Source organism: Podarcis pityusensis (assembly GCF_964106645.2).
Source record: "Podarcis pityusensis genome assembly, chromosome: 5".
Taxonomy (NCBI): Eukaryota; Metazoa; Chordata; class Lepidosauria; order Squamata; family Lacertidae; genus Podarcis; species Podarcis pityusensis.
In genome coordinates this window covers 4,723,433-4,793,337 of record NC_138032.1, presented here as the reverse complement: position 1 = coordinate 4,793,337, position 69,905 = coordinate 4,723,433, and the positions used below count along the sequence as shown (strand labels likewise).

The window sequence follows — 69,905 nt, the reverse complement described above, 5'->3', positions numbered from 1 at the left end:
ACCATGTTGGATACCCATGCTCTAGTATCAACAACAGCAAGACCAAGACCTACAATATAAAAGCATTACTGTGCTGTAATATAGATAGATGATAGATAGACAGATAGATTAAGCAGCATTAGTTATGATGCAATGAAACCAAACCAAATAATATTAATCAGAAGATGGAACACAGAGAACAGATTCATACACCTTGTTTCAAAGGGAAAGATCCACATCTAGTATTATGCAGGCATGAGGCTTGCTGGATTTTCACTTTAAACTCTGAAAATGCTAATGTGTCCAATGTTAACTTTGATTTATCCTTATATTTGAAACATCTGTTTGTAATCTATCACATGGGAAGGTATTATCAGTCATTGTCAATGGTGTCTCTTTGAAACTTGAGCTGATTCTGTCTTGCCCGAGAGGAACACAAGCATCTTGTTTGGGCAAAGCATTTAGTTATTCAACCTGGGCAAGGGCAACAATTGCATATTATTTATATGTTTTTGGCATTGTTGTGCTAGATATGTAGTGGTCAGTTGTGCTTATGGCTGAGACTTTGTCAATGGAAAAACAGCTGGATTTAAAAAGCCGAGCAATCAAACAGATTTTTCAACCAGTGTCCCATCTTCTGATTAATATCACTTGGTTTGATTTCGTTATATCTCAGTTTATGTAGCTCATGATATAGAGAGACAGAGATAGTACAATACTGTACAGTGGTGCCTCAGGTTACATACGCTTCAGGTTACATACGCTTCAGGTTACAGACTCCGCTAACCCAGAAATATTGCTTCAAGTTAAGAACTTTGCTTCAGGATGAGAACAGAAATCATGCTCCAGCGGCGCAACAGCAGCGGGAGGCCCCATTAGCTAAAGTGGTGCTTCAGGTTAAGAACGGACCTCCAGAACGAATGAAGTACTTAACCTGAGGTACCACTGTATAGGTTTTGTTGCTGTTATTTTTATTTTGTTGTTCCTGTTTCTACCCTGCCTTTTCCCCAGACCAGGACTCAAGGCAGCTGACACAAATTTGCCTGGCTAAAATAAGGAAAGCAAAAAAAAAACCATATAAAGGATATTTGTTAAAAAGCAAACTTAAATATAATCAAAACAATTTTTTTTAAAAAACAAACAAACCCAGATCTATTAAAATACAGATCATACAGACTGTAGTTCCACTTTGATATTCTGGGTCTTGTCTATGCTGTCGCTTCTAGAGGCTGTTGCTGCTTTTTGTTCTGCTCTAGACCATGATCCCTGTAACACAGCCAGTTCTGTTCAACTCTTCCACAGCCTGCAATGAAGTTGTTGTGGGGGGGGGGGGTTACGCAAATTTGTATAGTGCGCCTGGGCCCTAAATCCTTTAGGCACTGGCTTAGCAACATCCTTCTCCCTCCCCTGGATGGCAGCTGCACTGGCTTCACAGCCCATCTCTCCAGACAGGGGGGTCTACTCTGAGGAAGACCCTCCTTGGACACAACCCTTTCCTTGCCCATGGAAATTTGGCGGCAGGGAGGAGCTCATCTGGGTGAGTTAATATGTCTGCCTGAGTCGTAATCAGAATTAATAAAATGGCTATTAAAAAACCCCAGGCTGTCGTTTTGATTTTAAGAGCTGTCTGTTGACTTGTTTGGGTGCCTTGGCTCGCCGAAAGGTTAGCAATCTGTTCTGCTTACCAGAATCTGCAAGTGATGTCAAAAATGGTTACAAAATAGGCTTGGTGATGTCATTTATCGGACACCAATGGAAAATATTCTGTCAAACCTCAACTTTAACCTGCTTTGCATGTCTCAATTCTACATATTTCTTTGTTTCTCCAAGGCAAAGAAATCGACATTTCAGTCAACTGGCTGAATTGATGCCTTTTTAATACATTCTTATAAATGCCAGCGAAAGAGGTCTGCATGGTTTTACATTTACAGTAAATATGAGGTCAGGGACTGAATTTGTTCTGTCTGACGTTTCTCCTTCCAGCCCCCAATGGAGATCTGAGACAGATAGACTCTGCTGGACAGTTCCTGGAGTAAAGTAATCATAGAAGCATCAAAAACTGCCTTATACTTAGTCAGACTATTTCTCCATCTCTAGCCCCAAGACTGAGAGAAAGGTAAATGTTCCCTCAAGTCTTCATAAAGCTCAATTTGACTTCAATTCCAGGGAAGATACAAGATTATAAAGGAGTCGCTTTGGAGGAAGCAGTTTTAATAAGCAGTTTCTATGATATAAGCAGTAGAAACCAGCATGGGTTAGTTGATTGCGAATCCTACCAAACTTGTCTTATCTCGTTTTTTGGTTGGGTTGCTAGCTTAGTGGATCATGGGAATGCTGCAGACATAATTTAACTAGTAAAGGTAAAGGTAAAGGGACCCCTGACCATTGGGTCCAGTCGTGGCCGACTCTGGGGTTGCGGCGCTCATCTCGCTTTATTGGCCGAGGGAGCCGGCGTACAGCTTCCGGGTCATGTGGCCAGCATGACTAAGCCGCTTCTGGCGAACCAGAGCAGCGCACGGAAACGCTGTTTACCTTCCTGCCGGAGCGGTACCTATTTATCTACTTGCACTTTGAGGTGCTTTTGAACTGCTTAGGTAGGCAGGAGCAGGGACTGAGCAATGGGAGGTCACCCCGTCGCGGGGATTCGAACCGCCAACCTTCTGATCAGCAAGTCCTAGACTTTGGTTTAACCCACAGCGCCACCCGCGTCCCATAATTTAACTAGGTTTCAGCAAAGCATTTCACAACATCACCCGTGATGTTTCAGTTAGTAAAACAGGTTGAACGTGGGGTAGATAATTTAAAAAATCTGTAGGATGCAGATTGGTTGGAAAACTGAACAAAAATTTGACATGATGTGACATCATTTTAAAGATACATGGCATGGCATTCCTGGGCAAATGATTCTATTGCCCCACTCTCGTTATTGCTTAAGTCACCTGTCTCAGTCTGCTGGTAGGATCAGCTTTCCTGAGGCACTTTTGCCACCGCCAGCCTCTCACTGTCTTTGGGTGAGATTCAATCACATACCGGGAAATTCAGGTTGTGCAATTAAGTGTCTTGCGCAACAAACCTGCTTCCAGAAAAGATTTTTGTGTGTGTGTGATAAGGAAAGTGAGGGTGAAATGCACTGGAAAGTGTGAAGCAACACCTGCTTAGACACAGCATCATCTAACCTCCCTGCTCACGAATCAGAGTGAACGCTCATTCAATCGCTGGCATGTTCTAAGCTTCCTGCAGACAAAAGAATCTTTCTTTTCTTTTTCTAATAATTTTTAAATTTGATTTTCAGAAAGAAAAAAGAAGAAGAAGGGGGGGGCGAGAAACAAGAATAAATAGTGACGAGGTTACATCCAAATATCTTACACATTCACGTATCGAGATGACTCTGAATCTCCTGACTTCCCTCCATCCCATCCATGGGTCCTCTTAATTCTGTTTTCACCTGCATATCAATACTTCTCCAAAATTTTCATCTTCCTAAATTATCTGTAGTTTCTATTACATTACAAGTGCATTTGAAACCCTGCTAATGTTTTAACCTGTTTGCAATGATTTTGTATATACATTATAAACATTCCCCATTCTTTTTTAAATTTCTTGTCTTCTTGGTTCCTGATCTTCCCAGTTAATTTTGCCGTTTTGGCGTACTCCATCAGCTTGATCTGCCATTCTTCTTTGGTCGGGGTTGACTCTTCCTTCCATCTCTGGGCTAGCAGCATCCGGGCGGCCATTGTAGCATACATAAAGGGTTTCTTCTGCTCTTTTGGGATTTCGGTACCTATAATCCCTAATAAGAAAGCTTCTGGTTTTTTAACAAAAGTTAATTTAAACTTTTTTTTATTTCATTATAGATCATTTCCCAGAATTTTTTAATTACATTACAGTTCCACCACATATGATAAAAGGTACCCTCTTTTTCTTTACATTTCCAGCATATATTGGTGCTTGTTCTATACATTTTTGCTAGTTTTACTGGGGTTAAGTACCACTGATACATCATTTTCATATACAGTCATACCTCGGGTTACAGATGCTTCATGTTGCGTTTTTTCAGGCTACGGACCCGCCGAAACCCGTAAGTACTGGAACGGGTTACTTCCAGGTTTCGGGGGTCGCGCATGCGCAGAAACGCTAAATTGCACTTTGCACATGCGCAGAAGCACCGAATCGCAACCCGTGCATGTGCAGATGCACCGCTGCGGGTTGCGAACACTGTGGGTTGTGAATGTGCTTCCCGCATGGATCACGTTCGCAACCCGAGCGTCCACTGTAGTTTTCTTTCAATGAAGAACATGCCGTAAATTTCAGATCGGTTTTCGATAGCCTCTCCCAATCCGCCATTTGTATGTTATGTCCATAGCTGTCAACTTTTCCCTTTTCTTACGAGGAATCCTATTCGGAATAAGGGAATTTCCCTTAAAAAAAAGGGGAAGCGTTGACAGCTATTGTTATGTCCCACATCTTTCGCCCATTGCCTTCCAGAAAGCTTTCTCTGCCTACCAGGGCTCACTCCAAAACCTGAGAAGCAGGGAGCATGCCTAACCATGTTCACACATCTAGATAAGCCCTGGGTTCCTTTGCCAGGGGCCTCACTGGGGCAGCTATGCTCCCAGCCAATGGTTCTTTCCCACCGCCGGGAGGAAAGAGAGACCCAAGGCATCCACTGCCTAAAATTTAATAGTAGAGGAAGACAGAGAGGAACGACCAGGATGACAAGGAGCAAGCACAAGCAAATGCAGTTTTTGCAGAGGGAGACTTCTATTTCTATTGGAGGGAGGAGAGTCACAACTCACTGGCAAAGGACATGTTTTGCACCCCCAGGTTTAAAATGCCTGGCAGCTGCAGCCGAGAGAGAGAGAGAGAGAGAGAGAGAGAGAGAGAGAGAGAGAGATGAAAAGCAGCAGATCTGTGGAAGACCCTCTGCTGGAGACCTTTGGGAGTCGTTGACAGGGGGAATAACAGGCAGCCCAGGAGTACAGACAGTGGTACAGGGAGGCTGGAATGAAGTCAAAGATTTAATCTCCTGGGACAGTTTCTACCAGTTCTCTGTGTGCCAAATGCACAATCTGAGAGAAAACGCACTAAATGAGCTAAACGGAGAAAGAGCTAGCACATGGTTAAGGCTTCAACTCCAACTTTTGTATTGAAAAAAATTCCCAAAGTCCCTTCCCAACTCAAATGTCACAAAACAGGGAGCAAGTCTTTGAGTCCAGAAAACTTCTTCATCGGCAAAGTAGAAGTAGTAGGGGGCCGAGAAGGGGGTGGGATCTGCCTTGGTATTGATTTCATAGAATCATAGAATTATAAAGTTGGAAGGGACCCAAGGGTCATCTAGTCCAACCACCTGCAATGCAGGAATCTTTCACCCAACGTGGAACTTGAACCCACAGCCCTGAGATGAAGAGTCTCATGCTTTACCAGTTTGAAGCCAGAATGTCTGCAGTGAGCAAAAATGCAAAGCAGTCCTCTTTATTTATTTTATTTGTTTATAAAAATAATTATATACTGCTGTGTCATAAAAAATACATCACAGTGGTTTACAACAACAGTAAAATATAAAACTAGACAGCAAAATCATAAAAAGTTAAAAGCAATAATAAATAAATACATCAGTAGACCATAGTGGGCAATGTACTCTTAATTACCTTTATAGGTCTTTCAGAATAGAAAAGTTTTCAGCGTGTGTTTAAAAGTTGCCACAGAAGGCTCCTGCTGAATCTCTAGTGGCAGAGAGTTCCACAGGACTGGGCCAATGACTCTAGAGGCTTGGTTTAGTGTTATAATAATAATAATAATAATAATAATAATAATAATAATAAATTATTTTATTTATATCCCGCCCTCCCCAGCCAAAGCCAGGCTCTGGGCGGCTAACAACAATCAAATAATCAAACAATCAAATAATCCAACATTCTAAAACATTTCATTATAAAAATTAATTAAAATCAAATTAATGGCAACCGTTAAGCAAAGTTCTGTGCAGGTTGCCAGAGGAGGGAGTCAGGCTGGGCCCTGACCAAAGGCCTGGTGGAACAACTCTGTCTTGCAGGCCCTGCGGAAAGATGTCAAGTCCCGCAGGGCCCTAGTCTCTTGTGACAGAGCGTTCCACCAGATTGGAGCCGCAGCCGAGAAAGCCCTGGCTCTAGTTGAGGCCAGCCTAACCTCTCTGAGGCCTGGGACCTTCAAGATGTTTTTATTTGAAGACTGTAGGTTCCTCCATGGGACATACCAGGAGAGGCGGTCCCGTAGGTACAAGGGTCCTAGGCCGTATAGGGATTTAAAGGTTAAAACCAGCACCTTAAACCTGATCCTGTACTCCACCGGGAGCCAGTGCAGCTGGTATAGTACCGGATGAATGTGATGTCGCAGCGAAGACCCCATAAGGAGTCTCGCCGCGGCATTCTGCACCCGCTGGAGTTTCTGGGTCAGTCTCAAGGGCAGCCCCACGTAGAGCGAGTTACAATAATCCAGTCTGGAGGTGACCGTCGCGTGGATCACAGTGGCTAGGTCAGGGCGAGAGGGATAAGGGGCCAACTGCTTAGCTTGGCGGAGATGAAAAAATGCCGCCTTTGTTATAGCTGTCATCTGCGCCTCCATAGAGAGGGAGGTATCGAAGATTACACCCAAACTCTTAACGGACGGTGCTGGCACTAATTGCACCCCCGCAAGAGATGGGAGTTGCCCCCCCAATCCCATATCGTCCCGTCCCTGTTGTTGAACGAGTCTCACCAGCTCAGAAGCACTCCTACTGAAGATCTCAGTGATCAAGCTGGGATACAAGAGGTCTGGCTGTCATAAAAATAATAAAACACCTGCCGGTCAGGATTTACCATTGCAACGCTGAGGGTTAGTGGGCGGAGGAAGCTCTGTCTCCAGAGCAGGGGGTTGGACTAGATGACCCTTGTGGTCCTTCCTAGTCCACAATTCTATGATTCTAGGAAAGCAACGTCTTATGTTCATGGTTTCATGTGCTTGTTTTTTCTTTTCCTACGAAAATGTCCCATTTTTCTTTCTCTCCACGTGGTCCTGCAAGCACCTTCACTTCTTTGGGGTTCACTTCTAGCTCCACCTTTCTAAAGAGAGATCCCCCAAATTAAGACTTCAGTAGTATTCAAAGGGACTCAGGCTATGTGCCGTCCAAACTTCAGTTTTGTACTGAATGTCAGAGCAGCGCAAACATTTCCCTTTGAGCTCCCCTGTTGAGAGAGAATGAGAGAGAGACCTACAAACGTTTCCCTTTCAAAATGTTTCTGAGCTTCTTGGGATACGCATACCTAAACTCTGCTTTCTGGCTAATATAACCATTTGAGATACATCTGGAGTTCCCTGTTTTGGGGAGAAAGTGTACAGAAAGTGTACAGAAGTTGTCTGTTTCCCTGCCTAATCATCACAACTGTTCATCTTTCAGTAAGGTGGGGCAGGATCTGTCCTTTTTATTCTCATTCTTGGATGAAGACCTTTTAGTAATTTTTGTTCTAATCGGGCTTTATTCTGTGAATTCGGTTTTGAATGACTGACAGGTCTTTTATATATTTGCAAGCTGCCTTTAAAAAAAAGAGTAAGTAATGAATAAACACAAATAGTGATGATTGTGCCCTGGCGTGCTCTGGTCCATGGGGTCACGAAGAGTTGGACACGACTAAACGACTAAACAACAAAACAACAAGTGATGATTGTGCTGGTGGCTTTGTACCAAATTCAAGGGTTCTGGTTCTGAATGAACCTAACATTTTGGTTCCCCTAACATTGACACCCAACTGTCTCATGAGACAATGGAAGAAGACGCCTCTGGAGGCAAAATCAAACTATTTGAGAGTTACAGCGCCTGCTGTGGCTGTAGAGACCGATGTGGGAGAGACATGTTTTGTTGCAGCTGGGGCAGAGGAAGGCGTCCGCTTGTGCTGCTGCAGATGCACCAGGGCTTTTCTTCTCTCTGCGATTCCTCCCAGCGGTCATTCCTCCTCTGGTCACAGCTATGGATGCACAACCTGTTACAGGTAGGTAGCCATGTTGGTCTGCCGTAGTCGAAACAAAATAAAAAATTTCCTTCTAGTAGCACCTTAGACATGCACACGAAAGCTCATACCAATAAGTAACTAGTTGTTGTTTAGTCGTTTAGTCGTGTCCGACTCTTCATGACCCCCTGGACCAGAGCACGCCAGGCACTCCTGTCTTCCACTGCCTCCCGCAGTTTGGTCAAACTCATGCTGGTAGCTTCCAGAACACTGTCCCACCATCTTGTCCTCTGTCGTCCCCTTCTCCTTGTGCCCTCCATCTTTCCCAACATCAGGGTCTTTTCCAGGGAGTCTTCTCTTCTCATGAGGTGGCCAAAGTAATGGAGCCTCAGCTTCAGGATCTGTCCTTCCAGTGAGCACTCAGGGCTGATTTCCTTAAGAATGGAGAGGTTTGATCTTCTTGCAGTCTGTGGGACTCTCAAGAGTCTCCTCCAGCACCATAATTCAAAAGCATCAATTCTTCGGCGATCAGCCTTCTTTATGGTCCAGCTCTCACTTCCATAACTAACTTAGTTGGTCTCTAAGGTGCTACTGGAAGGATTCTTTTTTTATTATTTTGTCTGTCTCTAGGCACTGTGGACACCTGCAAGTTTGCAGACATCTCATGTTTGCAGACATCTTTGTACTGCAGAGTTGGTCTGCCAATGGGTCTTATAGTCATACACCCTAAAAGACACACACAGAGAATCTGCAGTCTTGTTTTGTCAGATAAAGTGGACTCCAAGGTGACAAGGTCCGGCAGAATAAAGGGCGGGGAAATCAGGTATCATTCTAAGTGCAGGTAAAGGGAGGTGAAGAGGTGGGGGAAGATGCCAAAGCAGTGGGTGATTTCAATTGATGAGCAAATGAAATGACAACATTGGTTGCTTGTTTTCCTCTGCCCTCCCCATCCCGTTTTCCTCTAATGTTGCAAATCCACTTTGATTCTGCTGCCCATTTTAGGCGATGGCTAAAGTCTCAAACCAGCTTATAACGGAACCTTTTAAGTGTGTGTTCATTCTGATGGGGAGAGGTGGTGTCTTTATGTGAGGGGCTGGAAGGGGTCCTGCCGGGAGAGCAAAGTGGGGAGTGGAAATCAAGCAGCAGCTCCGTGGCAGCAGCGACTGATCCTCCCCATAGCAGTCATGAAATGGGACAATTCGGATCACGGCCAGAAGAGACCCAGAGGAAGGGGTTGGATCCCCAACCCCCTGCAGCCCTAACCCAAATCTGGGGAGAGTGTAGCAAGAAGAACATGACAATGGGAGTGTCAACCCCAGACATGTAGTTATGCTCTTGTATCTGTGGAGGAGGGAGAGATCCTCTAAACCCCTCTCCCACCACTGGGTGTGGACACACAGGCACAGAAATGCCACAAGACCCTCATACCTCACTCCCCTAAATATAGGAGAGATGATAGAGGATAGAGGATAGATGATAGATAGATAGATAGATAGATAGATAGATAGATAGATAGATATAGATGATAGATAGATATAGCAAGCCATACACGCGTGTGCATGTGTGTATGTACACAATCAGGCGTGGAAATCCAACACCAGCTCCCCGAGCATTGGTACGTGGGCTTGCTTGTTAGATGCACACGGTTGCTGCTTGCCTTCTTGCTTGCTTGCATACCTAACTTTGCATGCTGAGTTTCGGCTGCCAGGTCTTCAAGAACCTGCCCGTCTCCCGCGTCTCCCGCGCGGGAGGCTTTTCGCGGGTGAAGTCCCAGCCTCGCCAGCTCTTTCTCGGTTAGCAGCGGAGGGGGATCTCACCGCCTTCTCTCCCGGATCCCCGAGGGGGCAATCCAAGCTGCCGCCTTCGGAGCCCAAGCGTCCAAAGCGACAGTTCTAGCTGACAAATTACGCCGCCCCGAGACTCCGTTCCAAAATGGTTCACCCGTGGGCTTTCAGACGAAAGTCTGAAGAGAAGAACTTTGTGCACGCTTCAGTCTGATGTGTGTTGGGGTGTGTCCCATCCTCCTAAATCTAAAAATCAAACAACCCTCCCCCCCTCACTTAAATCAACCTCCACCAATGTGTTCTCCGGAGGTAGGAAGCAGCGGTGTTATTTCGGGAGAGACACGTGTACGCGTGTGATTATGACACGTGTCTGTGAGAGAGATTACAAGTTTGCACTAGTCTGCGCGGGGTCTTCGGTGCTGATCTCCCACCCGTTGCAAGCCTACAGGTGCTGGTTGGGGGGGCGGACATAAGGCATCTCTGAAGAGCGCCCCCCCTCACCACGACGCGCCCGCCTGCTCCCTAAAGTGCCCCTCGCGCGTGGCCGTTTCACCTCCACGACTCGTATTCCATGCACACAAACACCCGTCCATTCTATTCACGCGCGGCAGGTTAGTAACCCAAAGGCTTTCCCTCCAGCGAGAATCGCCGTGCGCCCCATCGAGTGAGAAGCGCGAAATCCACCTCCGGGATCGCGGCTTCTCTTTCACCCCCCCCCCCCCCGCGCGCGTGCGAGTGAGGCGGAGGATGACATCACCCCGCAGGTTGGTTATAAAGGGCCGAGGGCCATCCCGGCGCTACAATCGGTTCTGGCCGTCGAAGGAGAGAGAGAGAGGTTGATCTGCAGACGCGCCGCCCTCTGACACAGACTGCAGCCTGCGCGCCTCGCCGGCCGTCGATCCTCCGCCGCTGCGCTCGCCTTGCCGTCGAGGGGACTCCCGTCCCGCCGCCCTCTCCCGAGTCTCCTTCCCGCGCTCTTCTGCTCCTTCCCGTTCTTCCCTTCTCTTCTCCCGACACCCGGTCCAGGATGTACATCTCTCACGTCGTGGCTTGCGGACTCTTCCTCGCCCTGCTCGCCCTGGCGCTGGAGGCGAAGCCGGCTCCCCAGAACCTGCAGAAGGTAAGGCGGCGCGGGGAGATTCGACGGGAAAGGTCCCGGGCTGCCTCTCCGTCGGGGGCGATCCCTGGAAGCTTCGGGACTGGGAGGGAAAGGATAGACGGACGGGTAGATTCGGGATGAGGTGAGGAGAGGTGGCTGGAGAGGAACAGAAGCGAGGTCTGCCGGAGTCCTCACAGAAACCTTAATCCGGATTAAGTTGCCCCGCTTTCTGGGGTGGTTGGCTGAAAGAGTGGCTGTCGTCTCCTGCCTTAAAGCCGGTTGACGGGTAGAGCTGACGTCCGGATAACTTTCTGGAGTCAGCGGGCGCGCTCTTGCCTGGGCTGTAGAAGCGGGATCCCTCTCGCCCGCGTACCCCTGCCTCTTGCATCCCCGACGGGGCGGACGGTCCAGCCCGGGGTGGCTTCTGCTGGGAGTGGGGCAGGAAGGGCTGAATGAGAGGGACGCCCCTCACTCTCTCCGCCATCCTCCTTTCAGGCCGGGTAGGTGGGTCGGCGACTCCAGCTGCCGCCGGCTGCTCTCCATCGCCCCGTGGTGCTGAGAGGGAGAGGGGAGGGCGCCCAGGCAAGCGGCGACGGGGCGGCTTCCGAGCTCCGTGCCCGCGGAGAGGAGCCTCTCCTTGGGGTGAGGCGCTAGGGAAATAGAGCGGAAGATTCGACACCCCCTAGAAGGAGAAGCAGACGGGGCGGGGAGCTGGGAGACCCACGGGCGCCCGCGCGCGCCTTCGGAGGGGAAGCGCTGAAGGGGGACCAAAGGTGGGTGTTTTGTGGAGATCTGAGGGCTGATAGTGGAAATGGTGAGGAGGTCCTTGTCCCTGGCGGAGGAGAGAGAAAAGGAAGGGGGAGCTTTCCTGGAGGAGACCCCCAGTTCTCTTCACCGGCCAAGCAGGCGCTGAGATTCCTGCATCGCTGGGGGTTGGACTGGATGACCCTCGGGGTCCCTTCCAACTCTGCGATTCCATGAATCATTCTCCCAAGTGAAACTCTAGGCTACTTCGGGTCGGGTCGGGGAGGTCTGATCTGGGGAGATCTGATCCCAAGAAAAACCTCTTCTTACCGGCATTTCCTCCTCGCCCCTCCAGCTCCCTCCCACTCCGCGTTGCCGTTTCTCTTTCTTCTCTCCGAATAAACTTGTGACCCGGACAGTCCTCTTGGCCTGTGGCTGAGGTGGCGAGGTGGCCTTGACAAATGGGCAGGACGGCCGGATGCCACCTGCCCAATTCGCCGCCCCCGCCAGTCCTCCCGGTCCCCAGGACGGGGGATATTCCTCGAGGGGACTCCCTGGGGTGGCAGGAATCTCCTCCTGTTGGGGTGTGCAAGTGCGTCCTGATGGGAGCCCCGTTCTCACCCGCACCGACCCGGCCCTCCTCCTCCTGCCATCGCTCTCCCCGCAGCCCGGGGCAATCCGAGGTTCCTCGAGGGGGCGGCCAGGCTGAGCCGAGTGGAGAAACCATCTGGGCTGTTATTTCCTCCTGCTGCAGTGGGGCCGCCCTGCCCCTCCTTCCCTCCACTTGCGCCCCCATCCAGCACCCCGCTAACCCCTCTATCTCGCTTCCTCCGCTCAGGGTCCGTCGGGCAGCTTGGCGGCGCTGGGGCGCGAACTGGCGGAGCTGCTAGAGGCGTCGTCGGGGCCCGCGGCGGGCGGTGCGCGGAGCGGCGGAGGAAAGCAGGGCTCCTCGTCGCAGCAGAAGGGCAAAGGCTCGTCGTCGTCGAGGCTCATGCGGGACCTGCGCACCGACACCAAGCAGTCGCGGGCCACCTGGGCGCGGGGGGCGCACCCGGAGCACCACGCCGGCGGAGGAGGAGGCGGCGGCGGCGGAGGGTCGCGGCGCTTCAAAAGCCCCTCCAAGAAGGGCTCCACCAAGAACTGCTTCGGCCTCAAGCTGGACCGCATCGGCACCATTAGCGGCCTGGGCTGCTGAGCCGTCGAGGGCGGCCTGCGGGCGACACCTAGCGGCGGTGAGTAGACAGCGCGCGCTGCCGTCCATCCCAAGCCCAGACGGCGCTGGTTTTAACGCTAGCGCAAAAGTGAGAGCGCTCTAACCTTCAGCGCTTGAAACCCCCTCCTTGTCTGTCTGTCTGTCTGTCTGTCTGTCTGTCTGTGTGTTTCACTTGTACCCCACCTTTTCCTCCCAGTAGCTCGAGGGGGCGCACGTGGTTCTCCCCTTCCTTCTTCACGCAGCAGCCCGTAGTTAATCTACAGAACTCCTTCCCACAGGAGGCAGTGATATCAGCGGAGAATTTAGAGGAGCGCTCCCAGCTCTGCCACACTGGGCACGGAGCCCTGGTGACATGGGGGTCTTTGCCCCTCCCCTAAAATATTTGAGTGGACCAGGCTGCCCCAAAGTTGAAGGGCATCATCATTCAAATGGTGCGCACACACTGCGTCATGTGATCAGTTCTGCGCAGCGGGGCTTCCCTGTCCCCCCCCCCAATATTTTATTCAAGTTGGCACCCCTGGCACGGAACCTCAGGCATGGCAATGCGCAGGGCGCCGCTGAAATTTGAGAGGTCTGCCATTGGCAATGGCCACCAACTGGGGCAGACTCTTTGGTCATCTTTCCTAATATAGCGCCCTGTGCGAGGCCAACATTTGGCACCCCCAAACTGATCTTCTCAGCTAGGGATCTTCTCAATTGGTTGCCCCCTTCACTCCGTGCCCTGTGCAGCAGAACTGCCCACACAGCCCTCAATCTGGTGCTGGCACCAACCTAAATGTGAGAGAGGGTTGGACAATTTCATGAGGAGAGGGCTATTGAGGGCTACTAGCCACAATGGTTATGTGCTGCCTCCAAGTTCAGAGGCAGAAATGCTACCAAATACCAATTGCTGGAAACCACAGCAAGGGAGCGTTTCCCTTGTGCTTGAATCCAGACAAACTATTCTTTGAAAGCACTGCTGCCTGCAGCTGTGGAGGGAGAGCCTAGTCGCCCTGGCTAGTCGCCCTTGATGGCCCTCTAGTGAGGTAGGAGAGCTGGAAATAATGCCCATCTATTTCACATCTGGCAACCAATGTGCCGCTTTGGTTTCAGACAGCACATGGGTAGAAGAGTCCAAAAAGCCTGGGACACAAATTTTCATAGCCATTTAGCAGCTATGGTGGTTCGTTGACCGGAAGTAATATATTGAAAGTTAATTCTGGGAAAAAATTCCTTCCAGTAGCATCTTGGAGACCAACTAAGTTTGTTATTGGTATGAGCTTTCATGTGCATGCGCAGATACGCAGAACTGTGCATGCACACGAAAGCTCATACCTGAAGAATATGTGTATCTGAAGAAGTGTGCATGCACACGAAAGCTCATACCAATAACAAACTTAGTTGGTCTCTAAGGTGCTACTGGAAGGAATTTTTGTTTCTTTGTTTCGACTACAGCGGACCAACACGGCTACCTACCTGTAACTACCGTAATTCTGGAAGTGTTTACATGATTCTGACCAAACTAAGCCTCTTTGGTTGCCAGATGTGTTTCCCCACCCCCACCCCCAGCTCTCCCACCCCACCCGTCTCTTGCATGAATTTGCCATAAATCAAACATGCAAGTATGTGGCGCTTTTGAGTTCTCAAAGCACTTTTTATGTCCGGATAATACTGAAAACCAGCCTTTAAGTTAGGCCAGGGTTATTGTTCCCACTTTGGAGGCAGGACTGAGGCCGAAAGATAGAAGCTTAGCTAAGGCCACATAGCGGGTTCTTGGTAAATGTGAGATTTGAACAGGAGACTTTTTTTCTTTTTAAAAAGGCTTACACAATGTAGCCCCAACACCATTTCCATAAGACTGGTGCACTGTCCCCAAATCCACCCCTCTGACGTGAGTGTGTATAATAATTTGGGGCATTGAAGGAGAACGTTTGTGCAAATTATTCCTTAAAGGCAAGTGCATAAATTATCTGCAGGGGTCCCAGAGGCAGACCACAAAATAACTAAATATTTTGCTCGGAGGCCGAAACAGTGAGGGTTTGGGGTGTGGAGCAGTCAGAAATGCCTCAGATCCAAAACTGGCCAGCCCCCCACATGTGCGGAGCAGGGCGCTGTTTTTCCTGAAGACAGCCCTCAGATTTGGCTCACACCTGCTTCCTCTCAAATTAGGCGCTGCAAATAATTATAGTTATTCCTATAGTTAGGCCTTCAAACAATCCAAAGGGTATTTTTTTGGGAGGGCTCCTTATTTATTTATACATCCCCCGTGCTGCCTTGCAGAGAGCCTCCTGCCTGCCGCCGGCATAGCAAAGATGGCTAAGGCACCTGCTGAGAGCCGAAAACTAAAATAGGAGGCTGGAGAGGCCCAGTTCCAGACAGCGTATGGGTCAGTGTCAAGGTTGTCATACACAGTGGTGACTGGTGCCCATTGCGACCGGTAGGGCAGAAGGAAGGGAGGCTGCCAGTAGGTGGCGGCAGAGCCAACTCAGTCTGGTTGTAAGAAGGAAGATGGGCAGGTAAGGGCTGTCTGAGGGCAGAGCCCCTGGTACGTTTCCCCAACGTACCAGGCTCCCCATGTCATACAGCCGCTTCCCCAGTGAAGATCCAGCTGGGCAGAGGTTTGGAAAGGTGTCTGACGTGTGCCCACAGCTTCCCTCCGATCCAGCTGCCCATTGAAATTAATCATAGAGTTGGAAGGAACCGTGAGGGTCATCTAGTCCAACCCCCTGAAAGGAATATTTTGCCCAGCATGGGGCTCAAACCCAAGACCCTGAGGTTAAGCAACTCGTGCCCAACCAACTGAGCTAAACTCCGTGTAGAAACTGCCTGCCCTCTCACCCTCTTTTAAAGCTACCTGGGTCGGTGGCTTCCAGTGGCAGGGAGTTCCATTGTTTAACTACACACTCAGAAGATTTGTTTGCACCGAGGATGCTAGAATTCCCTCTGAACTTCTTGCACAGGCTATTTGTGTGGCCTTGGGAATGCTGTTCACGGGGCACAGGAAGCAAAGTTTTAGCAGAGCTGTTTTAAACCGGGGTGTTCACTGTTAGCGGACGGAGCTCTGAAGCCTTGAAGCCATGTGAGGTGGTGGTCTCTGAAGGGGGGGGGGAACCAACTGTAGCGGAGGGGCCCACTACAATTCACTGCAAAGTTTAGTGCAGACACCCTTTGAAACGAGCTGGAGCTGATCTGCAGGAGAGACTAGCAGGTCGTGGGGGACATGTCCAAGTGTCTCTTGAGGTTGCCAGCTGGCCACAGGAACGTGCCAGGTTTGGGCAGATGCTCTGCCCGTAACGCTTGCAGCATCCAATCCCTGTGAAAGGGAGGGTTGCAGAAGGCGAAGGCAGTAGCAGCAGTGGCATCTATGGTGCTGAAAAGGAGGGGAATTCAGGGCCACAGTCACCACGTCTGAGAGTGGGGCTGGCGAGGCCAGGGAGCTGGCTAGTGGGGAACCACAGAATTACAGTGTTGTAAGGGATGTAAGGGATGCGGGTGGCCCTGTGGGTTAAACCACAGAGCCCAGGACTTGCCGATCAGAAGGTCGGCAGTTCGAATCCCCGCGACAGGCTGAGCTCCCGTTGCTCGGTCCCTGCTCCTGCCAACCTAGCAGTTTGAAAGCACGTCAAAGTGCAAGTAGATAAATAGGTACCGCTCCGGCGGGAAGGTAAACGGTGTTTCCGTGCGCTGCTCTGGTTCGCCAGAAGCGGCTTAGTCATGCCGGCCACATGACCCAGAAGCTGTACTCCGGCTCCCTCAGCCAATAAAGTGAGATGAGCGCCGCAACCCCAGAGTTGGCCATGACTGGACCTAATGGTCAGGGGTCCCTTTACCTTTAAGGGATGCAGAGGATCATCTATCCCAACAGGCAAGGCCACAGCCATTGATGCCTTTGGGATAACTGGTTTTGCAGCAGTGGGGTTTTCTCCTCTTGTTACCCCAGGGAGCCTGTGGACCCAACCATCAGTGCCCAGTGCCAAAGGCGTCTCCTCGGGGAAAGCCCAGGTTCCTAGGGGAACCCACCGGGGATGGATCATGGGGAGTGGCTCCACCTCCTCTTCAGAGCTGCAGAGGATTCTCAGCATAAATGGCGAGGCATCCATGCAATGGGATCCGTTGTGTACAGAGTGATCAAGCCACAACTGCTGTGCAGCCAAGAACCCCTCTGTCTGTGCTGCTGGTCCGGGAGAAGGGTGTGCAAGCAACAGGTTCCTTTCCAGCTAGGGCTGTTCGCACGACCCCTTTGAACCCAGGGCCGGGGGCAAATTCCCCTGCTCCTGCTGAGCACTGGCTGCAAACAACACCACATTGATGGTTTCCCCAGAGCTGCCCCTCTCTCCACCAGGAGCTCAGCCTCCCTCCTCCAGCCCTCTTGCGCAGATATGCATTCCCAGGCATCGGCAGCAGGTTTACTAGGAAACCGTGAAAAGCGCCCAGGCCAGGGGCTCATTATGAGGGTTCAGATGGATGGGCGAGTGGCTCTCACTTGCTCATTTCGAGAAGACAAGCGCAGCTGAGGTTGCAGATCGCCCCATGCTGTTTCGGCTGCTCCAAGTCTCTCCCCTTGCTGTGTTTTTCTTATGTAGAAACAGACACATTGAGGGGGGCGCCAGTGCATTGCCAGAGGACACAGAGCTTCAGGATGTGTGCCTACGCCAATTTATATGCTTAGGTGCCAGCTTAGAAACAGTTGCCGTAAGAGCCAGTGTCATCTAGTGGTTAGAGCAGGGGTCAGCAAACTTACCGCACCTCAGGCTGGTGTCTCCAGCGCTGATCATGTGGTGGGCCGGAGGGTGGGGGAGCACGTGCCCATACGCGTGTGCACACACGCTATTTCTGGTGCACTTCCAGGTCAGAGGAGCACCGGAAATAGCTTATGCACATGTGCATGGGCCTCCTCCGACCCGGATGTGCACCGGAAATAATGCTTGTGCGTGTGCAAATAATGCTTGCGCTTGCGCAAATAACACTTGTGCGTGTGCACAAGCTATTTCCGGTGTTCCTCCGACCCGGAAGTGGGCAGCCGTGCAGTGCAGTGCCGGTAAGAGCGGGCGGCGGGGGTCACTGTGGGCCAGATAAACAAGTCCCTCGGGCCTTATCTGGCCCGCAGGCCTTAGTTTGGGGACCGCTGGGTTAGAGCAAAAGAGGCAGTGCCACATAGTGGTTAGAATGTCGGACCGAGACCTGGGAGAGTCTGGGGTTCAAACCCCCACTTGGCCACAAAGCTCACTGGGTGACCTTGGGTGCCAGTCTCATTCTCTCAGCCTGTCCTATGCCACAGGGTTGTTGTGGGGAGAAAATATGGGAGAAGGTGGGGAGACCCATGCACACCACTTTGAGCACATGGGCAAAAGGCTGTGATATACATGTAACAGACAGATAGATAGATCTACTTCTCAGCATAGTTGGGAAGACTGAGCAGATCTTCTGGCTCAGCCTGTATCTTCTCCAACTGGCGACTTGCCCCTGCTCTCCCTTCGCAGGCTTCTTTGAATTTAACCTGGGCTTGGACTGGCCAGCCCTTCCCCAGAGAGGAAGCTTCCAAAAAGTGCAGCAAAGTAGCCGGGCTGCTTCCTTGGCTCAAAGGCAGATGATTAATCAACTTAAAGGAACATCTCTTGCGGGGCAATCCTATGGCAAGATCTGCTGGGTTAAGCAGTTTAAGATGCACTGGATATCTGACTGAGCCAAAGATAAACCAGCATAATTTGCTCATCCCTGCTCAGCAGGGGCTCAGGCTGAGGCTGGTGTTAAGTCCCCCAAAAGTGGGATGGGACCAGTGAGGGGGGAACTTAAACTGGATCTTAAACCTTCCCACTTAGCCCCACAACTTGGCAACCCAACAAAGAACCCTCCGTTTAGATGGTCAAATGTCTTTGCTATGTCTTTTCTTTGCTAAGTGTCTCAACTACTGCGATAGATATGAGTTGGTGTAATTATTGCTAATTATTCTGCTTTTATATGCAGCTGTGGGCATGTGCATGCACAGGATCGTTGTTCAATTTCTAGCCCCTAAGCATGTGAGACGCCACCTTGGTAATGGCAGGTTTAACATCTTTAGCTTGAGGGGACTTTTATTCTTATCCTTCTAATATTGTTATGTCGTGGTCTTGTACTGCTTTGATGAATGATCTATTGGGCTGCTTCCAATGTTCTCTGCCTGCTAGAATTATAATACTGCGCTTCAAAGAAGTCCCAACACAACAGCTGCACTAGCGGAAACTCCTTGCGCAACAGGTTAACACAATCTATTGTGCAGCAACGTTGCCAGCAGCCTGCTGAATGCACTCTCTTGCACTGTGATGTTCTGCTGGTGATAAACATTTCCCCGGTAGAGAAAGCACACCGCTAGACAGAGTTAACTTGGCGCTACCTTTTATACAAGCTCTTGTATTATCCTGCGACCTTTTCTTGATTAATACGCTGTGTCCCGTTTACAGTTACATACAGATACAAAACTAGATACCATATCTTCCTGTATACAGAGAAATGTAAGGCTGTCATCACGCAGCGCCCACTGTGTCGTGCTGCATCAGAAAAGCTGGATTTGCTTTCAGTCAGGGTGGGGGAAGGAAGCCAAAGAGGAGGCAGGTGGGTTCCATTCCCATTCTAAGAGAACAAGGTAGAAGTTCGTGGTGAGCTCCAGCACCTCTTTTTCTAGGAAAATAGCACTTCTATATATATGTATAACTTACTTCTTAACCTATCTACCTAGAGATGACCTGGGAAGTTCCTAACCCATCACCTCTTTTCTCATTCCAGGTCTTTGAACTGACGAGGGTTATTCTGCATTCCATCACCCCATCCCATGGACATTTCTTGGCCATCTCCTCACCGTCATGCAGGGTCAATGTCGATGGCACCCGAAAAAGGCTTGGCTGGGCTTATCCTATTGGTACGAGGACTTGTAGCAGAACCAGCAATTTGGGAGGGGGGTGTTAGTGGTGAGGGTGGGGTGTCTGGGGTGGGTTTGTTTTTGAAATCCAAAAGCTCTTTTCCTATTGTACCCAATATATACACACACACATATATGTATCCTACACACCAACAACCCACCGACGACAAAGGACCGCTCCACGCCCAGAGACTGAGGAAGCTGTTTGTACATTCATGTCACGCATAAATGTATTTATGTTGTAAAGCTATTTATATATTGTTTATAAAGAGATATTTATAAAAATTTTATTTATGTAACTAAATGAAAAGGAGTCTAGCATTGTAACTTCTTTTCCCCATCCTAAATAGTTGGAAAATGTTGAAGGAAAAAAAAAACCACCATTCCATGTACCATTTGTAACCTGTCTTTCTTTTTACTCCTCGAAGAGTTGTTGGTTTTGGGAAAAGACCTCAGCTGCTGTAAATATATTAGAATTGGTAGCTGGTAACTAAGTAAGATATCCAGTTTTCTCAGAAGTGGTGTTGATGGGAAGGGCTTTCGGTCATGGATGATTTGGGGTACTCATTTTGCTTTGGGCCTCGTCCCCGTCTGCAATTTCTACGGGCATGCCGAACATAAATGGCCCTCCAGATGTGGTTGTACTCCGGTTCCCATCATGTTGGCTGGGACTGACATGAGTTGCAGTCCAAGAGCAGTGAGAGAGTCACATGTCCGAAATGCCAGCTGCAGTGGGAGATGCCAGGGGTACGATCTGGGACCTCCTGTGTACATGGCAGGAACCAACCTCAGCCATACCTGTGGCAGGCAGGACGGTATGTTGCTGCCTCTGCTGTGGACCACACGCAGGTGAGGAACCAAAAGCAGCTCTCAATCCATCAATAAACAATATTTGAGAGCTGAAAATTGCCCAAGGAGGTGCCGCTGCCCATAATGCTATCTGCTAGGACGGGGTAGTCAACCTTTTTATACCTACCGCCCACTAATCCATCTTTCTTGATGGTAACATTTCCTTACTGCCCACCAGATGCCACAGAACCCCCTACCGCCCACCTAGAGTCCTGAGACGCCCACTAGTGGGCAGTAGGGACCAGGTTGACAACCCCTCTGCTAGGAGGTTATTGCAGCACTTCAAAATCCTGTGCTACATGTTTTGTGGTGGGACAAAAAGAAAGGAGGTGGGCAGTTTTCAGGCTTGTCAAATCTGTTTTGGGTTTCTTTACCAGAACTCCAGGATCTCCTGACCAAGGTGCTAAGGACAGATGTCAGAGAATTGGTTTTAATTGCACTCACAGTCCTGCCACACACAAAAATCCCCCCCTGCTTTGCTTCCCCCTCCCCATTTCACCAGTTGGGGGGAAGAGCCAATTTGTGGGGTTTGATGTTGTTAAAACAATTCAGTCCAAAACTCTCGCCAGTCTCCGGCAAATCACTCAGAGATCTCACGGGAGAATAACCTGTCAAAGTGAGCCAAGGGGGTGGGAGCTGATAATTTGTCTTCTGGCCGTAAAACCTGCAGTAGGTCCTGACTTGCCTTCGGCCTACCCCTAGCACATGGCAGAACTACAGTCTCCCATTGTCCAACTTCTTCTGTACATCTCTGCCTGGGCAGATGAGGTTGTCAAGAGGGTTCTTCCTTCTCCTCTGTATGAGATCTGTGGTGTTGTGAAGACAGGAGAGGGCCTTTTTGGTGGTGGCCCCCTGTATGTGGAACTCCCTCCCTCCACTGAGGCGCTTCTGGCACTACCTCTTCATAACTTTAAGCGGCTGTTAAGACACATCTTTTTTTCAGCAGGCATTGGGAGAGACCTCGTTGCTCCTGTTAGCAATTTGTTAAGTGTTTTTAATGGAGCCTTTAAAATCTTTTTGCCTGCTGCAAACTGCCCTGTGACTTGAGCAAAGGTGGCATATAAATTATCTAAATAAAACTTGGGCGGCTAGATGAACAGAGAGGACAAGGCCTCCTGCACCTTTAATAGTTGCATAGAAGAGGGAATTTCTGCAAGTCTTGCTTGCAGGAAAGTTTAAAGGTGCATAAGCTCCCTCCTGCTTTGCCCGAGCTGCCAGACACTTTTCATCTGCTGGAAGAATCTCACCTGTTTCCAGCACTGGCCTCTGCAACAGGTGATTCAGCTCTGCCCATGTGATCTGGCTGGGCTGGGGAGGAGGACAGAAGACAAGCTGCGAGGCGGTGCTGGCATGTCCCTCTGTGAAAGCCGAGAAGGGGCAATGAAACAGAGGGCGCCTGGCTCCTTAGCACAGCTGGGCTCTGTCGCAAGGCACCAATGAAGCCACTGGCAGCAGTGTGGCAGAGCAGGCAGCCAGTTAACGGCAGCCGGCCGGCTGCAGCTCAGAGACCTCAATCCTGCCTTCACCAGGATTTCTGACGCCGTGCCTGGCTGCCTGCACAGGATGATGCGCAGCAGGCACCTGCCAGGGACCAAATTGCAGCCCGCTCGTCTCACACAGATCCAGACACCCTGGTCTATTAGCGGGCGCAGTGTGGCTTACAGAGATTGGGAGCCTGAATGTGGGACTCCAATTCCCATCAGCCCCAGCCAGCATGACTGGCTGCCAGGGATGATGGGAGCCGTAGTGCAGCCCACACCTGGAGGACCATAGCTTTCGTGCCCCGGTTTTAAGGGGTGTGCAAAAGGCAGATGATCAACAGGTATGGGTTTCCCTCTCACGCGTCAGAAGGCTCAGTGGCAAGGAAGGCTCCACCTGTGGAGCAACAAATGTCAACTTTGCATTGGGACAGGAGGCTGGTTCCTCTGTTTCCTCCGTCTGGATAAGCAAGAGACACTGGCATGGGTCAAGGCACCTTCCAACCAGGCAAAAATACTGGGTGGGGTGACTACAGGTCAGGAAGAGGTGTGGCCTAGACAGCTCAGAGGACCAGGTGGAGATTTGGAGGGCCATATTTGCTTCCTGGTCATGAGGCACAAGGATGGAGAACTGGTGTCCCTTCAAATGTTGTTGGATTCCCAACTCTAATTGGCTTCAGCATCTTCTGGGGGCCAAGCTCCCCACCCCCGCCACAGTATGGGTGGGATGGGATCAAAGCTGAACCAGGTATTTCATATTTAAAAAGGTAAAGGTAAAGGGACCCCTGACTGTTAGGTCCAGTTGCGGACGACTCTGCGGTTGCGGCGCTCATCTCGCTTTACTGGCCGAGGGAGCCGGCGTACAGCTTCCGGGTCATGACAAAGCCACTTCTGGCGAAACCAGAGCAGCGCACGGAAACGCCGTTTATCTTCCCGCCGGAGCGGTATCTATTTATCTACTTGCACTTTGTGGTGCTTTCGAACTGCTAGGTGGGCAGGAGCAAGGACCAAGCAACAGAAGCTCACCCCGTCATGGGGATTTGAACTGCTGACCTTCTGATCAGCAAGCCCTAGGCTCTGTGGTTTAGACCACAGCGCCACCCGCGTCCCACATTTCATATCTAGGAGGGAGTATTTATTGGATTATTGCGCCATTGGGTTCCTTAGTGGCTAAGGTAGGCAGGAAAGACTGTATAGAAGCAGAGAGCTGGAAGGGACCCCGGGATGATCCAGTCCAACCCCCTGCGATGCAGGAATACGCAGCTGTCCCTTACGGGGATTGAACCTGCAAGCTTGGAGTTACCAGCACCATGCTCTAACCAACAGAGCTCTTGGGTTTTCTTCGCTGCTGATGGGCCCAGGTACTGAAGCAAGGAGGCCACTTGCACGTGCCTTTCGGCGTCACGTGGAAAACGCAACCTCTCCCTTCCTACCCCGCTGGCAATTTAGCTAGCCAACTCCCCATGAGGCACTGGGATCAGGTGGTTTCACAGCAGGGTATGCTGCTGGCATTGAGAGAGGCCAACACCACACGGAAAGCGCCAGTGGTGGAGCTCATTATCGTCTGTGGAGCCCGGATTTCTACCCAAGGCACTTAACGCATCATCCCTGCCGTCTCCACTGTCGAAATCCCCTGCTCCAGCTCGGGAAGCCTGCGGCTCACAGATCTCAAAGCCCACCTGGACCCATTTCTCTGTATTGCCTTAGAGAGCTTGAAGGTGGTTCTTTCATGAGCACAGCCAGCCAGTGTTCTGCCTCCCCATAGGATGTGCAGCAGGTGGGATGTCATTTTTAGCAATAAGGGGTGTGCAAAAGGCAGATGATCAACAGGTAATTTTTGAAAACGTGCAATTGTATGCAAACTACACCGCCATTAACCCCGTGTGTTTCATGGGAGGTGCTCCCGCCCCCCTGCTTGCTGCTACTGCCACCCACGGGGCCCTGCTGCTCTCTGGTGGTGGTCTGCATGACCACAACCACCCCAGCCTGCCCTGGCCCTAAATATACTGCAGCTGCAGTTTGGCCTCTTTTGGATCCCAGAAGGATGGTGCGGCTGCCTCACACAAGCTTGGAGCTCTATCTGACTCTGCTCGCTGGGAATCTCAGAGTCACTCCAACCCCCCTTGATCACTCGCTCTTTTCTGAACCTTTTCCAACTCTACGATGTCCTTTTTTGAGGGGAGGCGACCAGAAGTATACACATGTGATTGTGCTGTAGATTTTTATCGTTTGCTGCCCCTTGAGTGCCTCGCTCTACCTGCCAGAGCTCTCTGAAGTCTAAAACCAACTTAATGAAAAAACACTGAGCCTCCAGCCAGGGTATGAATTTCAACGCTGACTTTTTTTTTTAATAGAAAAGAAAACAATCCTTCTGACAAAGTCACTTTCAATTAAGTTTGTAACAAATATCAAATAAAATACAAAAGGCTGTAAATTCTCAAGCCTCCCAACAAATGTACAAAAACGGGGGCGTGGGGAGGAGGTTGGGTCCATGGGGTTCAAATACAACCAGAAAGCAGTTCAAGTTCTATTAAGTCTGGCAGAGGCTGGCAGAGGTGACCCCTCCTGCTTGCTGCTGCCTCCGCTGGAGCGTCCCCAGGGCTGGGAGACCAAGACGGGAACCTCTTTTCCCAGCGCTCGCTTTCGCCCAGGGAGACTCTAACGCAACACACTTCAGAAAGCTTCGGGAGGAGGGGAGCTATGACCGTGGAACACACACTGAGAGCGCACGACTTCAGCAACAACCCCGTCCCTTGTAAGGATGGTCAGGAAGGGGAGATGTAGGAGGCAGCGGCAGCAGCCGCAGCCGGCGGCTGGAAAAAGCAGCTTCCCCCCCTCGGGCTCCACTCTTCCTGCCCCAACTTCCTCCCCTTCAGAGCTAAAGGGCTTTAAAAAGCCGGCAGGAGAGGGAAGGGGCTTTTACCTGGGCTGAGGAGGTCAGCAGAACAGGTGGCAAGTAAACATAGCCCGACCCCCCTGCAGCGTGAGGTAGAGAGTTGCACCCTAAGACAAAACACCGTTGTAAAGGAGCAAGGGAAGTAAGAAGGTAGCAACGAGAACCAGTGCCTGGGCCAGGGGCACGGCGTCACCTTTGGTATGTGGCAGAGCTGGGGGTTAAGTGAAGAAATCCCTCCCTCCCTCCTGCCACCTCTCCCAGCCTGAAGGCGAATCTCACTGTCCGGGGACCTCTGCTGCGAAGGAATGTGGAGCAGGGCAGCCTGGGGAGGTGGCCGCGGCTAACTGCAGGAGCCCCGCGGGAACTGTGCCCTGCTTCTGCCTCCTGTCCCCAAATCAGAGAGCAAATGGTGCCCTTTTGTTCCTCAAAAATAAAAAGGAGAAAAAGAAGCAGCTACGGTGCTGAAGGGCTGCCCTGAGTGACTGCGAGCTTGGCAGTGTCCCTTGCTGGTTCAAACATGGACCCACCTGGGCCGCCCGCCCCCGCAGCCTGAAAGAACCCAGATCGGCTCACAAGCTGCTGCTGGAAAGAGGAGCCAGAGTCGCTCAGGGGCCCTGGAACGCCCTGCTGCCGCCGTGCAGGCATCAGTGGCGGCTGGAGACCAGCCCTTTGACCTTGGACATCTTCTTGGTGGGCGGCCTCTGCTCTGTGTGCGGGGGGCACTCCCGTTCCGCCAGCTGCTGCTCCATCTCCTGGGCCGAGGAGGAGGCTGTGGCTTTCAGCGTCTTCTTTATGTTTGTGACCTGCAGGGGAGGAGAGAGGCAGAGAGGAGGTTTCTTTGCAAACATGAAACAGCGGGGCACCCCCATTCTTCTGAAGCGCTAGCGGAGGACGGAAGTTTTCTGTCCCAAGTCGAGGTGCAGGAGGGGGCACAGCAAGCCAGAGACCAACGGGGAGGAGCAGGGAGCTCAAAGGAACATCGGAAGCAGCCTCAGACCGGGCTGAACCCATCAGCCATCTACCCTGGTATCAGGGACTGGCTGGACAAAGAGGAGTGGTGGGGGGCAGCAGCCAGGGAACCCCAGAGGAGGAAGTCTCAGAGCCAGGGCATTGGCGGCGGGACACTGAGCAGAGGTTAGAGGAAGAAGAAATGAATTGTCAGTGATGCAATGGAGGAATTTGTCAGACTTTACACTCTTGGCAGAGTTTGAGTCCCAACAGATATTGGGGAAGTTGAAGTCCCCCATGATTACTATTTCTTTCCTTTTTGAATGTTTGGTAATCTACTCTAGTAAGGCATCATCCGAGTCTTCAGTCTGGCTTGCCAGTCTATAGCAGACACCCACAGTAAGGTCACTGCTGTTTCTCTCTCCTACAATTTTTTTCTCCTATACTGTCAATCTGCTTTTCATGCTCCAGGTCATGGATTTCTTCACAAGTATACACATCCTTTATCTATAATGCTGCTCCTTCTCCCTTCCAGTGTGGTCTGTTCCTTTTGAACAGGTTATACCCCTCAATTCCTACATTCCAGTCATGAGTCTCATCCCACCAGGTTTCAGTAATGCCTATTTGCTGTCCTGTATTAAAAGCTCAAGTTCATCTTGTTTGTTTCCCATACTCTGTGCATTTGTGTAGACAACTGAAACCATGAGTTGTTCCCTGCAGCTGCTTCCTTCCTGCAGTTTCTTGCCTTTTAGCAGTTTTCAGGAGCACCAGCTCAGTTTCCTGTGCATCAATGAAGCTATTATCCCCATTTCCAGGTGCTCTTTTGCTGTTCCTATTGTTTTTCCCTCCCCCTCAAGATCTAGTTTAAAGCTCTCCTGATTAGATTCTCCAGACTCTTGGCAAACACACTCTTGGCAAACTGCTGTGAGGTGCAGCCCATCTCTCGCCAGAAGCCCGACCTCAAGGAAGCAGAGACCATGATCCAAGAAGTCAAATTCTTCCTGACGACACCACCTGCGCAGCCAGTGGTTTACTCCAAGTATTTTCCTCTCTCTTCTTGGGCCACAACCTTCAACAGGAAGGAGTGATGTCTCTTCAGCTCCCTGCCCAGTGTCTCATAGTCCCTTCCTGTGTGTGGCAGTATTATTTGTACCCACATGAATCAGAAAGAAGGGGTAGTAGTCAGTGGGCTTTATAAGACTTGGCAACTTCTCTGTCACATCGTGAATCTTTGCACCTGGAAGACAGCACACCTCCTGTGGCATCCTGTTTCCTCCACACACTACTGCCTCTGTTCCCCTCAGTAGTATCACCCTGACTTGTCTCCTCCTCCTCTGGGGAGTAGCAAGAATCATTCCATGGGCTGTGCCTTCCAAAGGCTGCTTGGAGTGTTCTGAGGTCTGCTTCTGCTGTGCTCGAAGTCTTTCCCTCTTGTTTATTGGAGCTTATTTTGATATTGTTGGGACAAGTTACAAAGGCTGGAAACTTATGGTTTGAGTACTTCCTACTCCTTCCTCCCAGCTTGTCATCTCTGGGCTGCAATTCCCTTTCTCTGGTGCCGTCTCCACAGAAGGTAGCAAGTATGTTATCAGCATACTCATCCACAGTCAGTAGCCTTGGATCTGATGGGGTTAGATCAAGAATGGAAAAAGGCTCATCCAAATCCATCTCCTCTGGGGGGTGCGTTGGCAAGAATCGTTCTGTGCACTGTATCTTTCACAGCCACCTTCTGAGTGTCTTCTGAGGTTGGCAACTGCTGTCCTAGCTCCTCTGGCCCAGAATTGGTGTCCACGGTGAGAGTACGGAAGTGATTTTGCAACTCTAATGACAAAGTGTGGTTTGTGATTGTCCTACTTCTGTGTGTCGCATTCCTCCAGGGGTTAGGCCAGGCAGCCCCAAACTCGGCCCTCCAGATGTTTTGGGACTACAATTCCCATCATCCCGGACCACTGGTCCTGTTAGCTAGAGATGATGGGAGTTGTAGCCCCAAAACATCTGGAGAACTAAGTTTGGGGGTGCCTGGGTTAGACTCTTGCAATGGGCAATCTTTCTCTACCCTGGGGGCACCCCATCTACCTTGGTACTCAATCTCAGTCAACTCAGCTCTATCAAGCAACTCTGCATGTTTTCCTGTTGCTTGAGGTGTGGCTAGGCAGGCCTCAAGTTGCTACACCTTCTCTTCCAGCAAGACAACCAGCTTGCACTTGCTACTAGTATGCTGTTGCTTGTCCTCTGGCAGAATGACAAACATGGCACAGGTGTAACAGGTCACTGCAGCAGCTCCCTCACTCTCCAAATGTCTGGTCCTATGCACACCAAGAGACAGAACTCTTGGCCTCCCCTTTAAACTCCCCCGCTAAACGCCCTTGCAAATGCCCCTGTTTGCGAACTCTGGTCGTGAGCTCCCAGGATCTACCCTGAGCTAAGTTTATCAGGCGATAGATGGACTGAATGACCAAATAATGTGAAAAATAAAGTGCTGAGAAAGGTTTGAGAGGAAGAACCTAAGAGGAGTGATTACGAATTGTTCCTTTTTAGGCAGTAGCATGCTGCCCTCTAGAGGCCAGAAGACTCACAGGAGCCATCCTGAGAAGAATGAAAAAACTTCAGGATTGATTTTGAGCATTAGTTCCCACAAAGCTAAAGTACGGACATCCTCTAGGCTGGTTAGACCAACAGGAGAAGATTCCACAGGAATGAGTGAAGGTTGCAGAGGAAAAGTCTCAACGTTCTTGAATTTACTCCAGTCCGCTTGGAAACGAGGGCTGTTGCTTGCTGCTTGCCCTAGAGAATGGAGAAATAAACGGGGGGCCCATTACCTACCTCTGTCTCTACCTGCTGCTGGGTTCGGTTGTGGTTCTCTTTGTATTGGTTGGCTCTAAGCACCTGCTGCTCAATTCCTAACAGAACTGCTTCGCACCCATCACACCTGTAAACACAATACTTGCGCAGTCAATGTCAGAGAGATGGCGGGAGGTGGGGGTCTGCCTAAACCAAAGAGTGCGAAAGTTGGGAAACCCTGTTGGGGGGCAGCTTACCATTCGTGGAGTGTTTTGATGATGTTGCTGATGTCCTTCCTCTGGATGTCCCTGCCAATGCAGAAGTCTACTTCCAGCATCTGGTTGCGCTGGTCCAGCTTCCCCTGGATGATGTCGGTGTAAACGGCTTCGATGATCAGGTCTTCCAGCTCCCGCAGGTTCCGCATCTCCAGGTCATTCAGTAACACCGAGTAAGGAATACACTGGGGGAGAGAAGGGAGCCCAGTTGAGAAGCTGCCATTCGGGGGCAGAGACCAGCAGGAAGACCCTGGAGCCTAGACTAAAACATGCTTTTGTTTCTAGGTGCAGTCTGGGGCGCTGCTCACCGTTTCATAGGATATCTGCCAACTTCACACTTAGAATCATAGAAATGTAGAGTTGGAAGGGACGCTGGGGGTCATCTAGTCAAAGCCCCTGCAATTCAGGAATCTCATCTAAAGCATCCATGACAGATGGCCACCTAACTTCTAGCAGCTGAGAAAAAATCTGTTCTGGAGGGTTAGGGAAAACCCCAAAACAGGTTTAGGGCGTGAAAGGGAGAAATCTTGTTGCGTGCACAGGCATCATTCCTCACGTACAAACCCCCAAGTATGTTGAATTCACCCAGAGTATCTGTAGGACAGGGACGAAGGTCAAAAATGTGGGGACTAAGCCATCAGTGGCTAGCATGCAGTGGGGCTTCCCCAAAGGCAGAGGGCATTTAAGAGGAAGGCCTAAGTTGAAAAGGTTTGAGAGAAACGGAACTAAAAGAATATGGCAGATATTAGATATAACACAGCAAGGACACATCATGCTTTACTGGGGAGCACCAGGGATTCAGAGGCAGTTTCCATTATTACTCATGCGATGCCAACCCGAAGACAAAACGTTACCCAAGCCCCATCCATGAAATGCATGAAGGGTGTGCTGTAATAGCAGTACTTGTGGCACTACAGCCAGGCTTAGCCTGTTATTACTTGTTGTAACCTATCTGCTGAAGTCAATGAAAAAACTGCTCCAGTTCTTGCTTTTTTCCAGAAATACCTAATGGGATAGGTAAAGGTAAAGGGACCCCTGACCATTAGGTCCAGTCGTGACCGACTCTGGGGATGCGGCGCTCATCTCGCTTTATTGGCCGAGGGAGCCGGCGTACAGCTTCCAGGTCATGTGGCCAGCATGACTAAGCTGCCTCTGGCGAACCAGAGCAGCACACGGAAACACCGTTTACCTTCCCGCCAGAGTGGTACCTATTTATCTACTTGCACTTTGACGTGCTTTCGAACTGCTGGGTTGGCAGGAGCAGGGATCCAGCAACGGGAGCTCACCCCATCACGGGGATTTGAACAACCGACCTTCTGACCGGCAAGTCCTAGGCTCTGTGGTTTAACCCACAGCGCCACCCGCATCCCTCTACCTAATGGGATACAGGGCTACTATTATTCCTATTTTTTAGGGAGAATTAAAGTTGACACAGATACCTAGCCGTCCTTGAGTTACACCACGGAGTTATGATTTGGGAGAGATGGCAAAGGATAAACAATCAAGCCATCCGATAACTGATCAAAGGAAGCCAAAGTGATTCAGGCATAAATGTTTCATTTCAGCAGCTGCTCCTTCTGCTTCCCCCATTGCTAAAAAGCTGCCTGAAAGCACCAGGGATTCATGTCCCATAAGTCTATTCTACACCCTTTGGCTCTCAAGATCAACAGGAGATGTCGAAAGTTCCCAAAAATTCATATATGCATGCATGTGTAGACACACATTTACACACTCTGTGTGCGCGCGAACACACATATATGGAGGTTTGCCTTCAAATTGGCTGGTCTTAGTGCCAATACTTTACCTTCATTCTGGAAGCTAAGCTGACAATAGTTAAGTGCTTTAACTTGTTCTTCTGGGCCCCTGTTAGCTCTGGCAGGTTAGTCTTGTTTGCTGTCCAAGAAATTGAATTAAAGAAAAACTTCAGGTTATGTGCTTCAATTGAATTACTCAACACTGCTGACTTCATTCACACAACTTTGAGCCACATTCTCTGCTGCAGAAAAGAATGCTCCCACTTCCCTACAGGCACTGGCAAATGAAGAAGCATGGGGCAGTTTTCAGAATACGCACCTCTAAAAAGCAGAGTCCGCATTTCCCAACCCGTTAAACTTCCTAAATGTTTTGAATTATAACTCCTATCAACTCAAACCAGCATGGCCAATGATCAATGGAGTCCAAAACATCTAAAGGGGACTAAGTTGAGAAAGGCTGACATGGACTGTCACTTCACTGAGTTCATATATCTATAACCAAAAAGAGAAAACCAGAGCAATGCGGCTTTAACTCTCCTTAAGTTGCAAGCAAGTGAAAACCTGCACAAGGCAGAACTTTGTTTCCAGCATCCACACCTTTCTCTCCATTTTTTAAAAAACAAAACAAAGGAGTGGAACAGGCAGTATGCCTTTGGGTATGAATTGCCTGACAGAATACATGGATTTTGCACTGATATCACACAAGGTTTCTGAATAGTTTCTATTCCCTCCATTGTGCTTCACCAATAAATCCATTTTGGATCACCATCCACAGTATCCCAGTGTTTTAATTACAAAATACCATGAGTAGGATACCCACCCTCACAGAACCAATTGCCATAAGCTGGTTTGAGCATGTGAGAACTACGCAAGTGCTGTGTGTTTTGCAAAGATTATCCCTTTAAAAGATTTGATGCAGAATGTATGGCAACTTTAGAATACTCAGGTGGTAAATTTTGGATGAGAATCAAGTTTAGGCACAACTTATTGACAAGGCAGATTTGGTAACAAGAAAGTTTCAAATCTCATTATTCTTAGAATGTCCTTGAAATCTGCAAAATAGGGGAGCTGGAAAACTTTTGGATAGCGAAGCAGCCTGGCACTGGGAACCAGTGCAAGTCACAGCAAATCAGTTCAGCTGGACTGATAAAGTAACTTCCTATGAAACATTTGGAGCCACCCAAGTTCACATGCTCTGCTGGAGGAACTGGACACGAAGGAATGGGTTAATTTCTTTCAAGGGCAGAAATCACCCCAGGTATGAGATAAGTTAAGAGGTACAAGGTCAACCAAGCCAGTTGTTATGGCTATGGCTCATTAGACAGTCAGTGAGCCTTGAGAAGTGAATCGGTGTTATGTCTTGAATTGCTGGAGCGACAGAAATACTTTGTATTTGTATGCATTTATCTGCTGAAGTCAAAAGCCAACAACATCCAGTTAGAAAGATCTCAGGTAACAAGGCTTAGAAAGACCTCTGAGGACTTGGTGAACCCATAGTATGATGCATTAATGCAGTTTCACATGTTGCTACGTCTTTAGTGCAGAGCAGAATAAATTAATACTATTTATAAAGTGCCTGAAATGTTACATGCTGTACAATGAAATACTTCAGAGTCAACAGTGAAACTGGAAGGGTAAAATTAGTAGGAAAGGAAGGTGCAGGGCTCAGAAGAGATCACAGGGGAAGAGCAGAAAGCAGATAGAAAGGGGAGCAGAAATGGAAGTGAAGCAAGAGGAAGGAATTGTGATAGAAACTGAACAGGACAACCAGCTACCTGAAGCGCAGCTCCTGCTCTGCTCTTGGACAATTAAAAGATCTGCAGTGCAGAGTAAGGAGTGCAAAGCCAGGCAACTGATGACCTAATCACCAGCAGTCAGGGAAATGAGATGGGAGGCAATGGGAACAGAACTGCACGATAACAGGAGAAAAAAATGAGGAGAAATGGTATGTTAACCCATGCTATATTTCTACACTGCTTTTCATTCAAATGAATCCCAAAGCGGCTTACAAATAGGGATAGAAATAAAATCAATAAACAGTTTTAGAGATGAGCTCCATCTGAAAAGGACAGAAATTTTGTCTGAAGGAACTAAGGCAGACAGATCTGGCAGATTCTGAGATCTTCCATGAACTTGGCCAAGGAAGAAACTGGAGATGTCAAAAGCCAATGAAGACACAGTAGTGTTAAAATGCGTTCTAGAAGTGCAGCTGCCTCTTACCTACATAGTCCGGGTATGTTCCATAGGCAAAGAGATTCAGTAGCTGAAAATAAGCAGCGTTGGGACCTTCGGCAAGCTGCATAGGAAGAAAAAAGAAAGGAAGAGACCCATTAGAGTGATATTGATCCAATGGCTAATCAAGTATTAAGACTATTCCAAGGGTTATCAAATTACACTATTGCGAGCGTGCTTAAATCAAGGAGACAGCACTGGTCAAGGCCAGATGTTTCAGCAACGGAGCTTCTTGTTTTCCAGGTTCAACCTTAAATGTTGAAAATGGTACTGCTAAAGCAGCATTCACCAAAGTGGGTGCCCTCTAGAGGTTTGCACCACAACTCTCATCATTCCTGACCATTGGCCACGCTGACTGGAACTAATGAATGATGTAGTCCAAAGTGTCTGATGGGTACTGTGCTGCTGAAGTTCGCCCTAAATAAAAGAGATTCCATATTCATTGTTTCACAGAATCTTCTGGCACACAGACTGTGTCGACTTTGCAGGCTGTTGCAGGATCAAGGTCTGTATAAGCCAAAATATGAACCAAGTACTTTGGCCAGGCACCCACAGCACCTTCCAATATGCCACTTCTTGCCATTTCGTCAGGACCAAGAGACTAGGGTTGATGGCTTCAGAACAAGTTAAGATGTTAAGCCACGGTTTGAAGTTGGGTTAATGCCCTGGCTTGTTCTGAAGCCATAAATCATACGGCAGGCTTACATGTAATGCTCAACCATGATTTAGAACAACGAGCATGAGTTATAATGAGCACAAGAGAAAACTTGAGCTCCCACACTCCACTCACCCACCTACCCAGTACAACCTGGAAAATTACCTGAGCAGTTTGCTTTCACTTTCCACAAAACTTGAGATGGCAATTTAAAACAAATTAGTTAAGCAATCCAGCAGCATCATTTATGGTTTGACACTCACCAGTCTCCAGGAAATCGGTCACACTCACCTCTTGCACATTTGTTAATTCCAGCAGCTCACCAAAGACATAAACCCCAGGGGCCTCGAGCACTTGGCTGATGAGGGCAGTCAGAGCTGATCCACTGGTGCCTTTGGCTAATAAAATAAACTGCTCAAGGAGATTACAGGACGGTTTCTGTTCCCCTGCCATTCTAGACGCTTTCACCTTTCAAAGAGAAAAAGGGGATAAATCACTACTCAAGCACTGCTAAGAAAGAATATGAGTGTGGCCAAGGTGGCAAATGTGTCTCAGCTTTGCTTCTTCCTCTAAAAAAGGTAATCCAACGGAAGTGAGAAGTTTGCTAATGCACAAAGCAGCAGCACCTCAACTCCATACACAACTGCATACACACTTGTGGAAGGTTGGGAAACAGTAGCTGAAGAGTATTGCTTTTAAAGTACGGCTGTGAACTTTCCCCTTGATTCTACTGTCCCATCTTTCTTTCATATGCTTTGTTTTTTTTACAATCAAGAAATGTATGAATTTCATTAAAACAAACAAACAAATATCCGTCCGCCCTCAGGCGAAGAGGTGAAAATTTCCTTTTTGGAGCACACAATGGTACTCGGTTTTCAAACATAATCCGTTCTGGAAGTCCGTTTGAGTTCCGAAACGTTCGAAAACTGAAAGCGGAAACCTCAAAACGGAAGCCTCGTTTCCTGCTTGACTTCCGAGGCGTGTTCAAAAACCGAGGCATTTACTTCTGGGTTTTGGGCGTTCGAGTTCCAAAGCGTTCGACTACAGAGGCGTTTGAAAACCGAGGTACCGTTGTATGTATTATAAATATGTGTGTGCGTGTTACATATATGTAACACACACACACACGTTGTTTTTATTATGTACTTTGTGGTTTTATTCTGTATTTTTATCCTGCGAACCACCCTGAGATCTTTGGATGAAAGGCGAAATACACTTAATAAACAACAATGCATATGCCCCCTCCCACTGCATATATATATTATGAAAGGCGGAATTACACAATAAATAACAACAATGCTGCACACGCCCCCTCCCAATGCGTATATATTATAGGTCACACACACAGGAGGGGAAATGGGAGAAAGGCGTTATTGCGAGGCGCTTAACGGGACCGGCGCTGCGGGGCGTTTCCCGGCAACGAATGACGGGCGGAGGGCCGGTGTGCCTGGGGGGCTCCCTCTTCCCACAGCCCCCGCCCGGTGAGGGAGGCCGCCATCACGAGGGGGAAACCCGCCCCCCAGGCCCCCCAAGGGCCACCCTCCGCCCCACCACCAGCCCCACCAGCGCCGCCTCCCCTGCCGCAGCCCCTACCTGGCAGCCCGGCCAGATCTCTTCCCTCCCCCTCGCTCGCTTCCTCCGCCCGTGCCGCACCTCAGGCCGCCATGACAGCGGCAGCGGCGGCGGAGTAGAAGGAGGCGGCGGAGAGGGACCGGCAAGAGCGCCGCGCGCGTGCGCCGCCGCCTCCGCTCCGGCCGGGAACTGCCTCCCCCGCGAACGAAGGTTCCGCCTGGGGAGACTCAGCGCCGCCAAACATCATTTATTATTATTGTTATTATTATTAATTAAATAAATTATATATATATATATATATATATATATATATATATATATATATATATATATAAAATTTATTTAATTAATAATAATAACAATATTATATTGTAATATATTGTAATGTAAATAATACATATTATATTATTTAATTAATAATAATTTATATATATATATATATATATATATATATACACACACACACACAATCAAGAATGTATGAATTTCATTAAAACAAAAAACAAATATCTGTCCGCCCTCAGGGGGAGAGGTGAAAATCCCCTTTTTGGAGCATACAATAAATAATAATATTTAATAATAATAATACAGAACCAAAAAATACAAAACAAGCGCACGAAACAATAAACCTCTCCCCCCCGCCCCCGCCACACCACTATACATAGATACAGATACTGTATAGTTATAGATATATTGTATTTTTATGCTGTGAACCACGCTGAGATCAACAGGCGAAGGCATCCAAATAAGTATAATTATAATTATATCCAGCCCCTCTGGGCTGCTTCCACAATATTCATTATGATTATACATATTGCTAGCACAGCCATCCCCGCCCGGTCCCCCTCCCTTAATACTCTGCTGGAGTTTGCACATCTGAAGGCTGTACTTCAATAAGTAATAATAATGTGGTTTTAATAATAACAATAATAATTGTTATATTTATCATGCCGCCACCAACCCTCATAAAAAAAAAACAGGCGCCAGAGCAGTTCACGGAAATCTGAAACAACATGTAACGACATAAATGTTTGCTTTTTTTTTTTAAAAAAGGAACCCTCCCCATATTACTTTTTAAAGGCTTTTGCACACAATAAAAGCACCTGTAATCTAGCACAGATAAACCCAGCGGAAGCAAAAATAAGGGTGCTCTACATTCGATGGGGCTTATTCACCAGGTAAATAGGTATAGGGTTGCGGCCTAGCAGCCCCATCCCTAACCATGAGTCCTGTTGAATTTCGTGGGGTTTATTTCCAAATTAAGTGGGGTAAGGCGCAGTCCTGTGGGAGGAAGGGCACGTTGAAGCCAATAGTTAACTTCCAAGTAAAGGCATGCAACGAGAATCTTGCTGTGCAAATGCTCTTGGGAGCCCCGTTAGGCCTAAGCCCATTCACACCAGTGGATTTAGGGTATGGTTGTTGTTAGAAGAAAACCTTGAGTTACCAGGTTAACAGCAGCACCAAATTTCTTGACATTCAAAGACGGGCAGCATCCCATTCTCCCCCTAACCCCCGTGGCTCAAATCACGGTCTGGTGATGTCCACAATGTTGCCAGCCTTAAAAGGCAGAGGGCAGGGCACAGCTAGCAGTGAGTGGGAAGGTCCAGAAAGAAGCTAAAATGCTGGTTTCAATGTATTGGGGGGGGGAGGGGGGAAGACCGCTTCCACTTCTTGCAATGGTTCCTTAGAAATTTGGATTATAACAATGATGTGAAGGTGTTTCCCCCACTTTGACTCATGTACTGTACAACCACGTATATGTGAAGCACCGGGAAATAAATCGATTTAAGCTGCAAAGCAGCCCCAAAAGGTAGGAGAACTGCAAAAATCGTGCAAAAAGAGCGGGAAAGCAGCTAGCAATCTCAGGAGCCTTTGCACAGAACTTTCAGGCGTGTAGAGAGTGAGAAAGGAGGGTGGGAGGAAGCGGTTGTGGAGGAATTTGGCTGATTTTTGTGGATATTTGGTGGTGACTGGGAGTGGCCGCTGGGACAATATAACAGTGGTCCTGAAAGATCTATCTACATTGATTCCCAGTATGTTTCCAAGCACAATTCAAAGTGTTGGTGCTGACCTTGAAAGCCCCAAACAGCCTTGGCCCAGTATACCTGAAGGTGCGTCTCCAGCACCATCATTCAGCCCGGACACTGAGGTCCAGCTCCGAGGGCCTTCTGGCGGTTCCCTCACAGGCCCTCCAAGTGCCCCTATTTTCCAGGGACAGTCCCAGATTTACAGAAGCCGTCACAGTTTCTGATTTGCTTAGGACATCCCTATTTTCGTCAGAGAAATATTGCAGGGTATGGTAGGATGTCCCTATTTTTATCAGAGAAATGTTGGAGAATATGGAATTATCTGATCCCTGAGCCATCTGAAGGCAGCCCTGTATTTTTTAATATATTTTTATATATGTTGGAAGCCACCCAGATTGGCTGGGGCAACCCAGATAGATGGGTGGGGTATAAATAGTAAAATTATTTATTATGGAATAGGACATTCCTATTTTCAGCAGAGAAATGTTGGAGCGAGAGGTGAGGTTACAGGGAACCAGGCAGAGGGCCTTCTTGGTAGTGGCACCTGCCCTGTGACACACCCTCTGAACAGATGTCAAGGAGATAAACAGCTGTGTGATTTTTAAAAGACATCTGAAGGCAGCCCTGTTTAGGGAAGTTTTTACTATTTTTTGTTGGAAGCCGTCCAGTGTGGCTGGGGCAACCCAGTCAAATGTTGTTGTTGTTGTTGTTGTTGTTGTTGTGAAGCAACGAAAAAGAGCAGTATCAAACTCTTAAGGACAGTTCGTATCCTATGTTCAGGGAAGATTGGTTGCAGAGCCAACAGGGGGTCGACCTGTTGTGCAGGACAGTATCCCAGCAGGAAGGAAGATTAAGCTGTCAGTTAGTTCATTCTGCACATGGGATTAGGCAGGAGAGAGGGGACCACCTCGTCCTTTTAACTCAAGCAGCAAAGTGTCTTGCCTGGGCCCTGCCCTGCCTTAATCCCTTTAATTTCAGAGAACAGCTTCGGTCCTATCCTATGGATAAGCGCCCTCTGAGGACTTCCGGGGCTCCTAAGGTAACCTCGCTCAGTAAAAAGATGGATGCTCATCGACCAGCAGTTGCAAGACAAAAACAAGCATTGATCGGTCTCTCAGAGATGAAATTGAAGTATCTCTGCTTTGCTAGAGCTCCCTCAGCTCTTGAAGACTGTCTGCTTTTAATGACCTGCTAACAGGGTAAATGGGTAAAAACATCAGGGGGCCAACAAGCCTGTTTTCTATGTGAGAAATGGAATTCTGGCTTGCTTGAAGGGCAAAAGCTCAATATCCTTCCATTTGAATTCTGCCATGACTTTTTTTGGTTAAAAAATATGTATATTATCATAACTCTCAGTCCAAGTACAGTGGTACCTCGGGGTAAGTACTTAATTCGTTCCAGAGGCCCGTTCTTAACCTGAAACTGTTCTTAACCTGAAGCACCACTTTAGCTAATGGGGCCTCCTGCTGCTGCCACACCGCCAGAGCACAATTTCTGTTCTCATCCTGAAGCAAAGTTCTTAACCCGAGGTACTATTTCTGGGTTAGCGGAGTCTGTAACCTGAAGCGTATGTAACCTGAAGCGTATGTAACCTGAGGTACCACTGTAAATATGGGGGGAAAGTTGCTGCCATTTATCTGTATACATCTCAAGAGCAAGAAAAAGCTTTTCCCTCTGGCACTAAAATGTGTGTGTTGGGGCTCACTTTTGTTCTAAGGTTTTATAATCTTGTGATGTTTTTATTATTTTATTGTACACCCTGCTGATATTCTTATCTTAAGTGGCAGTTTATAAATTTCCCTACAAATAAAGATATACAGAAACACGACCCCCCAAATGTATATTATCATTTTTTGTAAAAAAAATCAAGTACAAGCGTTGAATGTACAATCCTATAATTCTGTGAAAGAGCAAATCCAACGGGGTGGGATGTATGGCTTGACCGTATAAAAACGCTGCATGCACCACACTAAAAAATAAAAAGGGATATTTGTTTTTAAGATAGGAAAGATGACCAAACATCATAGAATTGAAGTCCATCATCCGGCCATGCAGGAGTCACAGCTAACAAATCCATGACAGGTGGCTACTCAATCTCTGAAAACCTCAAGTGAAGGCGAGTCCATCCCCTACCAAGGGAATCTGTTCCACTGTCAAACAGCTCTTACCTTCAGAAAGTTCTTCCTAATGTTTAACTGGTATATGCTTTCCTGCAATTTGAATCCATTGCTTCTGGTCCTCCCCTCCGGAGAAGCAGAAAACAAGCTTTCTCCGTCTTCCAAGGGACATCCCTTCATATATTTGAAGGGGGCTATGGTATCACCTCTTGCTTCCTTCCTGGAGGTTTTTAAGTAGAAGTCAGATGGTCTTCTTTAATGGATGCCTTAGCTAAGATTTCTGCATTGCAAGGAGTTGGACTAGATGAACCTTGGGGTCCCTTGCAACTCTAAATTTCTATGATTCCATGCATATTAGGAGAAATTCACCAATGAATTTTCAGAGAATCAGAGAATCGTAGAGTTGGAAGGCTTCTAGTCCAACTTCCTGCAACGCAGGGAAAAAAATAAAAGATTGGTTGTGTTGTGGAAATGTGAAGAGCTGAAACTTAAGATGAGAAAATGAGATGAAAAGATGAAAAATGAGAAACTGAGAGAAACCCAAGTGGATGGATTTTCTCATTCCTAAATTGGGTGTAGAGGAGAAAACTAAGATTAGACCTGAACGCTTATGGGAAGCAAAAAGCACAGCCTGTGATGGTTTCATCAGAACCCAGCTGCGTGGCAACAATTTGTGATGATCATTTCACTCAGGGTTACTAAGACGGCTTGTATTAACACAAATAAGGTAAGAAAGCACTTCTTCATTCTGCCCCAAAGGAATCTTATTGAACTTCTCAATTTGTGGGTTGACATTCAGCTGCTTTGTCCGAGAGTCTCACTCTGAACTCACTTCTAAGGAAGGGAGCTTTAGTCCGCTGAAACCTCTGCTATATATAAAACATAAATTTCCTAGCCTGTTCCAACGCCACAGGACTCTGCTCTTTTTGCTGTCATTGGCCAATATAGCTGACCCCGCAACCCACAAAAAGGTCTAAAAGCATTTAAGAGTAGTATAGTCAAATAGCTCCAAGACTTTGGCCACCTCATGAGAAGAGAAGACTCCCTGGAAAAGACCCTGATGTTGGGAAAGATGGAGGGCACAAGGGGAAGGGGACGACAGAAGACGAGATAGTGGGACAGTGTTCTTGAAGCTACCAGCATGAGTTTGACCAAACTGCGGGAGGCAGTGGAAGACAGGAGTGCCTGGTGTGCTCTGGTCCAGGGGGTCACAAAGAGGCGGACACGACTAAACGACTAAACAACAACGAATAACAACAATAGTTAAATGAAATGTTTTTTATTTGCAAAATATGTGTAGATATTTTTTTCAAAATGAGAGCAAGAGAGCATGAAGCTGTGATATTGAAGACAATCCTAGTTGTGACCCAGATTCGCCGTTCGAGCAAAGTGCTGGAGAAAACTTCTTCATAATTATATTTTGGTAATGAGTCATGTTATTATGTAGCTGCATTGTTTTGTACTTTCTGTATTTCCCACGATCGTATTATAAAACAGTTGTGTTCTGTGTTATAAATCCAGCACAGCTGGGAGCTGTTCCTTTTTGTTTTCCAATCTATTGCTTATCAAAAATATATATATATAGTAAATTTTTATTCTGAGAAGTGTGGGCCCTGGTTTGAAAGAAAAGAGACCCTCACAGGACTGGATCCACAATCTCTCACAACTACCGTAAAGCCACACACGTGTGCGTCAGGCGATGATCGCGTAACGTGTGAAGGGTGCCCGCGTGTCTAGCGCGACCCGCAGGTCCGGCCGCCAGGGGGCCCTCTTCACCAGAGGCGGCCGCTTTCCACGCGGGAGGGACGGCGCGCCCGCCTTCCGCCTAAGATTGTCCTGCGGCGACACCCGTCTTCCCCCGCCGCCAGGGGGGCAGTCAGTCAGTCAGGCGTCCCTGCCTTAGCGACCAGCGGCGAGGGAGGCGGGGGCACCACCGCCGCTAAGTCCGCGGATTGGTCACCGGCGTTGCCAGTCGCGCGCGCGAGGGGGGCGATTGGCTGGCTGGGCGGGGCCAACCGGGACCAAAGCGGGTTGGTTGGTTGGTTGGTGGGTCTGTCTGGGCTCAGCGGCGGGCGCAGCGGGGTCCGGGCCGGCGCGCTCTCGCCTCCTTCCGACGCCCCCGCCCAGGTCCGTGAGGGAGCGAGAGCGGGAGCTCAAGGCCGGGCCGGGGGGCGCCCAGCCCAGCCGCGAGGAGCGGGACCATGTCGGGCCAGGAGGAGGAGCGCGCCAAGGAAATCCTGAGGGGGTTCAAGCTGTATCCGGCCTGGCTTGGCGGGGGGGGGGGGGGCGGGGAAGGGGGGTAATTACGGTAGAGAGATTGTGGGGGGCGCGCCAGACGGGGAAATACGGTAATGGCTAAATATTATTATAGGCGGTTTTAGCGCGGGGAGGGGGAAAGCAATGGATGCACGGGGGCGTGATATTCGGAGGGAGCGTCAAGAGTTGTAACTACGGGGTGTGCAGATTCCTGCATTGGAGGGGGTTGGACTAGATGACCGCCGGGGTCCCAGCCAATTCTGCAGCCCTGTGTCTGGTACGCCTAGCTGGTGGAGAAGAATACCCATAGATGTGCTTGCAGAGATATGCGCTTGCAGGATTTATTTGGCCGGGGCGTGGGGAGCTGGGTGTGTAAATGTTCCCTTGTAGCTGTGTGCAAGTATTTGGATGAATGGGGCATGCCTGTTGGGGGTGTTCAGCGAGTCAGTAGAATATACTTGGGTGTGATTTAAGGTGTTCCTGGCATGGGGAGAGCGCCAGTAGCCGGTTTTGTGTCTTCGGGGGTGTTTGGGAATGGTCTTATGTCTGCAGCAAGCCTTCCTCCTTATGCACTCTCCATGGGAAATAGGAGATGGGGACTTTCCCTCTGTTTCAGATGCTCCTCAGTTTTAGTCTGCTGGAAGGAGGTCTGCGGTAAGCTTCAGAAGCACATTGACGTGTCTGTTTGTGGCTTGGCGCCAGCGGGCCCTGGAGCTTGGCAAGTTTGCAAGGCTTCCATATAGGAGAAGAACTGGAGATCTGGAAAGAGCCAGAAGCTGTGGCTCCGGCCCTATCGCCCTCCATTGCAAGATTCTATAGATGGGAGCCTCTGCGGGATTAACCCACATAATCCAGATCATAGTGTGCCAAGAGCAGGAATGGGTGCATTGCAGGAAAGGGCTTCCAGAGCACTTGAGCAAATGGGCCCAACTCGGCCTGATCTGAGAGGTGGTAATTTGTACTTTCAAATGAGAGCTGTCTCGGGCTGCGGTTCTAGGTATGATTACTTAGGAGTAAGCCCCATCAAACCTACAGAAATGGACTTCTGAGTAAGCATGCCTAGGCTTGACCTATTAGTAGCTATGGCCACTTCTCTCCCTGCCCCTTTGTTTCTTTACCTATGAGAGAGAGAAAAATGCAGAAAGCATGCCTACAACATCCTGCATGACAGTCAGCTGACTGCCAGTGTTTGCAAAGTGCTATGCACTTTGTCACAGGCACATCTTTATCTGCGTGCCACCTAGCACCATATAGATATATAATACGTTTTTATTAAAAGATTTTTCTTGGGCAACAATACACCGCACACAGTCTCTCTTTTCAAGTCATAGAATCATTCAAGCAGATCAGTCGTTTTCAGAGTGAAATTCTAATGCTACGGGCAGCATGGGTCTGAGGGGAAGAAAGAGGGGAAATCCATTCTTTTACATGGTATATGAACAAAGCTTTTGTGTCAGCGTCATGTAAACAGGTACTTTATTTTTGCTGGCGATGCGAAAATCCAGAGGACCCGGGAGGTTACACCCAGTCCTTTTTTGCTGGCAGCACTCAAGGGTATCAGTACCAGCACCTTTCCCCGCAAATGTTAAAAGTGTGGCACTTACTGTAACACCTTCATGATAAGAGCCAGCACCTTTTTTTCCAAAAAACAGGAGCACTGGTTACGCCTAGCGCCAAGTGTGATATTAGGTATCAAGTAGGTGGGTGCAGCCGAAAGGAGAGAACTGGTGGGCCTGGTTAGACCTGCAGGCAAAAGCGTCTCCCTCCCTGCTGTCTTTGGTGCCACTTGTTTTGAATGGTGGTGGTATAAAGCAATCAGACTTCCAGCTCAGGGAGGTGCCATGCATTAGAACTGAGTGTCTGTAGTTGGTAGAAGGAGGCATTTGTGGGGATCAGTACTTCGTCTCCAATGGGAATTCTGGCCAGTATGGTTTGTGTTGCCAAGAATGCAGGAGGTGGACGGCATGCCTCTCTGGTTTGTTTTTGAGTATGAACACAGCACATTTGGGCAGCCTGGGGACTGTTATCACACGCAAAGTGGGCTCAAATGAGCTTACTAAACTGCGGGAAGTTTCAAACACAGGTTTCCTGGCTGAAGCAGAACCTCATCAAGAAAGAAGATTCCACCTAAACATTAGGAAGAACTTCCTGACAGTAAGAGCTGTTTGACAGTGGAATTTGCTGCCAAGGAGTGTGGTGGAGTCTCCTTCTTTGGAGGTCTTTAAGCAGAGGCTTGACAACCATATGTCAGGAGTGCTCTGATGGTGTTTCCTGCTTGGCAGGGGGTTGGACTCGATGGCCCTTGTGGTCTCTTCCAACTCTATGATTCTATGATTCTATGACCCCTGTACTTGATTGGTATGCTTTGCTCAACCTGTGTTCTAGCCCAATTGTGTTTGTGGCGGTCTGTTTTTGTTTGGTGTTCACAATTGGAAAAAGGACAATTGGAGGAGTGGAATGGTTCTTCTCTAGGGCAGAGGTCAGTATCCATAGGGAGTGGCTCAGTAACGCTGGGTAAATAACTTTCCTGAGAAACTCTTGCGGCCTTTCTCTAATGTCTCTAAGAGTTTTTATTCACTCCCAGCTGGCAGAGGCACATTTCATTGCACTGCTCTTGAAATTACCCTGACTTTTCAATAGTTATTTCACTTTGCAGTATATATGGGGTTATTAGTTTTTTCTTTTTTAGGAACTTGGTTGGGTGCATGGTCAGCTAGGCTTCTAAATAGCCACCTGGTCACCTATGATGAGTTAGAATTTCTTCCAGGTGACCAAGAGGTAAAACTTTGCAAAAGATCTTCAGCTGATGGACCAGTATACTGGTCAGTTGGTGGACTAGTATAATGTTAGGGCAATCTAGTAACTGTGAAATTCACCTGCAAGGCCAGACCTCAGTTTTTAGCAGAAGTGGCTCATTATTTTTCTTCTGGTTATGAGAACTAAGAACTAGCTTGTAGAGGAAAAAGCTGTAACTTGCCATGTAGGCCCCAGGATACTACATGAGACTCTGCATCATGGTTACCAATTTATGGAGCCCTTGTTTATGAGCCCTTGTTTCCTGATGTTTTTCAGAGCTAGGGAGGTGTGGAAAAGATAGATTGAGAAGATTCATAGTCAGCAAGAACTGAAGGCTTGATGAAAGTTTAAAGACCACATTTTGAGTTCCTTGCCAGCAAGGTGTCCTTTGAAAATAGTGCCAGGGAACCTTCTTTATCTGGGGACTGAGAGAAGTTTCTCACATCCATCACACACACCCTCCTAACAGTGAGAGCTTGCTAACACCAAAGCCTTACTTTGTAAGTTTCCTGATGTGATTCCTCCTCTGTGATTTTTGTATTTGTGCTGTGGCTTTTCCATGTCAGGATTGGTGTCCTTGCAGTGTGCTCACCTTGGTCCTTTTGGCTTCGGTGGAGCTGTCCAACAAAGCTGTTTCTGATAGGAAGCCTCTTGAGTCTGACGCTGTACTCTTGGAAAGCAAGCCATGCCCTGAGAGAAGAGATAAAGCCACCAGTATATTCTCTGCAGTTCAGCTGTGCTGAAGCATGGGCTGTTCACCGAGCTTTCACATTCTCCCTTGCCTTAGATCAGGGGTGGGCACTTGTGTCCCCGCTGCAGTTGCTGGACATCAACTCCCATCCTCCTTCACCTTTGGCCATGCTAGCTGGGGCAGGAGTTGGTGCCCGGCAACTTTTGGAAGGTCGCGAGTTGCTCACTTCTACCTTAAAACTTTGTGCTTGTCCATCCGTCCTTTTCCATCCTTTCCCCTTTTTGGTGCCAGAGCTCGTTGCTCTGAAATGTGAAATTGCAAGCAGGCAGAGTACTGTACCACTAAACAGCAGCATGCCACACATCTGACATAAGAGCTTCCGTGTCACATGAGGCAAGTTCCAAGCAGTTATGAGCCTTGACAGTTCTCTCTCCCTCCAGAAATTAAGTGGTGTCAACCACCCTTGATTTTTTTCCTCTCTCGCCCAATTTCTTTGGAAGCAAGTGACATTAGCGAGGATTGGATAAGCTTGATTCTTCTCTTTTCCCTCTGCCCCCAGTGGAGGCTTTTTCAAAGCAGGAGGTTTCAGGAATGTTGGGTGGGAGACTCCAGAGAGAGCCTATTATTGTACTACCCTCCCAACTCAGGGATTTCCAGAACTCTTCTTTGTGTAGTTGATGCCACCGTCCTCTAAACTTTCTCGCAGTTGCTGCTATTTACTTCTGCGTCGCTCAGGAAGTTTTCTTTCAAGACATGATGAATATAGACATAGCTGAGGGAATCCACCCTCTGACTCAGTCATGTTGGACAGTGATTTCCTTCCTGTAACAGTAGTAATGCAGCGATGTTCTGTGGGAATAAACCTTGGGCCTGAATAATTTGGCCCAGACTCCATGGATTTAAATATTCACTTAATGGGATTTGTGTATGTGGTATTTTGGATCTGCTTGGTTGGGCTTTGCTCTAAGAGAGAAGATGTGGGTTCAGAAGAGTTGAGGACAGTTTGGTTGTGTGCTTTTGTTCAGTATTCTGAGCCTGACTATGGGAGCCTTTCAGTGGGGTAGGAGATGGGGGCTAAAGGGTGGAGATAAAAATCATGTAAAATAATATAGTTGTGTGGTCATTTGCTTGTTCACCAGCCTGTGGGCAACCACTTATGTCCCACTGCCACATGCACAATTTAACCCACAAAAGTGTGCCTCCTGAGAGCAGATCCGTGCATGGGATGATGCCCTGGTGTGTGTTAGGTCTGAATAAACAGCTGTGTGTGAATCAGAATTTGCTCCTTTTTATAAGGAAGCAGATTGTGGGTTGGTAGCTGTTGAAGTGAGGGTTCCTACAGCCAGCTCATACTTGATTGCTATCTTACTTAGGGTTGCCATATTTCAAAAAGTGAAGATAATCTCAAAAAAGAAAGAAAAGCAAAGCAAAATGTAGACTTCCTACATGGGTTGCCATACGTCTGGATTTTCCCAGACATTTCAGTGATTTCAGCCTGGACGTTGCTTCCGACTGCCGTATTCCGGCTATGTCTGTGCAAGCGAGGTGAGCAGGCTGCCCTGGTCGAGTTCTCTCACCTTGTGGAAACTCAATTCTCCGTATGGTCCTGCCAAGTGACCTGAAGAATCTGATTGTGCACCTGGTTGAGATTTCTGGTAAAATGACTCTGTAGCCATCTTAAATTTCTTCCTGCTGACCAATCTTCCCTGCAAAATGTGGGTCAAGTTGTCACTCCTACATACAGCTGGTGTTCTGTGGATGGTGGTGCTTGGGATGCCTTCTGTAAGATACACAGGTTGTACCTATAGCCATCTGGCCAATGCGCGATCCCCATACTTCTGTTTTCTACTGTGTGTAAATCCTGAATTATTTCTGAAGTATAGCCATGAGCTCTGTGTGCTACAGATGTTAAACAAGACTGACAACTGAATCGGTTCCTAAAAATGAAATTCCTTAGCCAACAGCCTCAGGCAGGCAACCACTTACACATGTGTTTATCTGTGTAACTGTGTGTTTAGCTTCTGACTTGCATGGGGAATTGGTTGGGCATCCTCCAATATCAATACGTCTATTACTATTACTACTACTACTACTACTACTATGTACTAATATTTAGCTCTAATATAGTGCTTTTGAGTGTTTCAAGCGCTTCATGCAGACTATATTATGGTGAGCTTTACAACAGACCAATAAGGTGGGCTGATATTATCCCCATATTGCAATTAGATGGTGAGCCTGACCAAATGTGACTTGCTGATTTGTTCATGGTGTAGTCAAGATTCAAAGTACAGTTTCTGGATCCACAGGTCAGCCTCTTAAGGCCAAAATGGGAGGTGTTGGCAACAGACTCATATAGCAGAATTTGGTTGCTGCTGAGAATCCCTACAAAGGTGGGTTTGAAAGTACAGTGTGAGAAGCTGGGAAGAGGAGTTCTGTGCCTTCCCCTGAAACTGCCTCTCCCCAGCCTCTTTCTCCCAACGCTGGAAGTAGCCCCCGCTGGAAGGAAACCAAAGTGGAAGAAGTCGTGCTGGGAGGGAAATAACATGATTGTGTTTTTAAGTTCCTCAAACACAGTAGAAGGGAGACGGAGGCACCAGTGGGTATGATCCCAATGCTTTCTGGGTGTGAGGGCAAGGGAGAGACATTTATCAAAGGACTGACATATGTGCTTCTTAGACTGCCGATGAGCTGCAAGAAAAGGCACCCTCAATCCAAGCAGTCTCCCAAGGATTCCTTGATGAAGAGACTGAGATTCTCAGAATGCATTTGGGAACATAACCACTCGTACAGCTGTCATCTTTTTAAACATTTGGCTCTTTTCCGCAGCTGTTTTTGATCCGCTTTTATCTCCTTTAACTCCCCCACCACCACCATGGATATTTGTGCACGCACACCTGGAATTTTGGCACAAGCTAATTTGGATTATATGCTCACCAGCTCACATTGAATTCTGTGATAACCCAAAAATAGATATATATTTCAGGCATGTGTTAGTGAGCGCTGATTTTCATGTTTAGCTTGTCTGTCAACTTTCAGCAGTCTAGGTCTTGAATTTTCAGACACAAAATTTGGGATTCAGTATTCACCAAGACTATAACATTCTTATGGATGTAAGGAGCTGACTGATATGATTCCTGGTCTGGTTCTGGATCCAAGGTTCTGGGCAGAGGTCTTTCAGACTAGTACTGAGACCGCGGGATTGAACCTTGAATCATCTGCCTTTGAAGCGTGTGCACCCTTTACCGAGCTATGGTGCTTCCTTGTTTCATCTTCTGTGTCTGTACACTGAACAAAAAGCTTCAGTCTTATACAGTCATACCTTGGTTCTCAAACTTAATCTGTTCCAGGAGTCCGTTTGACTCCTGAAACAGTTCACAAACCAAGGTGCGGCTTCCGATTGGCTGCAGGAGCTTCCATTCAGCTCATGCCATTTGAGCTGTTCCTGAATATATGGGTTATGTGGTAAGTGAACGTTAGTTTGAATAGGGCGCTCTGGCTTGTGACTGCTGTATGTAACAAGCCTGTGAGATGGCAAAAACTAGTTGAAATTTTGGGAAGCTTTTAGGTAGAGCAGGCAGAACCTTGGCACATCCTTCTGGGGAGTGCAGTGAAAAATAATGGGAGTTGCATGGTTCACCACCACCACCCTGATGGGGTGGGGTGGGGGTTGAATCTGTGCAGGATTGGACTTTTTAAGTGAACAGTGCCCCCTCCTTTGAAAAGCAGAGGATTCGGCTATGGTTGAATTTCAAGGCAAGCCCCTGCCAAAGAGCAGCTCATAGGAAAGCTGAGCTTTTAATCTGACATAAGTCTTCCACTAAAGTGCCCGACGGAAATGCTTCTGATGATTGCTATGAGCATACGCCTGGTAAATAAAGCAGATAATGCCCTTTCCCAAAATATTAGCAAAAACTGGATTAAGCAGATTCTGCCGACTCCTTGCTCCCAAGGACACAGAGTTGCTCACTTGAGTTGCCTGAGGAGGTTTAAGGCCATGCAGGGAGTGCCGAAGGCAGGCAAAGAAATGGCTGGATGACCAGTAGTTGCCAGCTTGGACCAGGGACCTTTGAACTTCGTACTTTGGCAGCCAGGGTTGGATATTTGAACGGCATTCCATTTCTACATGTGGCCCATGCAGTGTGGTTCTGTGGCCACCGAGACAGAGGTCCCCACTTTGTGTCTCTTAGCCCTTTCATGCTTCTCACCTGGCCACAGGAGAAATCCCCTTCCTAATGTTTCCAGGATCTTTTGACCTGCCTCTTCCACCCCACATACTGTTGTATTGGGTCCTACAATCACTTCTTTTGCCCCCCCCCCATTCCTGAAAATTAAGCTGCACCCACAGTGGTTGGGAAATGAGACCCGTTTCCTGCTGTGGCTGGTGTGCTGTGTGGAGAGAGGGGAGTGGACAACCCTCTTGCACGAACGCTTTGCAAGGCTGCGTTTGCTTCTTGATGTAGAGCAAAAACTCTGGTGCCCTGAGCAGACAGGCTGCTTCATCCTAAAGCCATCCCTGTGTCTGCTTGGGTGCGGGAGAGACATATGCAGGCTAATAGCTTCGAGGTGCTTCAAACATGTGCACCGTAATGTGTTGATATTGATCGCAGTTATACTAGAAGGTGTAAATAATATTTTCCAAAGTGCACTTCAAACTGAGCATGTTTGCTGTTTGAATGACTACTAAATAGAATCTGTGTTGTGAGGGGAAAGGGGACATGAATAACGCTGAAGGTAAAGCTGAATAGCATTTGCTTGGTTGGAGTACTTTGCAATTCTCTGTGGAATGAAGGTGGACAGATGGCTTGTGTGAGAAGCATAAGTGAGCTCTCCAATTACTCCCACCTGCAATTTTCAAGCTCTTTAAATTGATCTTCCGGGGGTGGGTGAGGGTAGAGTGACAGAGCACTCGGGTGGGGGGCTAAAATGTAATACAGGGATAGAGCACCTGTGGTCCAGCAACATCTACCAAACCTGACCATTCACCATGCTGGCTGGGGCTTATGCGAGTTGTAATCCAACAATATCTGGAGGGCCACAGGGCCCCCACCCTCGTATTTCCATTTGTGGCTAGCATTTGCACACGGCAAGCCTTTTCTCTCGGTGGATGAGACTTGGAGCAAGCCAGCGAGAGCTGGGGCGTGAGATCCTGCCAGCGTCTTAGTCACTCCCCTCTGTGCTCCTTCTCCTGCAGAATGAGGCTTTTCTTTCTCTAGCTCCTGGCTTCTCAAGGGGGTTGTTGGCAGAGGGGGACTCTCCGCGCTCTTGTTTCCTTCACAACTCTCAGTCTGTAGAACGTGGAACAAACGGCCACGCTGTTCAGGAATGTGTAAGGCAGCAGGGTTGGCATGGCACCAGAAACGTCTGATATGGGCTGGTTCATAAATAAGTACCACAGTGCGCAGTCGCTTTCTTGGGAGCCGTCTCGCTCTTGACGTATTGTTTTGCCTCTCGCAAAAATGCTCAACACCTGCAGCATTAGCCTTGCAAGGACTAAATGTCTCTCTGTGTGTGTCGTTAGTTCTAAGGACAGGGTGAGCCTGCCTTGATTGTGAATGGCTTACTACAGCAATGCCCGGGAGATGCCCCATTCCCCCTGGACACTGTAGAAACAGTGTGAGCTTAGCTAAGGCTGACTACAGCGCAAGTGCCGTGTGCCGTTTTGAAGGCAGAGCAGAGAAAATCTTCACTGTCTGTTTCTGAAGTGTCAGTTCAAACTTCTGAATGGCTTGTCCCACAAACAAAGGCTGGAGGAACGCATCTTGCTTTTGAGCCTTCGGTGACCAACAGCATTCTGGCACCGGTTAGTTCCCAGCACATCTTTCTCCCATTTGCTCTGTGCCTGCTCTGCTCAGGGACCATTCTCTCAGTCCCTGACTTCCTCTCTTCCTCCCTTGCAGATGGCTGTTATCACTCTGAATAGGGCAGCAGCAGAAACGATCAGCTTCTTAACTTTCAGAAGCCCCTTTTCAGTATGTTGCCTATGAGCTCAGGCTTAGACCTCAAGGTGTCATTCCAATCCATGGAATTTATTACTCCGTCTAACAGAATATTGACATTTGAGTCTCCTAGGGCTGCTGCTTTGGCCAATAACAAGAAAAAGGAAGTCCGCTTAAATGTTTCACTAGAGCACAGCTGCCAACAGCCGAGGAAAGGATTGGTTAGGCCTTGCTTAACAAAGACTGAGGTGGCTGTGTTGATGAAAAGTCTTTTAAGTTTTCAGGTGGAAATGAAGCACATAGATTCAGCTCCTCCTCCACATGCATACCTCCAGTAGCTGCAAGCAAGACTCTAGTCCAGTGGGAGAGAAGGTGCCATAGTTTTGGTGGGAGAGAAGGTGCCATATGGTGATGTCTGGGAGTGGAAGTTTAAACTGGGGGCAAAACACTGTCAAGGCTTCAGAAAATGAGCTTCAGGTTAGCTGGATATGAGGACTGATGCAGACAGCTGTTTAGTGTGGGCATAAGGTTCAGTGTCTCTGGCACCCACAGTCCAGCTAGTCAGTTCTGGGTTTCTTCTGCCCACTGGAACAGGGCAGCTTGTGCAGGTACTTTCCTCTCCCTGGACTGCTGCTTATGATTCCGTTTCTGAAGTTTGATTCGCATACTGCTGTGCTGGCTGTTGTGCTGGCCACCATTTGGACTTCCTGTTTGCCAGCTGTGTACTTTAGCATGAACAAATCTGGACTCCTAATCACTCCTAACTCATACCTAGGTATCTATAAACACAGAGTATTGATGAGTTAAACCGAAATAGCCTAGGTAAACGAGGCCTGAGACAGGGAAGGGTTTTTTTTTAGTTCAGTTCTGGGGGGCTATGTAGGTTTCCTTTAGTGCCACAAGTATGCTTTTGAAGTTGTATGTAAAATTAAGAGTAGTACAGTGGTACCTCGGGTTACATACACTTCAGGTTACATATGCTTCAGGTTACAGACTCCGTTAACCCAGAAATAGTACCTCGGGTTAAGAACTTTGCTTCAGGATGAGAACAGAAATCATGCTCCGGCGGCGCGGCAGCAGCAGGAGGCCCCATTAGCTAAAGTGCTTCAGGTTAAGAACAGTTTCAGGTTAAGAACGGACCTCCGGAACGAATTAAGTACTTAACCCGAGGTACCACTGTATGCCCTAAGGCAAGCATAGAGCAGCCCTAATAGTGTGCCTTCATCCACCAAATATCCTGCCTTGCAGGAAGAGTTTTCTGTTCCTTTCTCACAAAACACTCAGATACCACTCAGATGATCTGTGCTTACAAAGACCAGGGGTTTCAGCCTAAGGGAGTGAGGGGTTAAATTTCACATAGAATTCACTTTCTAGTTCCCTGCACCCCCAAAATCCTCAGGACTGACTAGACCAGGGGTAGGCAACCTAAGACCTGGGGGCCGGATGTGGCCCAATCGCCTTCTCAATCCGGCCCACGGATGGTCCGGGAATCAGCATGTTTTTACATGAGTTGAATGTGTTCTTTTATTTAAAATGCATCTCTGGGCCATTTGTGGGGCCTGCCTGGTGTTTTTTACATGAGTAGAATGTGTGCTTTTATTTAAAAAGCATCTCTGGGTTATTTGTGGTGTGTAGGAATTCATTCATTCCCCCCCCCCCAAAAAAAATATAGTCCGGCCCACCACATGGTCTGAGGGCCGGTGAATCGGCCCACAGCTGAAAAAGGTTGCTGACCCCTGGACTAGACCCTCTGATACCAGAGCAGTTGAGTCAGTGGCAGCAGGTGGGCCTGCAACATCAGATGCAGAGCCCAGGAGTTGATGCCCTTGTGAGAACTCATGCTCACTGTAACACCACAACAGATCAGGCCATGGCATTGGGGCTTACAGAATGCATCTGCCACTGAACTACAGCCCATAGAAATAAATAAAGTAACTTGGTTACTTTCCCATAGTATTTTAATACTTTTAAGTGCAAAGCACGCACAGCCGTGCTGTACGGTCCAGGTTGATGTTCTTCCTTGGGAATGTTGGGCAGGCAGCCTGTCGTGCCTTGGTGCTTCGTCAGCAAATAGAAGCCCGTTGCAGCATTGGCATAGGTTTCCCAGGGAGTGCTTGCCTCAGTCCTGATCAGAATTTTTATTTTGCTCATTAGATGCTGCAGCAGCCCAGGGCTCAGTGTGAGTCCGCTGTGAAATTTCAATAAGTTTAAATCTGTAAGGACAAGAGGCCCATCTGCATTCTCTGGGCTTGCCTGGAATCCAGATTTATTGTGGGTAATTGATTGAAGGTGCGTGTTAAGTGTGTGTACATTTCATGCTCTTGGAACTATCCTTTTAATACACGGCTTTAGCAGGATAAAGTGTCAAACTTCAACCACTCTGCATTGCTAAATGTGTTCATGTAAATGGCTAGTCTGCTTCTGGGAATGGGGTGTGAGGGGGGAGCGAGCGAGAGGAAACATCAAAGCTGGGCAAAGGAAGTGTGCAACAGTTCGGATTCTGCTCAGTGTGCAAATACCGACCCTCACAGGCTTATTAGCATCCCTGCCGCAGTATCACCACTCCTTTTGACATGTTCCCAGAAGGGTAGCCCTGCTTTTGTGGAGGGGAAAAGCAATTCCAGCTGCCAGGAGCTCACATTTGAAACTGCTTGCTTCAGCATCTGGCTGTGTAAGATAACGCCCATTTCTGCCTGGTGATGCGGTGGCTCTCTGGCTCATGTTTACCCATATTGTTTTTTATGATGCAGAGCCTCCCTCCTCGGGCACCTATTGCCATGGTAGCAGTGTGCCACTTGGCAAGTGACACAAGCAGCTCTCCCTGGTGAGACTGGCATTCTGCCATGCTTTCTCTCCCAGGTGTGCTGAGGATGCTTGGCAGGGAGGGTGCCAATATCCTTGCTTTGCTGTTCAGGAGCAGGGCAGTCGCTGCTTCTGGAGGTGAAGATCCTGCTGAGTGTTTGCCAGCAGATCCAAAGTTGTTCGTGTGTGCCGTGCGATAAGAACAAAAGGATGAGGAATGGCACGACATGGTCTGCCTCTTCCGGGGAAGATTGTCCTTTTAAAAAAGAAAAATATTAGTTTTTTAGCATATCATTTTCAACAATTATTAAACATACTTTTATATCTTATACAATTTTTTTGGCTTCCATCAATCACATCTGAAAATTTTCCAATACTTTTCCTTTAATTTACATTTCTAACTTTCACTATTACATTTAAATAGTAATATCTCTCTTCTTTGCAATATTTCATATATTCCTCCTTACAAAACTTCTACTAGCGTAATTTGTTGATTACAGTTGCTCTTCGAATAGTTCGTACATTTCTTCCAATCTTCTGTGAATCTCTGGTCCCGCAGATTTCGAATCCTTCCTGTCATTTAATCCAATTCTGCGTAGTCCATTAATTTCGTCTGCCATTCTTCTTTCGTCGGGATTTCTTCTTGCTTCCATTTCTGGGCCAACAAAACTCTTGCGGGGAAGATTGTCTTTTGATCCTGGATGTGGAACCTAGGAGGCTTCCTCGGGTTGAGTCAGACCATTGGCCCATCCAGCTCTGTTCTGTCCACACTGACTGGCAGCAGCTCTTCTGGGCTTTGGGCTGGACATCTCCCAGCTCTTCCTGCAGATGCCGGGGATTGAACTGCGATCCTTTTGCATCCAAAGCATGGGCTGCACTATGGAGCCACAACACTTCCTCAAAGGGGCCAGGACCAGCTTGTACTTTCCCTGAGTTGACATAGGACCCAGTCCAGATAAGCGCTGCTGCCAAACGGAAATCTCTTGGTGTTTTCTAAAAAGAGCAAAGGGTCTTGTGGCGCTTCACGGACTGACAGTTTTATTGTGGTCTGGAATCCGCTTCATCAGGTGCATGAAGCATTCTCTGCAGTTGGCTGGCTAATACATCACAAACGTGTAGAAAAAGAAAAGAACCAGCAGCAGTGGCCTCCCTTTCGATGGCCTTTCCGGGAAAGATCGGAAGCTGCAGTCGCAGAGTGTACAAGATCAGAATACTGACCTCTTCACAACAGCAGTAATTGATGATAATGCTATCTTTCTAATCATGCTTTTGATAACTTAAAAGCTGCAGCATGAAGGAAATGCCTCCTTCAATAAAGCCTGAACTGAATAAATCTGATTTGCCGATAATCATTAGTGCGGAGTAACAGGAAAGAGTATATTATTGTCAATTGCTGCTGTTGTGAAAGAGTCACTCTCTTCTTATCTTGCATACATTTGGGTTCTGCATAGACCTACAGCAGCTATTAATATGCCATGGCCTTTGGCCTCTCAGCTTGTCACACACACACACACTTTTAAGTGTGTGTGAGAGTGCACACACCAGCTGAGGACAGCGTTTCATGCATCTGGTGAAGTTTCTAACCCACAGATGCTTATGTGACACCAAATCTGTTAATATTGAAAAGTGCCACAACTCTGTTGCAGCAAGATCAACACAGAGTGCTGCACAGTTGTCTTTCTGGAATCGGCCTCATGTTTTCTAGCATCTTCTGGGCTAGGATCAGCCATAACCTGGCAGGTCATATAAGCTGCATTTACCTTCAATAATGATGATAATTTTATTAGTTATACCCTGCCCATCTGGCTGGGTTTCCCCAACCACTCTGGGAGGCTTTGTGGTAAAGAAAGACTTTGTCCACAAATCCCCTTGCTAGGGAAGGAAGGGAAATGCTCTTGAATGGGAAGCAATAAAGATTTCCTCATTTGAAATTGTTCCTTCCCGTCCCTGTGGATTTGATATACCTCGGTTTAAGAACAGTCCTGTTTACGAATGATTCGGTTTACAAACTCCACCACACCGGAAGTAGTGTCCCGGTTTGTGAACTTTATCTCAGTCTAAGAACAGAATCTGAACGGTGGAAGGGCACCAGTGGCTGGAGGCCTCAATAGGGAAAGCACGCCTCGGTTTAAGAACGCACTTCCGGAACAGATTAAGTTCGTAAACCAAGGTACCACTGTATAACCTTACCCAAGAACACATGTACCTTGAGGCTAGAAGGTGCCAGCTTCACTATACAGTCTGCTATCTGAAAAGTGGTTGTATTGAGTGGGAAAACCTATGCTACACCTGACTGGAGAATAGAGAGTTGAGAAGTTGCCCCTATCCTTCAAGGCTTAGCTAGATACTTGCTGTTCTGGTACAGTATTTCTGTCTGTGGCAAACTGCACAACACCATGTGTTTGATCGCATTATAAGATGTTCCTGCATGTACACATACATATCACTGCTATCACTTTCTAATAGTTCTGTTGGAGCATAATGTCTAAACACCCCACTCCTCTTTCTGGTCAGGCTGTAGCCTTTGAACCCCTCTGGAGGGAAGCGGGCAAATGAGCCAGCTAGGATAGCTGCAACTTTCTGGAGTAGCTTTCTTGTCTTCAGCTGGCTTCCTGGAGAAACTCCTCAGTGTCCTTGTTCTGCCAGAGTCTCTGATTTTGTTCTCTGGTGCCAGGAATGTCGAAGTTTTGAAACGGATTGGAAGGAGCCTTGGAAAATCTCTGTGGCAATGCAGGGAGGAAAGGCTGAGAAGCCCAAGCAGCTCAGGGTTGGGCTGCCTGCCTTTGCCTTAAGAAGAGGACCAGGGTGAGGGTACAAAGCTGGGCATGATGTTGAGTGCATGATGCAAGAAATGAGCAGGGGGTGTTCCTGGAAACTGCAAGGAAGAGAGTAATGGTGGATTGAATGCATAGCTGAGGTTGGAAACCAGGCTCCTTGACGCTGGAGGCTGCCACTAAGGAAATGGACTATATTACGCTCAAAATTCTGAGGCTGGTGTCTTAAGGCTTTGAAACAGCTTTTTCCTACTCCTCTTACATCATCTTTCCACTTCACATATGCAAGGCTGGAAAAATCCCAGTCATCTAGGCTTCTTGCAGATGTCTTTGACTCTCTCCCTCCCTCCCAGCTCTGCTACTTTGCATGTTGTGTTTTCCCCATATTCATCTAAGATGGGTTGTGCAAGGATTAACAGGGGCTGGCTGGGAAACGGTGGCTTCTATTTTGGCTGAGCATTAAGGGTATGCAACTTGGCCAGAATACAGAGAACTGTGAATCTCCTTCTCTGAACCCTTTGAGAGGGTTTTAAGCTGCCTTCCTTTCTGACATGGAAGTCCTTTCAACGTGGGACTTGGACCCCAGAGGGCATGAAATTTGGCCAGTGGCTTTGGACCAGTCACTGAGCGTGGAGCGCTTTCTTGAGCTCCTAGGAAGTGGGGCAGGTGTTGGTGAAGAAGTGCAATGGGGAATTGCTTTAAAAGATGGGCGATGATGAATTTAAAATCCCTTGACTCAATTGGCTGCACATTGCTTGTGTTGTGAGTTCTCTGCTGAAATGAAATCATGGCGTTCAGTAAAGAGCATGAACACCAACAGCTATTTTGTGCTTAGCATCCCTTTCCTCCCGCAATCATGATCATGACCAAGTCCAAAGAGTAGCACTGAGAGAGTGCTTTATGTCTCCCTGTTTGTTACACTGTGGGGTCCTACAAGAAACCACTCTGTCCACAACGCTATTTAATATCTACAGGAAGCTGCTGGGAGTGGTCATTAGGAATTTTGGGACATGCTGCCATCAGTATGCTGATGACACACAGCTCTTCTTCTCCATAACATCTGCATCAGGAGATGCCTTGCCATGCAGAATGAGGGAAAGTAAGCTGAGCTTGAATCCTGGCAAGATGGAGCCCTGTGTGTGAGTTATTACCAGATCTGAGAAATTGGGTCAGTTATCTGCCATGGACAGGGTTGTACTATCCCTGAAGGAGCAGGAATGCAGTGGGGTGGGGCGCAATTCTGGATCCATTCTGCAGCTCCTTCCCTTTAAATGAGCTTCAGCAACAGCACCTTGGTGGAACCTTTTTGGGACTCTTGGGCTTCCATAGACTCTGGAGACATCCTGAGTGCTGAGGTCTCATTCTGCCTGGGCATGTTTCCCCTTTGGGAGAACCATTCTGTCAATAATACTTTCCTTTTCTTGGGTTTATCACTCAAGCTCTAAGGGTGTCTTTATGCAGAATTGGTGATGGGCAGATATCTCAGGCTGAAGTGTCTGATGGGAGCTGCACTCTTAGCTGAGCCCTCACTTCGCCCTGGAGTGGGAAATGGAAGAAAATAAGCAATTAAAGGACAATGGATGCGTCTGGAGCAGTTCCAATTCCCTCCTGAAATCCATCTGCTGCAGCATTCGCTGTTGCTCTCTGCTTGGCCTCCCGTTACAGTCTAATAATGTTAGTGGTTTAATAGTGATGGCTGCAGAAATTGCTGTGCAGGGTAGGGGACTTGGTACAAATGCATTGCAGGCTGGAAGCCGATATTTTTCCTCCCCTTCCATCCAACTCCCTGGACTGTCTGGGGGGGGGGGGGGAATATGTGGCACTTCAGGCTTAAATGCAAAAAGGGAGTGGCTGTTAATCTTTTCAGGACTCATGTGATCTCTGTTTTTTCCAGCTAGTCTGTTCGTCTGCCAGCACATTGGAGATGCAGTTGTGCTCTCTAGAGCCTGAGTAGACCAATGTTTCCCAAACTTAGGACTCCCAACTGTTTTCGAACTACAACTCCCATCATCCCTAGCTGGCAGAACCAGTGGTCAGGGATGATGGGAATTGTAGTCTGAAAACAGCTGAAGCCCCAAGTTTGGTAAACACTGAAGTAGATTCATAGATGATCCCATTGTTAAATGTTTGGGGGCCGTGCCTGCTGAAATCTTGATCTTAAATTAACAGATTATGTAGGATTCTGCAGTTCTTTCCTCTGCATTTTTTAATACCCAAAGCATCCTAAGTAAGCTATGTCCAAATAGCAGAAGGCTGAGTGAAGAGAGACTAAACCCCTCCTCCACTTGGTTTTCCATCTCAATTCCTCCTCCCTGACCTGTGTTTTTACTTCCCAGGCAGGGAGGAGAGATGGAGGGCCCTTGATCTGAAAAAGCACCTTGGAGAGGACAGTTTGGAGCTGGGAAAGGGTTAAGCAGTCTATCCCCACTTGCCATACTTGTGGTCAGACAAGGCCTGTCCATGCTCCTTCCAGGCTTAAATTAACACAGTGGAAAGAATTTCAGAGTGCTGCAGAATGTGAGTGTGAGTCTTAGAAGAGCAGGAAGAGTTTCAAGTTGTTGGGGGGTGGGCTTTGAGTGATTGGCTTAGCTCCTTGTTCCTAACCATGGGGGGGGGGGAGTCAGAATATGTTATGCAAAGCAGTGCCAAATTGCAGTAAATAAATAAGCAAACTTGCTCAGTTTGGATTGCAGAATTAAGCTCTTCTTACCCCAGAATTTGGCCTGTCTGGATGCAGAGCTGAACGTGGCTTGCAACAAAACCTCAGCTGTCCTGCATTAAATGGAGATGTGGGAACGGAGGCTTCGTATCCCAGGAAAAAAAAGGTTCTTTAGAGAAATGCAAACTGAGTGTATCACAAAGCAAGAGAAAGTTTGTACTTCTGAATCGATTTACTACATGTACAGAATAAAATATCTGAACATTTGAAAGGTACCTTACCCTAGCCTCCCTGCTGCCTGCTTCGGTTTAGCAGCTACTCAGGCAGGGGTGTTTCCTGCTGCTGGCTCCAGGGATCTCTAGAGATGCCTGGGATCGAATGTGGGACCTCCTGCAGGGACCACGTCGCATGCTGTGTCCCTGAGCTGTGTCCCCCTTGGCAAGTTTTCTGGTGTAGCTTCCATATCCCCTTCGGCCAGAGAGAACATGGGCTTTGAACCCATGGCTGCAAACATCGCCAGCTGGGTAAGCCTCAACCACTGCACCACGGTTCCTTGGACATTTTCTTTTCTTTTTGATGGTGAGGATGTTGAGAAAAACTTAGGCCATCAATGATCTCGTGTGGTGGCTGCGTTGGTGTTCTCTGCTTGCCGTTCTCTTTCATTGCATTTCACAGGCTCAGTTCTGTGTTTCAGCCGGTCAGGTCACCTATTAATACATTCTGCATCCTGGTCAGAGTTCTTCCATCTTCTGAAACACGATGAGTATCCTTGAGGGGTGAGACTTACATTGGTCTTGGCACCTGACCTCTCCCACGACCAGTTCACTGGGTCCCCTGCTTGATAACTTTTAGGAAACAATCAAAGAATCTGTTTATTTCTTTAGCTTTCAATGGGAATCCATCGCTGCTGCCGAATGGTTTTGACTGTTTTCTTTGTTTAAACTTAGCTGTGTTTCGTATTGATTTTATGCCTTTCTGCTGTTGGCTACCTTGGGAGTCCCTGTGATTGAAGGGTGGGGGGAGATTTTACAATAATAAGTGTGTGCACAAACCAAGTTAAATGTCAGCCCTGGAAGGGCACTGCAGTGAGACATGGCTCATTTGGGAGGCAGGAGAATTCCCTTGCCTTATGCTGCTCATCGCAGTCAGTTCTTGAGGAATTGGAGGTTACTTGACCTTTGTCTGTAGCCAGACACCTTTTCTGGGTTGAATGTTGCATTTGCTTTGTGGTTTCTTCCTCCACTTCCCAGGTTTCTCCACTCCCGGGTACAATTTTTCTTCTCCTCCAAACTCCTCTGACAGTCTTCCTTCAAATATCCATACTAACGTGGCCTCAGTGACTTAATGATACTTAATGCTCTGGATTCTGCCTACAGGTCCCGGCTGCTCGTCTTGAGATAAGAATCTATTTTTAAAGACAGCCTTTCTCTCGCTCAGGTAGAAGACTGGCTAATCCAATTAAACACATTAGGAGATAACCGTACATGTGGCTCTGGTTCAAGATGTCTGATTTCTGCACCGCAGGACATGTTTCAGTTGCCGACCTTCTTCCTTGTTACTTAGGCAGCTAACTAGATCTGCTAGGCGTCACCTGCTCTGCTTGTCATTCCTCCTCACCTGCTTCTGAATGATTTCCCCCTCTGCGTATTGTTCCTGGTCAGCTGTATGTACACAAGGCCCATTTTGCTCATGCTCTTCTCGACTGCTGTTTTCTTTTCTTCCTTTTTCTAAAAAAGAATTGCAGCTATTGAAAGATGTTTCTGCTGCCAAAGAGAGAGCAGCCTGTATCACAAGCTCTGTGGTGTAAATCCACTTCACCAAACACTGGTGCTTCCCTAAACAGCAGCCTTCTGCTGAACCTTTGGGAGTAGGAACTGGGAGGTTGCAAGCTCAGTGATGGAGCCCCTGCCTCGTACGCGGAAGATGCCAGGTCCACTCTCCTGACATCTCCAGCTAAAAAGATTGCAGCTTTCGGAGAGTGGCTACAGTCAGAGTTGAATTGTATTGGTCCAGATCAGCAGTTCTCAACCTCTGGGCCCCAGATGTTGTTGGACTACAACTCCCATCATCCCTGAGCTCTGGCCTTGCTAGCTAGGCATGATGGGAGTTGTAGTCCAACAATATCTGGGGACCCACAGGTTGAGAACCGCTGATCTAGATGAACTTAGTTGAACTTAGTATAAGGTGGCTTCATAGAAATACTTTAAAAAATAATTCAAAAAGCAGCTTGTAGTTGGAGCAACAGGAATGTTGCTCAGTTTCCCTCAGCTGCTGTGGGAGAGCACTCTCCAAAAGTCAAAGCAGCCATGATTTCTTGTGTGGAGAAGGACTGTACTCAGAGTTAGAGCACATGGTTTGCATGCAGAAGGTCCCATGTTCACTTCTGGCATCCCCAGTTTGAAAATAAGGACCAGGCAGCCTGTGTGGGGCCATTTTCTTCCCTGAACCCCATGCCAAAAAAGAAAATACTGGATTAGATGGATATGGGAGCCTGACATGAGGAAGTTTCCTTTGTTCATGGGAGCTGCATGTTGCTGTTCATTTTCAGTTTTGGTCCATTTGATTCTTGGTGCCACAGGAGGCCTTTGTCCCTAGAATAAGGGCGTGCTCGGTATCGTTCCGCAATGCTGCTGCTTTTTTCCTTAATTACCTTCCAAACAGAAATTGGATGAATCTCCGTGATGCAGAAACAGGGAAAATTCTCTGGCAAGGAACAGAAGACCTCTCCATCCCTGGAGTAGAGCACGAAGGTACTGTTGAGCCACTTCCCGGTGGTTTGTGCGTGAAGGATCCTGAAATACTGAGCAGGTTCAGCACTGTTTGATGGGGTGCTGTCTTGCGCTGGGCGATATCTGGTTTTCAATATAACGATATATCACCAGCTAAATATCACAATATCTCAATATATCATGATATATATATGCGGCAGAGGGCCTTAAAATGTAAGGAAGTAGTAGATTTAATAAATATATTAAATAAACTTCCATATACCATTCTTTTCCGTCTATAAGGCTAGGGTTTTTTATTAAAAAATTATGTTCAAAATTGTGGGTCGTCTTATATACACGGATGCAATTTAGATTGGCTTGCCATCTAAATTTTTTACTCCCGAAAGGTGAGGTACGCTGTCATTCAGTGAGATATTTCCAGGATGATGCAGTTCTTGAGCAAGGGTGTATATCTAGGAAGACACACCAACTTTGGCTTTAAGTGTGAAGCAATCCTAAGTGTTCACTCTTGCTTTGTGAGCTTAGCCAGTGTTGGCGGACTCAGGAAATTCTAATCGGTCAAAAAGGGAGGAAAAGGGTAGACCCTCCACGGCTTGAGAAAGCCCACCCCTTTTGTTCTCCGGGGCCTTTTTGTCCCTTCCTACTGTACTAGCATTTTGTGCTTTGCTAAGGATATTTGTGGACATGTCTAGTAATGTGAGGCCAGATGGGGGCCAGCGCACTGGCAAGCCATTAATCTGGCTTTTTGCTTTGCTCTCTCCCCCCCCCCCCCCAAGATCCACTTTAGCAGATCCCTTGGCCTTTTTATGCAGTGCTTTTTGCGGGAAATCACTGTTCCTAACCTTAATAACTTAAAAGCGGATCTGATACCTCCTGAATCATGCCTCAGTTGAAAGGCTAAAAGAAGTCATTAACGCCTCCCCCCCCCCCCCGCCCCAGGGAATGGATTCAGCCACAAAGATAACTCAGTAATACCTTTTTTGCCCGTGCTGGCTTCTTGTCTTTGGAATCACGGGGACTTCTCTCCCTTTTGGAACTTGGTAGTCACATTCCTCTCCCTCTTTACATTGTCAAAATCCCAGTTGATGCAGCGCTCATCAAGAACACATCATTGAAACTCTCCTGACCCTCAATGGCCTGAGTCTGATTGGTGGCGTCTCTGAGTCATGAAGCTTTAAGCACTTTTTGTGCTGGTTCACAAGGCTTGGGTCTGTTCTTTCAGCATGTGCTGAGTATGGAAAGCCTGGTTTGGTAGCCCAGAACCATGTACCCTGAAAAAGATGCAGGTTCAGTGGTTAGACGCAGAGACCTATAAGCAGCTTACTTCATGGAAGCGCTTTTTGTGGAGGGAAGCCCTCGTGGCCTGAAGTGACCCTTGGAACAGTGGTTCCAATCATCTCTGTCCTCAGGGAACGCCTTCTGCATCCACTTCTCTGATATGATGCTGCCGCCTTTGCAGAACATTCGCAGGAAGGGTCTAGAGAGTGTGCAGTTTCCAGAGAGTCGCTGAACAGACCTTTGGGGGCTCCTGTTTCCCCACATGAACCAAGAAAGGGCCCCTGGAACAGGCATGAGCAGCCTTCAGGCTTGCAGGGTCCAATTTGGGTTTTACTAGACATGGGTGGTGCTGTGGGTTAAACCACAGAGCCTAGGGCGAAGGTCGGTGGTTCAAATCCCTGCGATGGGGTGAGCTCCTGTTGCTCTGACCCTGCTCCTGCCCAGCTAGCAGTTCGAAAGCACGTCAAAGTGCAGGTGGATAAATAGGTACTGCTCCGGCGGGAAGGTAAAAGGCGTTTCCATGCGCTGCTCTGGTTCGCCAGAAGTGGCTTAGTCATGCTGGCCACATGACCCAGAAGCTGTACGCCGGCTCCCTCGGCCTATAGAGCGAGATGAGCTCCGCAACCCCAGAGTCGGCCTTTACCCTTTAGACCCCTGAAGTCCACTGACTGGAGTCCATGTGCAAATCAGCCATGGAGAAAGGAAAAGTACCAGATGGAAACAAGACTGGAACTATGGTACCCCTTAAGCAACTAGAAGTCAGAAATGAACAGCACCTATTTCAGAAGTCCAATTTGCCTCCTGCCCTCTCCCTTTCCTGGAACATGCTCAGTATCTTCCCTGTGGCCGCATGCTTCGGGAGAGCCATGACAGGTCTGCTGCCGGTCAGGGAAGTCTGTCAACGGTGGCTGATCTCAATCATAAGTTTCCAAGGGGCCTTGAGGTTGCTGCAAACACCCTTTGAAAACCATTGTCTTAGGAAAAAATTATGTGATGCAGCTGGGCCAAAAAATGTCTAGTAGCGCCTGCCCTGTTTAGAGCTGGGCTGTATGTTGGTAAATTGTCTGAAACCAGTATATATGGCGTTCAGATCGCAATACCAGTATCAGACATTTTGAGCTGGCAAGGGAGCTTCCTGCCCCCCCAGCTGAGCAGTTTAAGGAAGCCTCGTGTAACCCGGAGAGGTATTGGGGCTTGCTCAGTAGGGCTGGGGGATGTATCTCGCCTCTTCTTCCTCCTCTAAGCAGCCAAGGTACATTCCGGACATTGTAACATATCAGCATATTGTGGTATTTAGCTGCTGATATATCACAATTTTGAAAACCAGATAACCCCCAGCCCTAGTCCTGATTGTCTCGTGTGTGTAGTGTAAGCCCAGCCTGCTTGACCAACACACTGCATTTAGTCATTTATGACACTTCAGTCATTTGTGGCATTTAGTCATTTATGGTTCCTTTCTTGGTCACTTTCCTGATGCAGGAGATCAGATGAGTGGTCGGTCTGAAAGTGCTTGAGGTTACAGCTGGGGTGGGTAGGAGCGAAAGAGGCCCAGGGCTCCTGTACCTTTAATTGCTAAAAAGCAAACAAACCCCAAACTCTCCTTTCCTACACAACTATTAGAGGTGTAAGAGCCCAGGCCTTTTTTGCATCAGACTGCCCTAGTTATAACCTGTTGCATGTGTTTGCTTCACAAAAGTCGGACGTGTATTTTTCTCCTCTTTTTGGACCTCAGTGCCTTTGGCAACAGCAGGGTTTGTCCTACTACTCAGAATGATAATCTAATTTCCCCCTTTCTCTCTGCTAGCTCGAGTTCCTAAGAAAATTCTGAAATGCAAGGCTGTATCTCGGGAGCTAAACTTTTCCTCGACTGAGCAGATGGAGAAATTCCGACTGGAACAGAAAGTGTATTTCAAAGGACAGTGTCTAGAAGGTAATGTTCTGTTCTGTGAGTAGCTGTAGGTGATGTCTAACAATATGGAAGGAAAAGCAGATCTTAGATTGGGAGAAATGGTTCTCTGCAACAGATAAAGCTTATGATTTGCTTCCCAGTCTGTTGCTTAGGTGGGTGATATCGGGGGTGAGGGGAGAGAGAAAGATGGAATTAGAGCATTTGCAATCACTGTCCCCTTCTTCCCTTTACAGAATGGTTCTTTGAGTTTGGCTTTGTGATTCCCAACTCAACAAACACTTGGCAGTCCTTGATAGAGGCCGCTCCTGAGTCACAGATGATGACCGCTAATGTTCTAACGTGAGTTGTCACATATATCTAGTACCATTTTTCTTGAAAAAGAGGTGCCGGAGCTCACCATGAACACCTCCCTCCCTCCCTTAGAATGGCAGTGGCGCTCACCTGAGAGGTGCTGACTTGAGTTCCGGCTGGAAAAAAGCCCTGCATATAACACACACTGCAGAAAGATAGATCCAAGGGCTGCCTGGAGTGTGGAGCGGGCTGGGCTGACAAAGCATGTCAAATTCAGTGGTGCCAGTGTAAAGCTATTCTGTGGCCGAAGGGGTCAGAATTATGCTCCAGACCATTGAGCTCAATGCCCTGTGCAGCAGACGAATTGGCTTCTGCAGAGCCTAGGGAGGGATCTGTGCACCCTGAACCACCCACTAGAAATTTAAATTGAATTGAAATACTTTATTGTCCCTTGTACAACTTGTATACAGTGAGATTACACGAGCAGGCCCCACTCAGCTCTCTTCGTCTTAATTCCCCTCGTTTACTGCCGCACACCCACCAAACCCGAAAGTCAGTTGCCCTGTTATCTTTTCATTCAGCAGCCTAACAGCCCACGGATAGAAGCTGTTCTTTACCCTGTTGGTGCAACTAATCATGCTTCTGTATCTTCTGCCCGAGGGCAGGAGATCAAGAAAGTGCCGGCCAGGGTGTGAATCATCCCTGAGAATTTTCCTTACTCTCCTGAGGCAACGTTCTTCTGCTATTTCATCCAGCGGATTCACGGGACAGCCCATAATATCTTGTGCTGTATTCACCTGGCTTGAGAGCAGTACATGTGAAAAGGATCTAGGAGTCTTGGTTGACCACAAATGTGACATGAGCCAACAGTGTGACGCGGCATCTAAAAAAGCCAATGCAATTCTGGGCTGCATCAATAGGAGTATAGCATCTAGATCAAGGGAAATAATAGTGCCACTGTATTCTGCTCTGGTCAGACCTCACCTGGAGTACTGTGTCCAGTTCTGGGCACCACAGTTCAAGAAGGACACTGACAAACTGGAACGTGTCCAGAGCAGGGCAACCAAAATGGTCAAAGGCCTGGAAACGATGCCTTATGAGGAACGGCTAAGAGAGCTGGGCATGTTTAGCCTGGAGAAGAGGAGGTTAAGGGGTGATATGATAGCCATGTTCAAATATATAAAAGGATGTCACATAGAGGAGGGAGAAAGGTTGTTTTCTGCTGCTCCAGAGAAGCGGACACGGAGCAATGGATCCAAACTACAAGAAAGAAGATTCCACCTAAACATTAGGAAGAACTTCCTGACAGTAAGAGCTGTTCGACAGTGGAATTTGCTGCCAAGGAGTGTGGTGGAGTCTCCTTCTTTGGAGGTCTTTAAGCAGAGGCTTGACAACCATATGTCAGGAGTGCTCTGATGGTGTTTCCTGCTTGGCAGGGGGTTGGACTCGATGGCCCTTGTGGTCTCTTCCAACTCTGTGATTCTATGATTGATTCTAAGTGCATTACACGGAGTGCCCGTGAAATGTTGAAAATGCCCAGCGGAATTCACTCACTCCAGGACACAAAGAGCAAAATATCACCGAAATATCACCACCCTATGTAGGCACTTCCTATCAGATGATGTCAAACCAGCGTACCACACATAGAAATCTTGCTCACGCGGCGTCTGAGAGTTCAGGCGTTGCTCTCGCACTTCCAATCATAGAGTTTCCCCCAGCCTTGAGGCCTGCAAACCTGCTTCTTACTCAGTGAGCCTGGCCTGGTCTAAGATGTCTTTGACACTTCCTATGTTCTGCAGTGGGATGTGTGCACCTGTTTTGGAAGGCCTTCAGAAGGCTTCCACCTACCCCAGTTAGCTCTCCTGGGAGCTCCTTTGCCTGAAGGCACCTCAGAAGCAGGTGTTGCTTAGCCCCAGTGCATCTCTGCCTCCCAGCATGTAGGTTTGTTTTACACCAAGTCTCCAAAGATATTTCAAAGCATTTATCATCACGTACCATTTTTTCTTTTCAGCATACAAAATCTCTTCTTGATTTCCCACCCCTCCTTTCCTGATGTTTGTTTTCTGCTCCTAGCTGTTTTATAGCACATAGATGGGATGCGGGTGGCGCTGTGGTCTAAGCCACTGAGCCTCTTGGGCTTGCCGATCAGAAGTTCGGCGGTTTGAATCCCCGCAATGGGGTGAGCTCCTGGGGCTCTGTCCCAGCTTCTGCCAACCTAGCAGTTTGAAAGCACGCCAGTGCAAGTAGATAAATAGGTACCGCTGCGACGGGAAGGTAAATGGTGTTTCTGTGCGCTCTGGCTTCCATCACAGTGTCAGAAGCGGTTTAGTCCTGCTGGCCACATGACCCAGAAAGCTGTCTGTGAACAAACACCGGCTCCCTCGGCCAGAAAAGTGAGATGAGCGCCGCAACCCCATAGTCGCCTTTGACTGGACTTAACCGTCCAGGGGTCCTTTACCTTTACCTATAGCATGTATATTTTTATTGTCTAAACCCCGCCACCGTTAGATCTTTCAATAATCCACTGCTTATATTTCAGATCCTGCCCGCGACTTCATATAGGGGTGACAATTTGATAGATAATCCATCAGTAGTCTCCATTCTTCCTTAAACACTTTGTCCTTATGTCCTCTTAATTTGGCAGTTCATTTCACCATAGTCCATCATTTTCATAAGCCATTACTCTAGCTTGCAGTTTTAAGAGCAGCCCTTTGATTCTCCGCTTCTTGTTCTCCCCTGACGCCCCCCCCCCTTTCTCTCTCTGCAGCGGGAACGTTATCATAGAAACCAAGTTTTACGACGACGACCTCCTCGTCAGCACGTCAAGAGTAAGACTGTTCTACGTTTGAAAGAAGGCCCCGGCAGGGCGGGGCAAGGGCCTGGTTTAGTTCTCCCCCCTCACCTGGTTCCTGGTGCCGAATCCCCAGCCCACATCCAAAAAAGTGCCCCGTGGAAGAATCTCTCTCTCTCTCTGTCTCTCTCTTCCCGTAGGCGCTGAGCCCAGGGACCAGCTCGGCGCGAGTTGCAGCCTTGGCCCATTCTCTCTGCTCTTCTGGCTGGATGAGGCCGAGCTGCAACACGGCGTGTCACCATCTGCTCAGAATGGGGTGGGGGGTAGAAGAGGGATGGAGGACTCTGTTTTATTAGAGACCCAAATGGGCATGAAGGATCAAGACTGTAAATTATGTTTAGGTTTTTTAAAAAATCCTTTGTATGTCTCTGTATCTTAGTACCCCAGCTTCCCCTCCTTGGCAGGCTGGAAAAACGCTTCAGTTCTCCATTGTTCTGTTTGTCAGTTCGGTTTTAAGTTAACTCTCTCGCTCCTTCCCCCTTCCTATCTCTCTGTCTCTGTCTTTTTCTCTCTCTCAATTCATTCCATCTCTTTATTTCTACATAGGGGGCCCAAACATCATCACGTCCCTCCCGCACCCCTTTGCTCCTTAAACTTGTAAAATAGACTGATATTATTACATAATGTAATTAAAATAAAACATTTCTGAATTAAAAAGCAAACATTCCTACCACTCGGAGGTCCAGGTGAGATTTTAATCCTCTCTGGCTCATCCCCTCCTTGACCAGCTGAGTCCAAAGACAAGGACATAAAAAACGATATTTGCAGGCCGGAGACTGGCATGGTGCAGGGTGTGAATGGAGGGAGGGTTTTCTCTGCTTAGACGAGCGGGGAGGCTTGCGAAGGAAGGATAACTGCTCCTTCATATACCAGAGAGGTTGAAGGTGGGTGGCAGAGCACCTGCCTTTCATCCAGAAGCCCCCAGATTCAATCCCTGGCTGCATCTCCAAGTAAGGATGGGAAAAGACTCCCTGGGCTGCTGTTGCTAGTCAGTGCAGAGGATATAGAACTAGTACGATACGATAATCTTTATTATCATTGTCCCATACAGAACAACGAAATTGAAAAAATCTACATCAGACATTCAAACACCAACAAGCCTGCTATCCCAGCCTGGTTAGCCTAAAAACTCTGATACCCCATAATTAAATACAATATACTCCCATAGAGACTTCCTTACGCTGCGTTTAAAACCAAAATCGCATTTGGATAGAAACTGTTTCTCAGGCGGCTAGTCCTAGTCTTTATAACCCTGTACCTTCTTCCAGAGGGACGCAGGTGGCGCTGTGGGTAAAACCTCAGCGTCTAGGGCTTGCCGATCGCATGGTCGGCGGTTCGAATCCCCGCGGCGGGGTGAGCTCCCGTCTTTCGGTCCCAGCTCCTGCCCACCTAGCAGTTCGAAAGCACCCCTAAGTGCAAGTAGATAAATAGGTACCGCGTTATAGCGGGAAGGTAAACGGCGTTTCCGTGTGCTGCGCTGGTGCTGGCTCGCCAGAGCAGCTTCGTCACGCTGGCCACGTGACCCGGAAGTGTCTCTGGACAGCGCTGGCCCCGGCCTCTTAAGTGAGATGGGCGCACAACCCTAGAGTCGGACACGACTGGCCCGCACGGGCAGGGGTACCTTTACCTTTACCTTACCTTCCTCCAGAAGGCAGAAGCTGAAAGAGATCATTTCCGGGGTGCGCACTATCCTGCACTATC

General features: G+C 48.2%; 3 protein-coding genes and 1 long non-coding RNA gene across 5 annotated transcripts; 2 read left to right on the top strand and 2 right to left on the bottom strand.

The window, feature by feature from the left end:
• The first annotated feature begins 10,533 nt into the window (after positions 1–10,533).
• On the top strand, positions 10,534–20,138 carry NPPC (natriuretic peptide C). The gene is made up of 3 exons (XM_081007557.1): positions 10,534–10,841; positions 12,403–12,796; positions 19,516–20,138. The coding sequence occupies exons 1-2, from the start codon at positions 10,749–10,751 to the stop codon at positions 12,757–12,759; spliced, it is 450 nt and encodes a 149-aa protein (XP_080863683.1). The 5' UTR covers positions 10,534–10,748; the 3' UTR covers positions 12,760–12,796; positions 19,516–20,138.
• A 5,241-nt stretch (positions 20,139–25,379) lies between these two features.
• COPS7B (COP9 signalosome subunit 7B) lies at positions 25,380–36,673 on the bottom strand. 2 transcript variants are annotated; one of them, XM_081007535.1, is made up of 7 exons: positions 36,533–36,673; positions 33,808–33,984; positions 32,850–32,925; positions 30,680–30,768; positions 28,858–29,060; positions 28,643–28,748; positions 25,380–25,674 (listed from the first exon to the last, which is right to left on the bottom strand). In XM_081007535.1, the coding sequence occupies exons 1-7, from the start codon at positions 36,584–36,586 to the stop codon at positions 25,516–25,518; spliced, it is 864 nt and encodes a 287-aa protein (XP_080863661.1). In that variant the 5' UTR covers positions 36,587–36,673; the 3' UTR covers positions 25,380–25,515. The 2 variants fall into 2 exon arrangements, with proteins under 2 accessions (XP_080863661.1, XP_080863662.1); XM_081007536.1 differs by lacking the exon at positions 36,533–36,673 and adding an exon at positions 35,110–35,239.
• On the bottom strand, positions 29,059–30,673 carry LOC308478181. Its single transcript, XR_013986888.1, has 3 exons — positions 30,251–30,673; positions 29,207–29,880; positions 29,059–29,175 (listed from the first exon to the last, which is right to left on the bottom strand). It is a non-coding gene; the product is annotated as an uncharacterized lncRNA (long non-coding RNA).
• A 4,614-nt stretch (positions 36,674–41,287) lies between the features above and the next one.
• Positions 41,288–68,877, top strand: PDE6D (phosphodiesterase 6D). Its single transcript, XM_081007556.1, has 5 exons — positions 41,288–41,486; positions 61,808–61,896; positions 64,958–65,083; positions 65,296–65,401; positions 68,121–68,877. Exons 1-5 carry the CDS (start codon positions 41,434–41,436, stop codon positions 68,200–68,202), a joined length of 456 nt encoding a protein of 151 aa, XP_080863682.1. The 5' UTR covers positions 41,288–41,433; the 3' UTR covers positions 68,203–68,877.
• Positions 68,878–69,905: the final 1,028 nt, after the last annotated feature.

Coding starts and splice junctions, on each gene's coding strand:
- COPS7B (XM_081007535.1), bottom strand. CDS start 36,586: ATGGGATGCTGCCCGTCTTTGAATGTCAAGAAATTTGGTGCTGCTGTT. Junction 32,926..33,807: donor AATTAACAAATGTGCAAGAG/GTGAGTGTGACC, acceptor CTTCCTATGCAG/CTTGCCGAAGGTCCCAACGC. Junction 30,769..32,849: donor AACATACCCGGACTATGTAG/GTAAGAGGCAGC, acceptor TTTCTTGGACAG/CAAACAAGACTAACCTGCCA.
- NPPC (XM_081007557.1), top strand. CDS start 10,749: ATGTACATCTCTCACGTCGTGGCTTGCGGACTCTTCCTCGCCCTGCTC. Junction 10,842..12,402: donor CTCCCCAGAACCTGCAGAAG/GTAAGGCGGCGC, acceptor TCCTCCGCTCAG/GGTCCGTCGGGCAGCTTGGC.
- PDE6D (XM_081007556.1), top strand. CDS start 41,434: ATGTCGGGCCAGGAGGAGGAGCGCGCCAAGGAAATCCTGAGGGGGTTC. Junction 41,487..61,807: donor ATCCTGAGGGGGTTCAAGCT/GTATCCGGCCTG, acceptor CCTTCCAAACAG/AAATTGGATGAATCTCCGTG. Junction 61,897..64,957: donor CCCTGGAGTAGAGCACGAAG/GTACTGTTGAGC, acceptor TCTCTCTGCTAG/CTCGAGTTCCTAAGAAAATT.